Source organism: Taudactylus pleione, unplaced genomic scaffold (genome assembly GCF_031769625.1).
Source record: "Taudactylus pleione unplaced genomic scaffold, aTauple2 ptg000053l, whole genome shotgun sequence".
NCBI classification, from domain to species: domain Eukaryota; kingdom Metazoa; phylum Chordata; class Amphibia; order Anura; family Myobatrachidae; genus Taudactylus; species Taudactylus pleione.
Window position 1 is genome coordinate 38,734,804 of NW_028284455.1, and position 72,089 is coordinate 38,806,892.

Consider the following 72,089-nt stretch of genomic DNA (forward strand, 5'->3'; position numbering starts at 1 on the left):
CAAGATGTCGTCCTCATCTTCCTCATCCACCAATTCCTCACCCTCTTCAGTGTTGTGTACATCCTCATCCTCACAGAGAATTAATTCGTCCCCGCTGAAATACACCACCACAGGTCCCTCTGTACTTTCTGGAGGCTGATCTCCCTGGAAGAATTGATCATTCATTTTGATGAACATCATCTTCTCCACATTTTGTGGAAGCAACCTCCTATGCCTTTCGCTGACAATGTTCCCGGCTGCACTAAACACTTTTTCGGAGTACACACTGGAGGGGGGGCAACTTAGGTAAAATAGAGCCAGTTTGTACAGGGGCCTCCAAATTGCCTCTTTTTCCTGTCAGTACAGGTACAGACTGTCTGACATGCCTACTTGGATGCTGTCACCGATGTAAACCTCCACCATTCTGTCAATGGTGACAGTATCATATGCAGTGACAGTAGACATGTCAGAAATTGTTGCCATTTCCTTCAGTCTGGACCAGATGTCCAAACTTGGTCCCCTCTGCCCTGCATCACAGCCAGCGGGTTGCTTAGGATACCTAAGTTGTTTCCTGGCAGCCCCAGTTGCGGGAGAAAATGAAGAAGGAGCTGTTGACATGTCACATTCCGCTTCAGCTGACAGTGTTTTCACCAGCAGGTCTTTGCTCCTCTGCAGGCTTGTGTAATACACAGCGTAGCCTGCCTTGGAACGAGCTAGCATTTCTGAGCTGCTGCTATTAGTGACGCTGCTGTTGTTGCTTCATAAGGCGATACATCTACCCAGTGGGCTGTCACAGTCATATAGTCCTTAGTCTGCCCTGTTCCATTTGTCCACATGTCCATGGTTAAGTGGACATTGGGTACAACCTCATTTTTTAGGACACTGAGGACATTTTTTCTAACGTCTCTGTACATTCTCGGTATCGCCTGCCTAGTGAAGTGGAATCTAGATGGGATTTGGTACCGGGGACACACTACCTCCATCAATTGTCTAAATCCCACTGCACTAATGGCTGATACCAGACGCATGTCTAACACCAACATAGTTGTCAATGTCTCAGTTATCCGCTTTGCTTCAGGATGACTGCTGTCGTACTTCATCCTCCTCGCTAAGGACTGTTGGAGGGTCAATTGCTTAGTAAAAGAAGTAGTCGTGTTCCTACTTCCTCTCTGGGCTGATGAACGACTCCCAGCAGCAACAGCAGCAGCGGCAGCAGTTGGCGTAGCAATGCAGGATCGTCCCGAGGAATCCCAGATAGGAGAGTCAGTCATGCCAGTGTAATGGCCTGCAGGACTACTTCTGGTCCTGACTGAGGAGGAAATTGATGAAGAGGGAGTTGACGGTGTGGTTTGCAGGCGCTTGGATACAACAGGATAAAGAGATTTAAGTGTCCCTGGACTGCTTACGGTCTTAGCCAAAGTTTCTGAACTTGACAGTAACTTTTTATGAACGCGTTGCAGGTGACATATAAGGGAGGATGTTCCTAGGTGGTTAACGTCCCTACCCCTACTTATTTCACCTTTACATATGGTACATATGGCAAGACAGTTGTTGTCCATATTTGGATAGAAATATTTCCAGACCAAAGAGGTGGAATGTTTGGTCTTCTGCCCAGGCATGACCGTGATGGGCTTTTTCATCCTACGGACAACAACTGTTTCCCCTGGTGCCTGATTTAAACAAACCACCTCACCATCAGAATCCTCCTCGTCAACTTCCTCCTCGATGCTAGTTACACCAATATCCTCATCCTGTTGTACTTCAACAGTGACATCTTCAATTTGAATATCAGCAAGTGGACTGTGCGTGCAAATGGTGGAAAGACCCACCTCTTCCGGTTCCAGTGTTGGGAAGGTCAGGCATCGCAACCGTCGCCACACTTGGACTCTCCTTGGGGATTTGTGATATCTTAGAATTAGAAAGCACAGTTCTTTGCTGTGCTTTTGCCAGCTTAACTCGTTTGATTTTTGAAGTGGGAGGAGGGCTTCCATCGTCATGTGAAGCTGAACCACTAGTCATGAACATAGGGGAGGACCTTAGCCGTTCCTTGCCACTCCGTGTCATAAATGGCATATTGGCAAGTTTACATTTCTCCCCAGACGATTAAAATTTATTTTTAAGGTCATTTTCCTGAACTTTGCCATTTGGGATTTTAAATGCCCAGAACTATGACATTGGGCATCGGCCTTGGCAGACAACGATGATGGCATTTCATCATCTATGTCATGACTAGTGGCAGCAGCTTCAGGACTATTAGGAAGTGGTTCTTGATCTTTCCCTATTTTATTTTTTTATAGGACAAATTTTTTCCTCCATTTATGTGATATTGATGCACGTGCGGCTAAGGCGCACACAAACACAGAAATAGATTTTTTTTTTCAGGCTTTGGGAGTTACACCACCCTTCAACAGATGAGCCAGCTGGCCCTTTACTTATGACACAGGCGCAAGCTTGGCGCTACTTTGTTGATGCACGTGCAGCTACACCGCACACAAGTCACAAACACAGGAAAAAAAAAAAAAAATTTTCAGGCGCTTTGGGGGTTACACCACCCTTCAACAGACGAGCCAACCGGCCCTTTACTTATGACACAAATGCTCGCTTGGAGCTACTTTGTTGATGCATGTGCAGCTACAGTGCAAACAAGTCACAAACACAGAAAAATATTTTTTTATTTTTTTTCAGGCACTTTGGGGTTACATCACCCTTCAACAGACAAGCCAGCCGGCCCTTTATTTATGACACAGGCACACGCTTGGTGCTACGTTGTTGATGCACGTGCGGCTACAGCGCACACAAGTCACAACCACAGATTAAAGATTTTTTTTTTTTTTTTGGAGGGCGCTTTGGGGGTTACACCATCCTTCAACAGATGAGCCAGCTGGCCCTTCACTTATGACAAAGGCGCACGCTTGGCACTGCTACTTTGTTGATGCACGTGCGGCTACAGCGCACACAAGTCACAAACACAGAAAAAGATTTTTTTATTTTTTATGAAGCGCACTTTAGGGGCTACACCACCCTTCAACAGATGAGCCAGCTGGCCCTTTACTTATGACACAGGCGCACGCTTGGTGCTACTTTGTTGATGCACGTGCAGCTAGAGCGCACACAAGTCACAAACACAGAAAAAGATTTTTTTATTTTTTATGAAGTGCACTTAGGGGGTTACACCACCCTTCAACAGATGAGCCAGCTGGCCCTTTACTTATGACACAGGCGCACGCTTGGCGCTACTTTGTTGATGCACGTGCGGCAACAGCGCACACAAGTCACAAACACAGAAAATATATATTTTATTTTTTTTCAGGCACTTTGGGGTTACACCACCCTTCAACAGACGAGCCAGCCGGCCCTTGATTTATGACACAGGCGCATTTGGGATTTTATTAGGGGTGAGCGGGTTCGGAATTCTGAAATCCGAACTTCCCCGAGCCCCCCCGATCCGAGGCCGATCCGAGTCAGGCTCGACTTTTTCCGCCTGACTCGGATCTGAAATCGAGGCAAAATGTCATCATCCCGCCTTCCGGGTCTCGCGGGTTTTTGATCCTATATAAGGTACCCGCGTCGGCGCCATTTTCTCACTCGGCTGTGGACAGTGAAGAGGGAGGGTGGGAGTTAGGGCTGGCTGGGCTGTGTAGTGTAGTGTAGTGTTGTAGTGTAGTGTAGTGTAGAGCAGTGTAGTGTTGTGCTGTGCTGTGCTGTGCTGCTGTTGTCCATAGAGGCTGTGTCCACTACTTCAAAGTCCATAGGGGCTAGCTGGACTGTGTTGTGCAGTCAGTTGTCCATAGGGGCTGTGTCCACTCCAAAGTCCTGTGCAGTGTTCTAGTCCTAAAGGGGTGCTGTAGTGTTGTCCAGGGGGTGCTCTGCCTGTCAGGGGTGCTACCCCCAAGTGCTAAACAAAAAATATTTTTTCTGTGTTTGTGAATTGTGTGCACTGTGGCTGCACGTGCATCAACAAAGGAGCAGCGCCAAGCGTGTGCCTGTGTCCCATAAGTAAAAGGCCCACTGGTTTGTCCATTAAAGGGTGCTGTAACCCCCAAAGGGCACTCCAAACAAAATAAAAAAATATATTTTTCTGTGTTTGTGAATAGTGTGCACTGTGGCTACACGTGCATCAACGAAGGAGCAGCGCCAAGCGTGCGCCTGTGTCCCATAAGTAAAAGGCCGGCTGGCTTGTCCGTTAAAGGGTGCTGTAACCCCCAAAGGGCACTCCAAACAAAATAAAAAAATATATTTTTCTGTGTTTGTGAATTGTGTGCACTGTGGCTGCACGTGCATCAACGAAGGAGCAGCGCCAAGCGTGCGCCTGTGTCCCATAAGTAAAAGGCCGACTGGCTTGTCCTTTAAAGGGTGCTGTAACCTCCAAAGGGCACTCCAAACAAAATAAAAAAATATTTTCTGTGTTTGTGAATTGTGTGGGCTGTAGCTGCACGTGCATCAACAAAGGAGCAGCGCCAAGCATGCGCCTGTGTCCCATAAGTAAAGGGCCGGCTGGCTCATTTCTTAAAGGGTGGTGTAACCCACAAAGTGCACTAGTCTCCAACAAAAATAAAAAATTATTTTCTGTGTTTGTATGCGCCTTAGCCGCACGCATATATCAATATAACATAAATGGAGGACCAAACTTTCTCTGATAAAAATAAAATAGGGAAAGATCAAGAACCACTTCCTCCTAGTGCTGAAGCTGCTGCCACTAGTCATGACATAGACGATAACATGCCATCAACGTCGTCTGCCAAGGCCGATGCCCAATGTCATAGTAGAGGGCACATACAATCCCAAATGACAAAGTTCAGGAAAATGACCTTGAAAAACACATTTAAATCATCTGAAGAGAAACGTAAACTTGCCAATATGCCATTTACGACACGGAGTCGCAAGGAACGGCCAAGGTCTTTCCCTATGTTCATGACTAGTGGTTCAGCTTCACATGACGATGGAAGCCCTCCATCAAACGAGTTAAGCTGGCAAAAGCACAGCGAAGAACTGTGCGTTCTAAGAAGATATCACAAATCCCCAAGGAGAGTCCAAGTGTGGTGGCGGTTGCGATACCTGACCTTCCCAGCACTGGACGGGAAGAGGTGGCTCTTTCCACCATTTGCATGCCCCCTGCAAGTGCTGAAAGGAGCACCCACAGTCCACTTGCTGATATGCAAATTGAAGATGTCACTGTTGAAGTACAACAGGATGAGGATACTGGTGTAGCTGGCACTGATGAGGAAGTTGGCGAGGAGGATTCTGATGGTGATGTGGTTTGTTTAAATCAGGCTCCGGGGGAGACAGTTGTTGTCTGTGGGATGAAAAAGCCCATCACGGTCATGCCTCGGCAGAAGACCAAACATTCCACCTCTTTGGCCTGGCAATATTTCTATTCAAATCCGAACAACAACTGTCTTGCCATATGTACCATATGTAAAGGTGAAATAAGTAGGGGTAGGGACGTTAACCACCTAGGAACATCCTCCCTTATATGTCACCTGCAGCGCGTTCATAAAAAGTTACTGTCAAGTTCAGAAACTTTGGCTAGGACCGTAAGCAATCCAGGGACACCTAAATCCCTTTTTCCTGTTTTATCCAAGGAATCGGTGGATGAGGAGGATGAGGACGACATCTTGCCTCCGTAGAGCCAGTTTGTGCAGGGACACATTAATTGCCAGCTTGTTTTGTGGGGGCCCAAACGAACCAATCATTTCAGCCACAGTAATGTGGCAGACCCTGGTGCTGAAATGATTGGTTTGTTAAAGTGTGCATGTCCTATTTATACAACATAAGGGTGGGTGGGAGGGCCCAAGGACAATTCCATCTTGCACCTCTTTTTTTTCTTTGCAGTATGTACTGTTTGGGGCCTAGTTTTTCAAACTGCCATCCTGTCTGCCACTGCAGTGTCACTCCTAGATGGGCCGCGTGTTTGTGCCGCCCACTCATGTCGCTTAGCATAGTCATCCAGCTACCTCGGTGCAATCTTTTGGCCATAAAAACAATATTGTGAGGTGTGAGGTGTTCAGAATAGACTGGAAATGAGTGGAAATGAAGGTTATTGAGGTTAATAATTGCATAGGAGCAGAAAAACCCACATTGATGGCATTTCATTGTCTATGTCATGACTAGTGGCAGCAGCTTCAGCCCTATTAGGAAGTGGTTCTTGATCTTTCCCTATTTTATTTATATCGGACAAATTTTTGTCCTCCATTTATGTGATATTGATGCACGTGCGGCAAGGGGGCACACAAACACAGAAATAGATTTTTTTTCAGGCACTTTGGGGGTTACACCACCCTTCTACAGATGAGCCAGCCGGCCCTTTACTTATGACACAGGCGCGCGCTTGGTGCTACTTTGTTGATGCATGTGCGGCTACAGCGCACACAAGTCACAAACACAGAAAAAGATTTTTTAAGTTTTTTTGGAGCGCACTTTGGGGGTTACACCACCCTTCAACAGACAAGCCAGACGGCCCTTTATTTATGACACAGGTGCATGCTTGGTGCTACTTTGTTGATGCTTGTGCGGCTAATGCGCACACAAGTCACAAACACAGAAAATAATTTTTTTTTTTCAGGCACTTTGGGGGCTACACCACCCTTCAACAGATGAGCCAGCCGGCCCATGACTTATGACACAGGAGCACGCTTGGCGCTACTTTGTTGATGCTCGTGCGGCTACAGCGCACACAAGTCACAAAAAGAAAAAAAAATATTTTTGGGGGGAGCGCGCTTTGGGGGTTACACCACCTTCAACAGATGAGCCAGCCGGCCCTTTACTTATGACACAGGTGCACGCTTGGCGCAACTTTGTTGATGCACGTGCGGCTACAGCGTATGCAAACAGAAAAATATTCTTTTTTGCACTTGGGAGGAGCACCCCTGATGGACAGAGCACCCCCTGGATAACACTACAGCACCCCTTTTGGACTACAGCCTTTATGGGACACTGCACAAAACAGCCCAGCCAGCCCCTATGGACTTTGGAGTGGACACAGCCCCTATGGACAACAGACTGCACTACACAGCCCAGCCAGCCCCTATGGACTTTGGAGTGGACACAGCCCTATGGACGACAACAGCAGCACAACTCCCACCCTCCTGTTCCACTGTCCACAGCCGGAGTGAAAAATGGCGCTAACACGGGGACTTTTTCTTGAATCCAAAACCCGCGAGAATCCGACAGCGGGATGAGGAAGTTTTTCTTCGATTTCAGATACAAATCAGGGGGGAAAACTTGAACCTGGCTCAGATCCGGCTCGGATCAGGGGGCTCAGGGGGGGGTTCGGATTTCAGAAATCCGAACCCACTCATCCCTAGATTAAACTGTATATATATCCAACGTGGATGAGGCTGCTGCTGCCTGCCCTCCCCGGCCTGTGCAGCTATCAATGTGTGCGCATGCCAGCTCCGTGCAATAAAGTGTTTTTTTTAAAAACAAGGTACATGTGATATCACGCCGTGCTGTGCAAGAGAGGACAGAGGAGCCGCTAGAGCACTCCAGTAACAAGGTAAGATAGGGGAGGGGGGCACAGAAGGGGGTCTGCTGGGGATGATGACATGAAAGGCTGGGGAGTGGGGACATGAAAGGCTGGGGCTGGCTGGGGAGTGGTGACATTAAAGGCCTGGGCTGGCTGGGGATGGGGGACTTCAAAGACTGGGGTTGGCTGGGGAGTGGGGACATGAAAGGCTGAGGCTGGCAGGGGAGTGGATGCATAGAAGCGGGTCTGCTGGGGCTGGCTGGGGAGTGGTGACATGAAAGGCCTGGGCTTGCTGGGGATGGGGGACTTCTAAGACTGGGGTTGGCTGGGGAGTGGGGACATGAAAGGCTGAGGCTGGCAGGGGAGTGGGTGCATAGAAGCGGGTCTGCTGGGGCTGGCTGGGGAGTGGAGACATATAAGGGGGGCTGCTGGGGAGAGGGAACATTAAAGGCTGGGGCTGGTTGGGGATTGGGGGCACAAAAGGGAGCCGGCTGGGGTACAGTTTCACTGAAATATGGTGTGCTTAACCTGTGGGGCAATCAGCAACCTCTCCAAACGCAATCACTCCCCACTCTGCCCCTTTTTTAGTGTATTGGCACTGGGGCACATTCTTCAGCTAATGTACACAAGCACTACATACAATAAATTTCTGTGTCTATGTACATTATAAATTTCATTAAATATTCACATAAATATATTGTAATGCATTATAATGCACATTTTTTCAGAAATATCCATACATGAACTACTACACATATATTTTACATATTAGTTGCTAATTTTAATAATTCCCTCCGTGTGTAAATAGATAAATTAACACATAAATTATAGTTTTATTTATATAATTTATTTATCTAACCCCTAAACAGGGTTACAAAGAGAACTAAGAAACACACCACATAGATTGCAGGGGATATAGTCATAAAGTTAACATTTACAATGTCGTTATTCATAATGTTGATGCCACAAAGGTTGACAGTAATAGGGGGGAATTCAATTAAGGGCAAATCCATTCGTTCGGCCAGATCTGTGCGTCAGCTGCTGCACTTTATGGCAGAGGAATCTCGCACAACTTACAAGCTCTGTTGTGTGAATTGGGCATTTGGCCAGCTGGGCAAAATGTGCTAGATGGGCTGCCGTTGCTAGCGTTTGAATGCCGTGACAATAGTAATTTGCATCCTTTGCCAACATATGAATTCATTTGAATTCCCCCCATAATGTCTACATTGTTGATATGGCAACATTGAACATGTTGGCATATGCATGATGTCGACATGTTTACAATCTTGATATATTAATTGTCAACATGTGAATTATGTGTTGCCAGTGGAAAGTTAAGGTTAGGCTGCTGGAGCGAGGGTCAGGGCTTGGCATTAGGTTGAGTGTTACAGTTAGGATGCGGAAGCGGAGGATAGGGTTAAGTACTAGTAGGAGGGTTAGGGTCATGACTGACAGCTGACATACTTACAGCTGAAAGTGATGCAGAATCTGACGGAAGTCATCCTGGCATCACCGTCTGACCCGGAAGACACCATTGTAGCCACCAATCACACCGGTTTTGGTTTGGTTTTGGATTCTTTAAAAATCGATAAAAGCAGCAAAAGTCATATAATTTTGACCTTTTTACATGTAATCCAAAACCCAAGTTCAGTTTTTAAATCCGAGTTCCGAATAGACAGCAGATCACAGCCAGGACTCAGTTCCACTCGGAACTCCAAAGTGATTGTGAACTGGGACTCAATTCATCTCGGATCCCCTAAATTCGGGTGTGTTGGTATCTCAAAAAACCCAAACTGCAAATCTCTGATATCAAAATAAGTAAATCTCTGAATCAGGCCCACAGTTCCCATCCTGTGTCTCCAGGCTGAAAAACCTGCATCAATATCAGGTCAATTTTAACACTTTCGAAAAAAAAAGTGAGATATGGAAATTGGGAGACAATTTGTTCATATCCATTTGCTCTTAATTATTAAATTGTTTCTTTTTAGAGGAATAATATGTTCCTCCCTTACGCCCTCTTTTCCTAGCTGGTATGCAGGACAAGTAAGAGAAGAACCAAGAGTCAAATTCACTCCATTAAAACTAGAAATGTGCAGGTCAGGTTTTATTCAGTTCTTATCGCCAAATTAGCACAAGTTTGGATTAGTTCGGATTTATCTTATTGGCTATCCAAAACATGTGAGAACCGGGTAGCCAAAATGATGCCGTTTCTGAGAACCGAACATATCCGAGTAAATCCGAGTAAAACCAAACCGCACATCTCTAATTAAAACCAGTTGAATTTACGCCTTGGACATTACTTTTAAACCCTTTTTTGTTTTGCTGTTCACTTTTTTTCTCATTTCTATAATTATTGCCATTGTGCTGTTGTGCGTCAGGGTTATTCTTTTTGTCATATTGAAAGAAAGACGTCAGTTTGTTGACATGAAGCTCCAGAAAGTGATAAAGTGGAGGGTGATAAACTACCTAACTGTCATGTTACAGGCTGTGTTTGAAAAATGACAGTTGGCAACTGATTGGCTGGTCGTTTATCACTCTCCACTTTATCACTTTCCAGAGTTTCATACATCTGTCCCATATGTATACAGAAGAATGCCAACAGCATCCTGCCAACATGGTTCTAATGTTAGTTACAGCATTTTGACCATGTCGCCATTATTACTAGAATCATGACCCTAAAGCATAATGTTTAAAGTTATAATGCCAACACAGTTACAATGCTTTAACTAACCTGACAGCCATGTTGGCATGTTGACATCGGCATTCTCTAATCCACATATAGCTTGTTGACATATAGGGCCTGATTCAGACCCACTCGCGAGCGGCTGTCCGCTCGCAAGTGGGTCGATGTTCTGGACTGAGCATGCGCACGACGGAGGGAGCTCCGTCGTGCGCATGCGCCAGACGCGACGAGCGAAGGAAAGTCCTTCGCTCGTTGTGTCTTATCAAAGGGGGCGTGCTGTCAATGTTGATTGACAGCACGCCCCCTTTGGTAGGCGTGCCGGGGGCGTGCCTCCCTGACGGGGGAGTTCCCACGGGAACGCCTCCCGTCAAAAGCCGGCCCACTGACATCACTAGTGATGTCAGTGGGAGTGATTTTGGCTCTGATAGAGCCAAAATCACTCCGGAGATTGCGGTTGAAAACCTCAACCGCAGGCTCCGGCTCGCAGTTTCGATGGTCGTGATGGTCACGACCATCGCGGCCATCAAAATGCACGCTCGTATAGCCTGTGGGTGGTGACCCACAGCTATACGAGTGTCCAGGAGGACGCTCCATTTTCATGGAGACCGGCCCTCATTCAGAGCGTGCGCTCTGCTCAGAGCGTACGGCTCTGAATGAGGGCCATTGTCTGTTGGCAAAATATATGTATTCCATACGGAACCACCAGAAAATTGAGAAATGAAGGAGTTTCCCAGTTGTAGTGTAAACCATAAATGTCCCAAGCACAAGAGTGTTATTCACTATAAAGTATTTTTTCATCCAAAGAGCTGTATATAAAAGCTATTCTTCTGCTATTGCTCACACTGAAAAGGTTAAGAGACCAAACTCATTACAAAGGTATAAATCTGAGCAGTAACAGTAATTCATTGGAAATCTACTTTCCTGCAGGGAATAGTAATTATGTTAATTTATTTCCCATTGGAGGAATTTAAACAACATCAAAATAGATTGCAACTCAAAGTTTTGCTGTAACATATTTGGAATAGTAAAGGTCATGCAACTGCAGTCATTTAAGGGTGAGCCCCTAGCTTGGCTAGAATCAATCTTAAACTCTCTTGTTATTTTTCCTAGGGTCTGGATCAGTGTAAATATATATGTTTAGACACATGTCTATGCAAGCAATATAACAACTTACATCTATTGCAATATTTTAACAACTGCTATGAAGACAAGTTGTGCTTGGCATCCGAAAGTATTACTCCTGCTGTTATCAATTATACAATCTGAGATGGCGATAACTATAAAATGGGTGCAGTATCTATTCACCGATGGGGGTAGCCCTTGAAGGAAAGAGAGAAACCATATTTCTTTAGGCAGGGCCAACGAGAGCCACACTGGGCCCAGGTGACAGAGGGCGTGGCCTAATTGCAGGAGGCGTGACCACGCCCCTGCACGCCAGGGAGGGGGGCGCTGTGTGCCCCTCAGCCCGGCGCACAGCCAATGGGGGGTGCGATCAGCGTGATCGCTCCCCCCATAGGCATAGGAGACTGCTCCGGCTGCTGCTTTAGCAGCCACTAGCAGTCTCCCAGTGCAGCCCAGCACACAGCAGCGTAAGCTGGGCTGCTGTGATGTAATAGGGAAGGGGATCGGTGCCGGACCCGGCCCCCGCCAGGCCCCTGCAGCAAGCCCGGGCCCCGTAATTTGTACCCACTTCCCCCCCTCTCAACGCCCCTGTCTTTAGGATACCTGTTATTGACTGAGATTTGGGGGCATATTTACTAAAAGTCGATTTTGATTTACAGGTGATTATCAGTCTATGTTCTGTCCATTTTGATAATAAAGTATGTAGCAGGCAAAATAGACTGAAAATCGACTCAAGTTCAACAGAAAATAGATTTTAAACTGAGTTAGAACATCGACACACCTGAAACAGATGATGCCTATTACAGGGGAGACAAGCATGTGGGGCATCCTGGGTGTCCAAATTATGGCACGTAAATGCACAGCAATGCTTTAACATTTTTGGGAATATACAAATTATCACTTGAATGAAAGTGTTTGTGGGTAATACGCACTGTGATCTGTTTGGGCCTATAGGGATGCATGTGTATAATGAAGCCAATTTTGAGTCCATTATGAGTTAATTTTTGTTTTTATTTGAGTGTGATTGGAACAGGTTTAGAACTTCAAATAGAAATCAATGCGCCATCGAAATCAGAATGGAACCAAAAATCAACTGTTAGTAAATTATCTATTTTGATTAGAAACAATGGAGTCGATTTTGGTTGATTTTAAACTACACCCAAAATCGACTATTAGTAAATTTGCCCTTTGGAGCACATAATAAATAAACCCAATTGTGACTTCATGTTAAATCTTTTTCACATTGCAGTAGTTGTCAAAGCCATGTTTTGTTGCAATGCCATGTGTAATGTTGCTACAGTATATTAGTGTAAATCTATAATTTTTCCTTTTTTTGTATTGGCTAGTGAATATTTGACCTCACTTCTCTGACTGGCAGTAAACACTAATCAATATGTGAGATTACAGAAGGAACGAATTGTAAATACTGTCATTTTTTTTTTATTGGATTCACCTTCTAACCTTTTGGTCACAATATTCCCCTAGCTCATGGGAGAACAGTCATTCTTTGCAGATAATGAAAAAATTTATTTGACAAAGCCGTATCAAAACATAATGTATCAGAAATGTCTATACATTCAAATCACTGGTGACCTCAAATTCCTTTCTGGCAGAAGCTATTCTGAATAATTTCATACATTACTAATTGAAACTAAGCAGTGATAACATCACAAACTGTGATTTCAGTCATAAAGGCCTCACAAATAGGGTTTTTACTTTTAGTAGCATAATCAGTCTCTTGCAGACATTTTCATTGCTGAATCATCTGCAAAATGTTTTTGTTTAAAATATACTATTACATATAGATTCTAACCAATGATTAATATTTTAAATGTATATGGTAGAGATGAGCAGATCCGCTTTTCCGAAGAACCGAACCCACCCGAACATAGGGGATCCGAGTAGGATCCGAGTCCAGCTCAGGGATTCCCACTTGGTTCGGAATCCAAAACGAGGCAAAATGTCATCATCCCGCTGTCTGATTCTTCCGGGTTTTGGATTGTATAAAGGTCCCGGTGATCTGCGTCATTTTTATTCCGGCTGTGGATAGTGTATAGATCAGACGTGCTCTGTTCTTCTAGGGTGCAGTCAGTATTGTGTGTTGTTGTCAGTAACTTGTCACTATTTGTTCCAGGGTGCAGTGTTGTCAGGCTGGGGCTGCAGTACATAAAGTGGGGGGTGCACTGCTGTGTCACTCACTGTTGTCCTGTCAATCAAGGGGCAGCGGCTGCAGTACATAAAGGGCTGCTGCTGTGTTGTCCATAAAGGGGCTAGAGCTGCAGTTTATAAAGAGGTGCTGTGTCATCCTGGGGTGCTCTGTCAACCCAGGGGTGCTCTTCCCAAGTGTATAAAAAATAAAAGTTAAAATTAAAATCTTATTTTTTTGTCTATTTTTTTTGTGTGTGCTAGCCAGGTAACTACTAGTTAGTAACTAGATACGCTATTATTGTTTGGTGACACTGCTGGCAAGAACGCAGTTTATCATCCCCGTATTTGTGACTCTGCAGGTGGTCTGTCTGCACTCCACTGCTCTGCAGGGGTGCTTTGTTGTCCATAAAGCGGTGCTGTGTTGATCATCAAGGGGCTGCTGCCACGTCCAGGGGTGCTATTCCCAAGTGTAAAAAAACTAAAAGTGAAATATAAAATTTGCATTCCTCAAAAAATATATATTTTTCTTTTTATGTGTGGGTGTGTGAGTTAGCAACTTAGCTGTGCTGCTATTGTTTGGTGACACTGCCAGCCAGATCACAGTTTATCATGTACGTATTGTGACACTGTAAGTGGTAGCGCAGTGTGTTATTTTCTTATTCATAAAAAAATATTATGACGCTTTAAGTAGTAGCGCAGTGTTTTACTCTTAAAAAATCTTGTGACACTAAGTGGTAGCGCAGTGTGTTATTCTTTTCTTATTCATAAAAAAATATTGTGACACTGTAAGTGGTAGTGCAGTGTTTTACAGCACTCAAAAAATCCTGTGAAACTGTAAGTGGTAGCGCAGTATTTTAATCTTTTCTTATTCATAAAAAATATTGTGACACAAAGTGGTAGCGCAGTGTGTTATTCTTTTCTTGTTCATAAAAAATCTTGTGACACTGTAATTAGTAGCGCAGTGTTTTACTCATAAAAAATCTTGTGACACTAAGTGGTAGCACAGTGAGTTCTTCTTTTCTTATTCATAAAAAATCTTGTGACACTGTAAGTGGTCGCACAGTGTTTTACTCATAAAAAATCTTGTGACACTGTAAGTGGTAGCGCAGTGTGTTATTCTTTTCTTATTCATAAAAAATATTTGACACTGTAAGTAGTAGTGCAGTGTTTTACAGTACTCTTAAAAAAAATTTGTGACACTGTAAGTGGTAGCACAGTGTTTTACTCATAAAACATTTTGTGACACTGTAAGTGGTAGCAGTGTTAATCTTTTCTTACTCATAAAACATCTTGTGACACTGTAAGTGGTAGCGCAGTGTTATTATTTTCTTCATAAAAAATCTTGTGACACTGTGAATGGTAGCACAGTGTTTTACTCATAAAAAATCTTGTGACACTGTAAGTGGCAGCACAGTGTGTTATTCTTTTCTTATTCATAAACATATTGTGACACTGTAAGTGGTAGCGCAGTGTTTTACAGTACTATTAAAAATGTCTTGTGACACTGTAAGTGGTAGTGCAGTGTTTTACTCTTAAAACATCTTGTGACACTGTAAGTGGTACCGCGGTGTTATTCTTTTCATATTCATAAAAAATATTGTGACACTGCAAGTGGTAGTGCAATGTTTTACTCATGAAACATCTTGTGACACTGTAAGTGGTAGCACAGTATTATTCTTTTCTTAATCATAAAAAAATCTTGTGACACTGTAAATGGTAGCGCAGTGTTTTACTCTTAAAAAATCTTGTGACACTGTAAGTGACAGCACAGTGTGTTATTCTTTTATTCATAAAAAATATTGTGACACTGTAAGTGGTAGCGCAGTGTTTTACAGTACTCTTAAAAAAATCTTGTGACACTGTAAGTGGTAGCGCAGTGTTTTGCTCATAAAACATCTTGTGATACTGTAAGTGGTAGCGCCGTGTTATGCTTTTCTTATTTATAAAAAATATTGTGACACTGTAAGTTGTAGCGCAGTGTTTTACACATAAAAAATCTTGTGACACTGTAAGTGGTAGTGCAGTGTGTTATTCTTTTCTTATTCATAAAAAATATTGTGACACTAAGTAGTAGCACAGTGTTTTACAATACTCTTAAAAATATCTTGTAACACTGTAAGTGGTAGTGTAGTGTTATTATTTTCTTATTCATAAAAACTCTTGTGACACTGTAAGTTGCAGCACAGTGTTTTACTCATAAAACATCTTGTGACACTGTAAGTGGTAGTGCAGTGTTATTCTTTACTTATTCATAAAAAATATTGTGACACTGTAAGTGGTAGCGCAGTATTTTGCTCATAAAAAATATTGTGACACTGTAAGTGGTAGCACAGTGTGTTATTCTTTTCTTATTCATAAAAAATCTTGTGACGCTGTAAGTTGTAGCGCAGTGTTTTACTCATAAAACATCTTGCGACACTGTAAGTGGTAGTGCAGTGTTATTCTTTACTTATTCATAAAAAATATTGTGACACTGTAAGTGGTAGCGCAGTATTTTGCTCATAAAAAATATTGTGACACTGTAAGTGGTAGCACAGTGTGTTATTCTTTTCTTATTCATAAAAAATCTTGTGACGCTGTACGTTGTAGCGCAGTGTTTTACTCATAAAACATCTTGCGACACTGTAAGTGGCAGTGCAGTGTTATTCTTTACTTATTCATAAAAAATCTTGTGACACTGTAAGTGGTAGCGCAGTATTTTACTCATAAAAATCTTGTGACACTGTAAGTGGTAGCACAGTGTGTTATTCTTTTCTTATTCATAAAAAATCTTGTGACACTAAGTTGTAGCGCAGTGTTATTCTTTTCTTATTTATAAAAAATATTGTGAACTATAAATGGTTGTGCATTGTTTTACATATAAAAAAATCTTGTGACACTGTAAGTGGTAGCACAGTGTGTTATTCTTTCTTATTCATAAAAAATATTGTGACACTGTAAATGGTAGCACAGTGTGTTATTCTTTTCTTATTCATAAAAATATTGTGACACTATAAGTGGTAGCACAGTGTGTTATTCTTTTCTTATTCATAAAAAATCTTGTGACTGTAAGTGGTAGCGCAGTGTTTTACTCTTAAAAAATCTTGTGACACTGTAAGTGGTAGTGCAGTGTGTTATTCTTTTCTTATTCATAAAAAATCTTGTGACACTGTAAGTGGTAGCGCTTTTCTTATTCATAAAATATATTGTGACACTATAGGTAATTGATACTGCAGTGTATGAAATTAAAATTGGTACAAATTGACGTGTGTGTAACCCAATTCATTTGTGTTTGTTGATATGGAGAACGATCAGTTGAGAGAAGAGCTGAAACCACATACTAAGGCTGGAGCTGCTGCCAGAGTCACCAGTCATGACGATACTAATCCCTATATGTCATCTACTAAAGCCGATGCTAAAGGGCATAAGTCAGGGCATCTCTAATCAAAGAACCAATCATTTACATTGGTAAAGAAAAAAATATCAAAGGGAAAATTAGCTGCAGAAAGACATAAAATTGGAAATATGCCGTTCACCACACAAAGTGACAAGGAAAGGCTAAGGTTTTGGCCTTTATTTATGCCTCTTATGATGATGTAAGCCCTTCTCCCTGTAGACATTTCAAAAAAAATAAAATTGTTAAGGCACAGGAACCAACTGTGCACTTAGAAATGTCACAAATCCCTGAAGAGAATCTAAATGTGTCAGCGGGTGCCATGTGTGAGCCTGACCTTTCCAAAACTGTACTCGAAGAGGAGTCTCTTTCCACAACTTGTGCATCCTCTGCAAATGTGGGTATGAGCAGCACAAGTCAACATGCCGACATTGAGGATGCTTCTGTGGAAGAGCACCAGGATGAGGAGGATATTTGTGTAGCTTACACTAATAAGGATGTTGATGATGAGGATGCTAATGATGAGGATGTTGTTGATGAGAATGTTGTTTGTGTATATCAGGCCCCAGTGGAAACAGTTGTTGCCCATGATAAGGAAAAGCCCATTGTCAAGCCTGGGCATAAAACAAAAAAATCCACTTCTTATGTGTGGAATCATTTCTACCCAAATCCAGACAACAATTTTCAAGCCATCTGTACCAATTGTCATGCCAGAGTAAGTAGAGGTAGGGATCCTAACCATCTAGGAAACTCCTCCCTGTTATGTCATCTACAGTGCATCCATCAAAAGTGTTTGCAAAATTCAGAAAAAAAAGTAACAACAAACAGTCCAGCATCAGCTAGCTCCCTTCTCTCTGCTAGGTCCAAGCACCTGGCATCTTCACAACCAACACTTTCATCAACAATATCATCAATCATGATTGGAAGTAGTCATGCATCCAATTTAATAAGCCTAACTCAGTCCTCCCCTATCCTGCATTCCTCAGAAGAATCCTTGAGCACTATGCCTGCTGCTGCTGGGAGTGGATCTTCATCCCAGAAGGGGACCAGGAAGACTACTAGTAGTAGATCTAAAAGACAATTGACTGTTAAACAATCCTTTGCAAGGGGGAGCAAGTATAACAGCAGTCACCCAGTTGCACAGCGGAACACTTATTCCATAACATTTATGCTGGTATTAGATGTGTGCCTGATAGCTGCCATTAGTGGAGTGGGTTTTAGACAGTTAATTGAGGTCCTGTGTCCCCGCTACCAAATCCCATCTAGATTTCACTTCACTAGAAAATCAATTCCCAGCTTGTATAGGGATGTTAAAAATAACTTAGTGTCATCCAAAATGCTGTTGTACCCACTGTCCACTTAACCACAGATATGTGGACAAGTGGAACAGTACAAACACAAGATTACATGACTGTAACAGCCCAATGGGTGGGTGTATTGCCTTCTGCGCCACCAACAGCAGCAACAGCATCTAAAAAACAGCAGCTCTGTATATCACTGGTTTCACTAAGAGGCATACCACTGACAACCTCTTGGAAAAACTCAGGGAAGTCATTGCAAAGTGCCTTACCATGCTAGGACTCTCTTAAGGATTTGTGATTTCTGACAATGCCACCAATATTGTGAGAGAATTACAGCAAGGTGAATTTCAACACATCCCATGTTTTGCTCACACAATCAACTTGGTGGTACAAATTCTTTAAAAAACTGACAGGGCCATGCAGGAGATGCTCTCTGTGGCCCACAAGATTTCTGGACATTTTCTCCATTCAGCAGGTGCATGTAGAAGATTGCAGCAAGAAATGTTTAATTTGCCCTGTCACCAGCTGAAGCAAGAGTGTAACTCCACCCTTTACATGCTTCAGCAGATGGAGCAACAGCAAAAATCCATCCAAAGCTACAAAACGAACTATGAGCAGGGGGATATACCTTACTCATGCTTAGTGTATAATACTTTCTGTGTTGTGCAAAGTGCTGAAACCCTTCAAAGTAGTTACTTGTGAAGTGAGTTCGGACACTGCCAGCTTAAGTCAGGTAATTCCCCTAATTAGACTGTTGGAAAAGCAGCTTGATAAACTGAAGGAGGAGCTTAAACAAAGTGAGTCCGCTAAGCATGTTGGACTTGTAGCTCAAGTCCTTTATTCACGTCACCAGGATTAATACATTTTGGCGAATGTGCTGGATCCTAGGTTTAAGTCATACGTAGTGTCTTTCTTCCCAGCAGACTCAGATCTAAAGAGATGCAAAGAGCTGTTGGTAAGGAAATTGTCAGCTCAAGCGGCACATGATGCAGCAATGGCTCTTCCTTCAGTATCTCCAGCAATTGTAGCTGCCAGGAAAAAACTAAACTTTACCAAAAAAAAGACCCACTGGTGAGGCAGATGAGTCAACACAACCAAGTTTTGACATCTGGGTCCGTAGTCAATTAGCGGCGAAAACAGACTTTTTTTCGCCATTGACAAAACGGCCATTTTCTACCAAAAAATTGTGATATTTTCATCAAAAACACAGGCGAAAACGCAATTGGCGAAAAAAAACTGGAGATACGTTTTCTCCATCCCAGACCATGTAAAAGAAAATGCTAAATCCTATTTTTGGCTAAAAATGTGAGGATTTCTTTCAGAACCCTTTGGATTGATTAATGAAGACATAGGTTTCCTTATGTGCCATGTTAGGGGTGAACTGTCATGTGTTTGTGCTTATCTTAGTCAGCCAGCTAGCTTGGTGCAACTTTGGGCCTAAACTGGATGAAAACAATATTGTGAGCTATGAGGTGGTAAAAATTGACTGGAAATTAGTAGAAATTAAAGTTATTGAGGTTAATAATACTGTAGGAACAAAAAAAGCCCAAATTATGTGATTTTAGCCGTTTTTATCAATATTTGAAAGAAAATACAGATCCAAAACTAAAACCAAAACATGCAAGGGCAGTTTTGCAAAACCAAATCTAGATCCAAAACATCGAAGGAGATACAGATCCAAATCCAAAATCAAAACCACAACACAGGGTCAGTGCACATCCATAGTATATAGTTATTATTTGAAATTTATATAAAATTACATATATAGGAAATGAATAGTGTTTTAAAGATTACATCAATAAAACACTGACAGACTGCACCTGTATTGAAGTTCAACTTTCACTGAGATGTCACTCACAACCGACAAAGGAGGAAGATAGGTGGTGGCAGGGGTGGATTGGGATGGAGAACCAGCCAGGGAAATTCCTGAAGCAGCCCTTAAGGACTTAGGGCCTGATTCAGAGCCGGTCGCTATTTGCGGTCGTTCGTTCAAAAAAAAGGGGTGGCTATTCAAATGAACCGTTCACTCTTTGCGGTCTGTTCACGCCTCTAGGTCTGAACGAGCGAACAAAACTTGCGTTCATTTTTTGGGAAACTACGCCCCCTGGCCACTCGCATCCTACGTCATGTCCGCTATTTATTAGATTAATCGAGTACATCGACCAGGGTATGAGCTGCTCGCTATTCTTGTGGTTGGTTTTTGCTACCACAATTTTGCAAGCAGTTCTGGCTATAAAATAACCCAGTGACGTGGTCAATGACGCTGCTGTTTTAATTATGCACACCCATAAAACGCCCGTTTTGACCTTTAAGCACGCCTGCGATCAGATCTCCACTCCCCGTTTTCAAGCACCTTCCCCTGTTACCACCCACATACGCCTCTTTCTGTCACTCAAATTATCAGGCGTTCGCTATTTTGCGAGCACATGAATTTCGACCGCACTGACTGGTTCGCGCATGCGTATAACGATCCGTACGCATGCGCAGTTGGGCAAACATCCCTCAGAGCGAACGAGAGGCCGCTTACGAGCGGCTCTGAATCAGGCCCTTAATTTTTAATTTATCCTACTAATTTTTAATTTGCAGCTCAGCTCACACTGCATGGAAACACAGCGCTTTTATATGTGCATGAACAAACGCACTGGAGGACAGTGCACAGATGTAGTACAAACAGAAAACAAAAAATTCTACTTTTTTTAATTTGCAGATCAGCTCACACCACGTGCAATCACAGCACTTATATGTATGTGAAAAAATGCACTGGGGGAGAGCGCACACAGGTTGTAAAGATTAAAAAAAAATGTTTCGCTTTTTATAATTTTTTTTTACTTTTTCCGCAAAAATGACCACTGCAGAGTCACATGGCTTATATAGCAGTGAGGTATGGCCTGTGGATTCACAGTGCAGCACCACTGTGTGTGACAGTTAGACTAGTAAGGGAGTGGATGGACACAGGAGCATTCACTGGACACAGGTAGTGGATGGACACAGCAGCCACTGGACACAGGGACAGGAGTGAACACAGCACAGCAGCCACTGGACACGTTAGCACAGCACAGCCTCGAGTCAGTGTGAAAAGGCGCCCGAATCATTGCGTAAGGGACTTATATGGAGTCCAAAACCCACCAGAATATGACACTGGGATGATGATGATGTTTTGCCTCAATTTGGAATCCGAGCAAGGGGATAAAACCCGAGCCGCCGCTTTGATTCACTTGGATCCATAAGGTTTGGGTGGAATAGTTTATCAGAAAACCAAGCCTGCACATACTGTAGTTTGATGGCATATAAAGGCATGTAGAAGAATTTGATGGCATACAAGGGCATATGAAGTAGTCTGATGGCACATAAGGGGCATCTGGATGGTCTGGTGACATCTAAGAAAGTATTAAAAAGAAGGGATGAGACTTTGCCCAAGATAACAGAAGTATAGCTTCACCCCTGGGTTTAAAGCCAGTGATTGCAGAATAATACTAAGGAGAAGATTATGGTGCAGGTAAGCAAAGGAAGGAGTACATGAGGGAAGAGGACCTGGCTCGTGAGAGTTTACAATCTATAGGGGAGGGGTTGTCAAACAGAGGTGACACATAATGGTGAGTCAATTTGCTGGAGCAGAAATGGTGTGTTAGGAGTAGAGATGAGCGGTGGTAAGTGAAGAGGAAGCAGGGGCTGTGCTGTGCTGTTGTTATCCACAGCGGCTGTGCTGTTATTGTCCATAAGGGCTGGCTGCTGTTGTCCATAGGGGCTGGCTGTGCTATGCTGTTGTCCATAAGGGCTGTGTTGTCTATAGGAACTGTGCTGCAGGCAGAAGAGGGGGGCTTCTGTGTCACTGCAGTCCAACAAGGGGTGCTGCCGTGTTGTCCAGGGGGAGCTCTGTCCATCAGGGGTGCTCTTCACTCCCAGTGTGAAAAAAAATAAAAAAAGTGTTTTTTTCTGTGTGTGTGTGTGTGTGTGTGTGCACATTAGCCACACTTATCAGAACCATAGCTGTGCAGGGGTGCTGCCTGTGTCATTTATCAAGGGGCTACTGCCTTGTTCAGGGGTGCTCTCCCCCCAAGTGCAAAAAAAATATATAGAAAGTGTTTTTTTCTGCGTATGTGTGTGCACACTAGCCACACTTATCAGCAATGCAGCTGTGCAGGGGTGCTGTCTGTTTCATTTATCAAAGGGATGCTGCCTCGTTTAGGGGTGCTCTCCCCCCAAGTGCAAAAAAATATATAGAAAGTGGTTTTTTTCTGTGTATGTGTGTGTGCACTAGCCACACTTATCAGCAATGTAGCTGTGCAGGGGTGCTGCCTGTGTCATTTATCAAAGGGCCGCTGCTTCATTCAGGGGTGCTCTTCCCCAGTTTTGAAAATTTTTTTTTTTTGGGGTGGTTGTGTGCGTTAGCTGCAAGTTAGCTGCGCTATAATTGCTTGGTGACACTGCTGCAAGATGGCAATGAGTATGGAGGACAGTCACATGACAGGAGAGCATGAACCACATACCAGTCTTGTAGCTGCCGGCAGCAATCATGAGTCCAGATGGCAGCAAAATTCCGCACCGTGTCCTCCACGGCCGGAACATCGAAAACAGGCAGGCTTCGGAATTCGGGAACACGAGGATGAAGGCCATATACAACCTGAAATGGCGTTTGGTTAGTTGACGAGTGGTAGGAAGCATTATGTGCAAACTCAGCCCATGGCAGCAAGGCAGCCCAATTGTCCTGGGAAGATGACATAAAAATTCTTAAGAAAGTCTCTAGATCTTGATTAACTCTCTCGGTGGAGCCGTTGCTTTGTGGATGGTAGGCCGTGGAAAAGTTTAACTTCACTTGAAGAACAGAACACAAAGCCCTCCAGAATTTTGCAGTAAACTGCACACCACGGTCAGAGACAATTTCAGCAGGAAGGCCATGTAGACGAAATATGTGTTGGACAAACAACTGTGCCAGGTCAGGGGCAGAAGGTAACTTCTTCAACGGTACATAGTGGACCATCTTAGAAAATCGGTCTATTACAACCCAGATAGTGTTGAAACCTTGAGAGACTGGCAGGTCTGTGACGAAATCCATGGAGAGATGCGTCCATGGACGTGATGGAGTAGGTAATGGAAGCAATTCCCCATGCCAGAAGGCCGAGGTGAGGGCTTCCTCATTCCATTTGAGCTCTGATGCTAAAATTTGAAATTGCACGGCATATTGACTGACAGGACGGACCCCTTGCCTCAGTGTCATGATGTTTGATGATGCTGATACAGTACGCCCAGGTTCATCGAAAATCCTCCTGAAGGATGACACAAAGCCTGCGTAATTATCCAGCAGTGGATCTGAGCGCTCCCAGAGTGGGGAAGCCCATTCCAAGACCTGGCCGGATAACAGAGAGACTATATAAGCCACTTTAGTTCTTGCAGTTGGAAAGTTGTCAGGCTGCAGGGTAAAATGTATGTCACACTGATTTAGGAATCCTCGGCAGAGTTTAGGATTGCCGTCAAATTTATTTGGTAAAGGAAGACGTAAGCGGGGAGATGATCTGCCTCCTGTATTCCCAGACGCTGATGCGGATGTAGTTGCTGGTATTTCAGGGGTAGAAAAGGAAGTTTGCAAACTATCCTGTCGCTTGGACATCTCTTGCAGAAATTTAGCCATCTGATGCTGCATGTTTTCCAGATTTTCTAATCGACCAGAAATGCACCTGAACAAATCCACTCCTGACTCCTGATCCGTGGCCGGCTCCATGGGGCCAGTGCAAACTGTTACGTTCTGGGTTATTTGTGGACCCGGGGTGGTAGCAGGAGCGATCACAGAAGCAGATTTGTAAATAAAACTAGGATTTTTAATAAGTGCTCGAGTGGACATATAATGTGGCAGTAAATAAAAGTCCAGGAAAATATAAATGTGCACAAGAGTTCTGTGGTGGGAGCAAAAGGGTTAATGTCCAGGTAGAAACAATTAGAGCAGTCCAGGTGTGCAGGTAGTGAAACTGAAAATAAACAAGCCAGGTTTGCAGATAGTGAAACTGAAAATAAACAAGCCAGGTTTGCAGATAGTGAACTGAAGTGCAGGATGTCAGCAGGCTAAGGCACTCAGGTATGGGCAAGGGTGATGGAGGTAGCGGGGTAGTCCAGTGGGAACTTGGAGCTGACAGGCAGACTAGCAGACAGCGGATTCACAGGAACAGGAAAGCACAGAGAACTCCCTCTCAGCTAGGCTGAGATACACGTTGCACTGGCAAAGAAGGAAGGCACTGACCCTTCCTAAATACCCCATGCCGTGCGGTTCCTGGCCGGAGGGAACATGTGACTCACCAGGATTGGCCAGCCGCATCACATGGCCAGAAGGCAAGATGGCAGCGCCCATGCCAAACGGAATGGAGACGCCACCAGGCCTTACCAGCGCAGAGTGACAACAGGCCCGCACAACAACGCGTGCAGCCAAAGCCCCCCGCCAGACACCAGCTCCGCCACCAGACAGCCCGCGCCACAATGACCTCACAGGTAACACTCGCCTAGCGCCATGCTGAAATACCCTGGCCGTGACAGTTGGTGATAACAAGGAAGATAAGTATGTTGATGATGATGAGGATGTTGATGCCGAGGATGTTTGTGTAAAAACTATAAATCAGGCAACAGTTGTTGCCCATGGTGGGAAAAATCCCATTGTTGTCATGCCTGGGCAAAGGACCAAAAAATCCACTTCTCATGTGTGGAATTATTTCCACCCAAATCCGGACAACCTTTGCCAAGCCATTTGTAACTGTTGCTAAGTAACAGTGAGTAGAGATAAGGCCCTTAAACATCTAGGAACCTCCTCCCTGTTACCTCACTTGCAGCGCATTCATCAAATTGAAAAGGGTTTTTCAAATTCAGAAACTTTGGAAAACATAACAGCAATCAGCCCAGTTTCACCTAGCTGCTCCCTTCTATCTGGATCAAAGTGCCTTCAATCTCCACCACCAACACCTGCATCATCATCAACATCCTCAATCGTGATCAGAAGTAGAGTCCTGCATTCAATTTCATAAGAATGACTGACTCCTCTCCTATTCCTCAGAAGGATCCTTGAGTGCTACACCTGTTTCTGCTGCTGTGAGTGGGTCTTCATCCCAGAAGGGGAACATGAAGAAGACTACTTTTAGTTTAACCAAACAATTGACTATCAAACAATCCTTTGCAATGGGGAACAAGTATGAAAGCAGACACCCAGTTGCACAGCGTATTACTGATGCCATAGCAGCTATGCTGGTATTAGATGTACATCCAGTAACCGCCATTAATGCAGTGGGTTTTACACAGTTAATGGAGGTCCTGTGTCCCTGCTGCCATGTTCCTTCTAGATTCCACTTCTCTAGAGTAGCAATTCCCAATCTGTACAAGGACATTAAAAAACACCTTATTAATGTCCTACAAAATGCCGTTGTGTCCACTGTCCACTTAACCACAGATATGTGGACAAGTGGGACAGGGCAAACTAAAGATTACATGACTGTGATAGCCCACTAGGTAAGTGTATTGCCTCCAACAGTGCAAACAGCAGCAGCATCTAACAAATGCCAGCTCTTTCATAGGCAGGCTACTCTGTGTATCACCAGTTTCACTAAGAGGCATACCGCTGAGAAAAACTCAGGAAAATTATTGCAAAATGGCTTACCCCACTAAGACACCTTAGGATTTGTGATTCCTGACAATGCCAGCAATATTGTGCGAGCATTACATGTGGATGAATTTGAACACATCCCATGTTTTTCTCACACAATTAATTTGGTGGTGCAACATTTTTTTAAAAATGACAGGAGCATGCAGGAGATGCTCTTGGTGGCCCAAAAGATTTCTGGACATTTACAACATTCAGCAGCTGCATGTCAAAGATAGCAAAACCAGCAAGAAGTGTTGAATTTGCACTGCCATTAGCTGAAGCAAGAGGTAGTAACTAGGTGGAATTCTACCCTCTATATGCTTCAGCGGATGGAGGAGCAGCAAAAGGCCATCCAAGGATACACTATGGCCTATGACATAAGGAGAGGAGCAGGAAATCTACTTAGGCAAGCACAGTGGAGAATAATTTCTGTGTTGTGCAAGGTTCTCAAACCCTTTGAACTTGCCACATGTGAAGTTAGTTCAGACTGCCAGCTTGAGTCAGGTCATTCCCCTAATCAGACTTTTGCAAAAGCAGCAGGAGAAACTGAAGGAGGAGCTGAATGGAGTGATTCAGCTAAGTATGTGGGACTTGTAGATCAAGCCTTTAATTCCCTTCGCCAGGATCCAAGGGTCATTAATCTCTTGAAATCAGATCACTATATTTTGCCGACCATACTTGATCCTAGGTTTAAGTCATACCTTGTGTCTTTCTTTCTGATGGACATCAATCTTAAAAGATGCAAAGATCTGTTGGAGAAAAAAATGTCAGCTCAAGTGGCACGTGACACGGAAGCATCTCCTCCTTCAGTTTCTGCAGCTGCCAGGAAAAAACTAAATTTTTCTATGAGGCCCATACTGGTGGTGATGCAGGTCAGTCAGCAAAACCTAATGACATCTGGTTCGGTATGAAAGGACTGCCTACAATGAGTGACATGTCTACCGTGACTTTGTCTGATATGGTTACCATTCAGAGAATGATGGATGATTAGTTTAGGGATAGCATCTAAATAGGCATGTCAGACAGTCTGTTTCACTACTGGCAGGAGAAAGAGGCAATTTGGAGTCCCTTACACAAACTTGCCCACCCTCCAGTGTGTACTTTGAAAGCGTTTTCAGCGCAGCTGGGAACCTTGTCAGTGATCAGCATAGGAGATTACTTCCCCAAAATATGGAAAAGATGATGTTCATCAAAATGAATTACAAATTCCACGAGGAAGACCTTTACCAGCACTTAAGTAAAATAAATACAGAAGCGTCTGTAATGACGAATTCCAGCGGGGACGAATTAATATGATGGGAATGACGATGATGAAATCTGATCTTACCTATGTTGTAAAGCCAGTTTGTGTATGAGATCATTGCCACCAATGTCCACTGCGCATTGGCAGCTTCTTTGGTCAGGGGTCCAAACAAACCAATAATTTCATCCACAGTCCCTGTCGCTGAAGTGATTGGTTTGTTAAACTGTGAATGTCCTGTTTCATATATACAACATAAGGGTGGGTGGGAGGGCGCAAGGACAATTCCATCTTGCACCTCTTTGCTTTGCATTGTGCTGTTTGGGACATTGCTGTCTGACATTTTTAATGTTATGGTTTATGAATGTCCAGAAATTGTAATGGTCACAGACAGCATCTTCTGCATGCCCCTTAAATTTTTTTAAAGAAAATTCTGAACCACCAAATTGATGTGGTGGGCGGAGAACTACAGGCTGCTTGCCTCTGATGTAAACAGCAAGTCTTGGCCCCATTATCCCTAACAACCTCCCTGAGTACAAACTAGTAAACGTTTGTTTACAGCATGTTCTAGCAGCACCTCCACAAGCAAGGCCACCTCATTTGTTTTATTAGAGCATGATGTATAAAAAATTAAAAAACCTCTTCCAGATCAAAGATGTATTTTAGGAACTGAAGTACTTGATCCTAGATTGATCTTCCCTCATACATTTTTGTAAGAATAAAAATATTAAATTAAATAAATAATAAAATAATCAATGCTTCAGTTCTTTCCCTGTCTTCAGGCCATAAACATTCCAACTCTGTTGGCCTCTGACCTAGTTAAGGAAAACATTCTTGGTTTTTAAAATTCCTAGTGGTTGTATAGTTTATTAACCTGCCATCCTGTCTACCACTGCAATGCCACTCTGCGCCATGTTCGAAGCTGAACTGCCACATGTTCGTGCTGCCCACTGCTGTCGCTTAGCTTAGTTAGCCAGCTAGCTGGATGCAACCTTTTGGCCCTAAACTAGATGAAAAAAATCAATGTAGTGAGGTGTGAGGTGGTTAAAATTGACTGTAAACGAGTGGAAATAAATGTTATTGAGGTTAATAATACTGTAGAAACAAAAACAAGCCAATTTTATGTGATTTTAGCTGTTTTTATGATTTTTTTTTTAGAAAAAATACAGATCCAAAACCAAACCCCCCCAAAAAAACCACGGAAGGGCGGTTTTGGCAAAACCAATCAAGATCCAAAACCAGAGGAGATACACATCCAAAACCAAAACACAGGTGTCGGCGCACATCTCTAATTAGGAGGGTACTAAATTACCATTCATCACTACTGTAATAAAGCAAAGCGTAAGATAGCTATGTGGCCAACATTGTAATTAGCCATCTCTCTATTTTAATTATTCACAATGAAACTGTTACTCAATGTTACTCTTGCCCCCCTCGTCCTCCATATAATATTAATTGTTAATAAAGATAAGTTCACTTCACTGTGATATTTCCTCCTGCTATAATTAGCCAGCATATTGCTGGTGAGAGGCTAAAGCTGGGTACACACTTGTTCAATCCTTGGGAGATCCAACTCCAGATCAGACTGTTTATAAAATCCTACTGCAAACCTGGTCGCAAATTCTACATCCAATTTTAAGCATATACACTTGTCCAATTTTGTCCAATTCTGCTGAATTATTCTGCTCAAAGGATTGTATTACTGTACACACCCTAGCAACATCTACCCCATACACCCATTCATAATGCTTAAATATTATTTAGGTTTTTGACATTTATTTTATTGATTTTGCACCGTCATATCCTGTAGTTGGGGTTTTCCTCTTCTGGTACCTAATTGCCTTTAGGGTTTGATCCATCTTATTATCCTTTAAGGTAGGTACACACCAGAGCCGTAACTAGACTTTTTGGTGCCCTGTGCCAGAAAGAGCATTGGCGCCCCCCTCATTTTTCAAAGGGACATAATGCACCCAAAAAAGGGGAATGGCTTCATGGGGAAGGGCCAGGGAAGAGATAGGGGAGGCCAAGAGATGCTGGGGATGAAATAAGAGGAAGCTGCAAGTGAGAATGATAATAAATAGACATTTGACAGGCCCAAACAGCGCCCCCTGACCTGTGGTGCCCTGTGCGATGGCACCAGCCGCACTACCCTAGCTACGGTCCTGGTACACACGGTACAATATAGGCAATGACCCAATCTTGTTAACGATTTTCCTTGAACTCCTGAACACTCCCAGACCAACAATATTGTGCATACACATGGAACGATTGTACAAACGATCAAGCGATATAGATGGGTAGGTAAGAACTGCAAATTGTTAACAATATATAATTTGGCAGCAAACAACCTCATGATACATCTTCTGGAATTTAAATAATGGGCGGCCTTAACTAAGGGGTATATAAAGCAGACACAATTTTAGGTCTGTGCACCTCTGCTTGGTGTATAGCTGCTGAATGCTGTACATTGCTATTATGCTCTGCTTTGTTTTTGGCTTGCCTTAACAAAGTGTGTTTATTCTGCATTCTATGCTGTATTCTATCCTACATTCTGTGGTGATGGATTCCTATCACTTTTCACTTCGGATAGCCTATGGCTATATGAAGCTGAGAGCTGAGAGGGATCTGGAAATAAGGAGGGTGAGGTCTTAGTTGATGAAGGAGTGGCTAATGAAGAGGGACACTCACTCCCAAATGCCGCTGCTGATGGAGATTAGGGAGAACAATCTGGATGACTACCGCAACTACTTGCGCATGGATGACGCCACCTTCTAGGAGTTGCTGCGTCTAGTGACCCCCTATATCCGGAGGCAAAATACTAATATGCGGAGGGCCATTCTTGCTAAGGAGAGGCTGGTGGCTACCCTGAAGTTCTTGGCTACAGGAATGTCACTGGAAGACCTGAAGTTTGGGACCCTCATCTCCCCCAGGCTTTGGGGTACATCATTCTGGAGACTTGCAAAGCCATTGTGAATGTGCTGAAGTACCAGTATTGCAAGGTAAGTAAAAACGCTCCACGATTTTCTTGTGCTAGAAATTTGTAACCAACATGGCTGCTTTTTAAAAATGATGCAACCAACATGGCTGCATTTTTTAAATGTGGCAACCAACATGGCTGCTTACTGTATAAATGTGCTACAGAAAAATAGCATAATGTACTAAGAATACAAAAACTGCATTTTCAACAAGTTTTATCTGTTCGAATAGCTCTATGTTATATGGTGGGTCAGATGCCGAATGTGTTTAGTGACCATGTCGTATCAGCGTCATTACCACCATATACCATAGAGCAGCTATTGGGAAAGATTAAACTTGTTGATACTTCAGGCAACAATATCAATAAAACATTTTTTTTAATAAATAATCCATTTGTGGATTAATACATGGTAACATAAATATAAAAGGCAATTATCAACAAGTTTTATTGTCCCAATAGCTAGACTGCTCAATGATATATGGTGGGTCAGATGCCAAATTGAATAGGCCAAGAAATACATTGCACAAGTAGTTTGTGGTCCCGGCTTCCAACAATCTGCCCTTATGTCATGTGTTTAGTGACCATGTCCAATCAGTGTCATTACCACCATATACCATAGAGTAGCTATTGGGAGAGATAAAACTTTTTGATATTTGAGGGAAAAAAATCAAAATTTTGTGTAGCTTTTCAAAACTTAAAAATTGAGGTGGCTCCTCGTCTGCCTCCAGCGTGGCTCTGTATAAGGCCTCTGAGGATGTGGGCGGGAATGTGGGTTGTGGAGTCGGATAAGTTGGTTGGGGAGTAGGGTAAGTGGGTTGGGGAGTAGGGTGGAATGGGGTTTGACCCATTACTGTAGTGTACTTGGAATGCCGGCTGTCGGAATGCCTAATGTCAGAATACCGACAGCGGCAACCCGATGGTTGGTATCCTGACAGGGGTCAGGTAAGTATACTTACTTTTCCCCCTTCACCCTAACCCTCCCTTCTTGTAGCCTAACCCTAACCCTCCCCACCCCACACCCTAACTCTCCCCATTAGTGCCTAAACCTAACCCTTCCCCCTTCATGCCTAAACTTATTCCTCCACCTTAGTTCCTAACCCTAACCCCCCAAGGGTGCCTAACCCTAACCCTCCCCCCTAGGGGTGCCTAACCCTAACCTCCCCAAAAAAACCTAACCCTAACCCCACTATGCTCCCTAAACCTAACCCTTAACCTAGTTCTGGCTTGCATCCTTCAGTGTTCCGGCGTCGGGATTAAGATAGGCATCGGTACTGCGACGCCTATCTTAAGTCCCTTGTCGGGATTCAGCTGTCGGTATTGAGACTGGCGGCATCACGGGCGCTGGTCTCATAACTACATTCTGTGTAATTATGTTCACTATTGAGGCTTACTTTGGCAATATGACTATTTTGAGTACAGTAGCTTATGCAAATATTTAGCAGGTGCTATATGTGTAGCATATGAAATGAGAACGTTTCTCATCTTCCATAGGGCTCTAAAATCATATAATACCCCAAATACATATATGGAATTAGTGTACTGTATATGTTTTCTGTTTTTCCTTCTGCTAACATCTGGTAGGTTTGTGCACATTGTATTTTCAGGAGATTACAAATTTCATATGTATTGCATACATATAGTGTAATAAATGCTAGATAAATTACATTTGTAATCTTCTGGCTCCACAGTTTTTTTTGCATATTTTTGCATCTGGTCCCACCACTTGCTAGTTCCGCCACTGCATCTACCATACCAAATTGTTGAGCATTGCTACAGTGTGCTCTTGTTAGTAAATATTAACATTTCCAGTATTCATATTTTGCTTGATTCTTAGACCTAGTAGTTAATATCCTTGCCGAAGATCTTTTAGTTTGAACTTGTTACTTAGCAGCCATATGACTTCGGCAATCTGTCTTTCTTGGCCAGCAAGCAACAAATCATTTACATACACAACTATTATAATTAACTTTTCTACTTCCACTTGCGGTATAAGCAGTGATCAGTTTTAGAATGTGCCTGGTCAGTTTCTGACAATACACTGTCAAGTTTGTTGAACCAGCAGTGGTAAATTTCCATACAATGTTTTCTTTAGTAAGCATACTTTTCCCTATGTAAATGCATTTACATTGTACTGTTGCAGTGGCTCCATGTAAATCACAGCTAGCTCACCGCTGAATCAAAGTTCAATTAGTACAACAGTAAATCATACATATCAGATAATGACCATACATAATATATTGTATCTTGCAACAGGTGAAAAGATCTTCCCATAGTCAATGCCTGATTTCTTGGTGTATATCTTGGCAACAAGTTGGGCATTGGAGTGAGTATTACTTCCATCCGTGTTTAGCTTCTTGTAGAAGACCCACTTTATTATTTACTGTTTTACATTTGTTTAGCCGGTCTACAATTGTCCACATGTCATTGTTGTTTGAGGTTTTAAGCTCTTTTTCTATGGCTGATTTCCACTCTTGCCAGTCACTGCTTGCTTCTTCTTGTATAGTTTGAGGTTCACAGCAGACAAATTTAGCACATTGCTCTTTGTATGTTTTAGGTGGTCTACCTTTGTTGCTCCTCATAGAGCTCCTGCTTGTTTGCTCACTTGCATATGTAGTCTCAATTTCTGACACGCTTCAAGCTGTTGGCATGTCAGGCATCACAAGTCCCTGTGGTGTTACAGCATTCATCTTACTTTTGGTTGAAGCTGTCTCCAGAGAGATGTCTTTTGACTTTGTGAGCTTTTGATTGACAATTTCCCACAATCTGTATCCTTAGCATTGTTGACAATATCCAAGCATAGTCCACATAATACAGAGATCAGCGATATACCAGAACACTCTAAACCCCCCTCTCTCCCTGTACATTTTCCAGTTTGTTGCCATAGCAATTTGCTAATCTCAAAGTGCAAGGAGAGCATTGCCAGGATGTGAATATACTTGTGGCTATTGCTGGTGCCTCAAGAAAGATGTTCCAGGTGCAAAACACGCACAAAAGTCCTTGAAAAGGTTATTTTTTCCAGAATAATTGTATTAATGTACCATTTCATATATATACTGTACATTTCATGCATATGTAAGTCTGCTTTAAAACAATAAAACACTATAAATTCAAAACTATTATATAATTTGTTTACAAAATATTAACTTTTTAAACTTGAGAGATCAAAAAAAACCTGACCTGATTGAGCTAAATGAGTTATATTTTTGAATTCACCATGCACTAAATATAAAAGATCACCTACAAATACCTTGCCCTCGGGAAAACGCAGACCAGTGTTATAATTTTAATAAGCAGAGACAAGTTTTAGTCAGTCAAAACACTGGTATTATCCCTTCTATTGTGTGTTCATATGGGCCCTACTAGTGTATAAGTATTTCATCATTTTATCTATATATAAAAAATCAAATATCCTGACTGACTCAACGAAGCCCAGCCCAAACCCCTGGACCTAGAAACATGAAAATCTGGGAGTTTATTCTTCCCATGACATAGGTACCCATAAAGTAGAGATTTTTCAAAATTTTACTCCTAAGGGATGAGAAAAGGGCTAAAATGTTTCCTTCCCCAGGGCAATGCCCTGGCTGACTGACTCATCATGACTGCAGCACAGTTCGGTATTCAAACACCAACTGTCACCCCAAGCGCTGCCAAACATCACAGTCAGGTTGTGTGGCTCCCATATTTGAACAGTGAGGGAAGGGAATGTGTTACTACATATGTGTGGAAGAGGAATGTGTTACTACACATGTGTGGGAGGGGAATGTCAAATGTGTTACTATGGGGTAAAGGAAGGGAATGTGTTACAACATGGACAAGTGAGGGGAAAGTGTTACAGGGGTGAGCAGGGGTAATGTGTTACTACAGAGGTGAGGGAGGGGAATGTGTTACCCCAGAGGTGACAGAGGGGAATAAGTAACTACAGGTTTGAGTGAGGGTAATGTGTTACTATAGGTGTGAGGGAGGGATTGTATTTTTACACAGGTGAGGGAGGGAAATGTCAAATGTGTTACAACATGGATGAGGGAGAGAAATGTGTTACTACAGAGATGAGCAAGGACAATGTGTTTCTACAGAGGTAAGGGAGTGGAATGTCTTAGTCTAGAGGTAAAGGAGAGGAATTAGTCACTAGAGGTGTGAGTGGGAGTAATGTGTTACTAGAGGTGTAAGGGAGGGATGTTTTTCTACACAGGTGAGGGAAGGGAATGTTGAATATGTTAAAACACGGGTGAGGGAGGGAAATGTGTTACTATAGAGGTGAGCGAGGATAATGTGTTACTACAGAGGTGAGGGAGTGGAATGTGTTAGTACACAGGTGAGGGGGGGTAATAGCATTATAGCAATATATTATATTATAGCAGTATGCATTACTATAGAGATGAAGAATTAATGTGTTACGGAAGTGGTGAGATGGAAATGGAAACATTAAATATCAAAGGGCCACCCAGGTGAAACCTGTTACATCAGCTAGTATAGTCACATGTTTCATAAACAAGGAAATTACATAACAAGGTTACCTTATATGATCAAAGTATTTATATAAACATCGTCCATGTAAATGCAAGAGGTCACTGTAATTAAAATGATATATTAACAGGATATCAAATAGGAGAAATGAAAACAATATGGGAAAATGAAAGTATCAGTTATATAAAATTACCAGTATTCTCATGGTTTACATTAAGATAATTTGTTTCATTATATTCGCATTATGAATTACATATTACCAGGGATATGCTCCTAATAAGGTATTAATAATACAGAACCTTAGGTTGTTAGTATCAATATATTTTTTAATTGATATTGTTCACTTCATAGTCAGCATCTATTTGCTTTTGTGCCATCAGGTAAGTGTATTATCATTTCAGGCAGGCATGCGGCCCAAATAAAGACTTTATGCGGCCCCACTATGTGTGCCCAACTCTGTATATTATGCGGCCCAGGCCGCCCTTCATTCTCCTCCCTGCTGCGAACGGAGCTCAGCTCTTTCACACCCTGCGCAGACGTGATGTGGAGAGGAAGACGCCGTCACCACTGTCTGTTCCGCGCCCCTGCTTCTCCGTGCATATGACGTGAGGAGAGGAGGACGCTGTGTGAGGAGAGGAGGCCGCTGCATCCTGGCCGCCCATGCTGTGCTTCCTGTGAAGACGCTGCATACTGGTCAGTGTACTATTGCGGATCCAGGGACTGACTCACTCACTCTCACACTCTCTCTCTATCATTTTTTGTGTGCAAACAGCTTACTGGGGAAATAACAGGGGGCATTACTACTGGGGACATTACTCGAGGGGGGGCATTACTACTGGGGGCATTACTCAGGAGGGGGCATTACTATTGGGGGCACTACTTCTGGGGACATTACTATTGGGGGCTCTACTACTTGAAGGCAGGGCACTACCACAGAGGGAGCATTACTATTGGGGGCACTAATACAGAAGCATTACTACTGGGGGCATTTATACTGAGGGTAATACTACAGGGGGTATTACTACTGGGGTCACTATCACAGGGGGCATGACTACTGGGGACATTACTACTGGGGGGCATTACTATTGGGAGCACAACTACAGGGGTATTACTACTGGTGGCTTTTATACAGGGGGCATTACTACTAGGGCATTACTATTGGGTACACTTCCACAGGGGGCATGACTACTGGGGGGCATGACTACCGGGGGCATTACTACTGGGGGCATTACTACTGGGGGCATAACTACAGGGGGCACTACTTATGGGAGTATTGCATAGGGGGTACTGCATAAGGGGCACCACTCCTGGGGGCACTACTATTGGGTGCACTGCATAAAGGGCACCACTACTGTGGGCACTGCATATGGGGCACTGACACTACTGGGGGCTCTGCATAAAGTACCCATTGCACATACCCCCAGTTCGTCACATTTAATAGGGGCCCCCACATGTTTGTTGCCCAGGGGCCCCCACAGACCTTAATCCAGCCCTGTCAGGAGTTATTAGGAAGACGCTGAGAGCAAATTCCCTCAAAATATGATCAATAATGCCACACCTGTTCCATAGCACCAAACATAGGACAGAGCCACATACAAGACTAAATAGGTACAATGTCACTATATTAGTTACATTGACGTGCACAATTGAACATCAATAAATAATAGGTTGGAGAAGGGGATTGATGGGGAATGGAACAGTCAGATAAAGGGGATTGAGTGCCCAAGCCTCTATAGGGCCATGGAAGTGCAGGGGTGGTGTAACTATGATGCTGCAACCACACACACACCTCTGCTTCACGAGTTGTTGTTGTTATGCTGGTGATAGCTTGAGAAAGGGGTTGCACCCCGAAACGTTGCTTGAATACACCCAGTTGTTATTATGCATTGAATGTCTGTGAGTGCCTTTTCCTGTTTGGAGTGATGTCATTATTGGATTGAAGGGAGCCCCAGGGCATTTTGGGAGCACGGCATAAGGTGCACTTCTAGGGCCATTACTGCGGCACTGCATAAGGGGCACTACTAGGGACATTACTGGGGGCTCTGCATAATGGGCATTACTGGGGGCTCTGCATAAGGGGCATTACTAGGGACATTACTGGGGGCTCTGCATAACGGGCATTACTGGGTGCTCTGCATAAGGGGCACTACTACTAGGGGCATTACTGGGGACACTGTATAAGGGGCACTACTAGGGACATTACTGGGGGCACAACATAAAGGGCATTACTAAGGCACTGCATAATGGGCACTACTAGGGCACTGCATAAGGGGCATTGCATAATGGGCACAAATTCATTGGGCATTGCATAAGGGGCTCTAATACAGGGGGAATTGCATAAGGGGCACTACTACAGGGGGCACTGCATTGGTTTTTATTAATAATAAACCTTTAAAAATTGCATATATGACTTTTTTTTATTGCGGCGCACACACTCTTGGACCTTGAATTTTCGGACCGGTTGGTATTTTGAGTTTGAGATGCCTGATTTAAGGTTAGTAATGAATGACCAGACTGATTAGAATAGACATAGATCATTGGTATCACAATGTAATGCTGATTCTATTGCGAATTCACATCACAATCTCCACAGTTACCGGCATTTAATGTTCACAAAAATAAGTGTGAGCTAACTGATGTAGCAGGCACATCCTGAAGATGACCACAAATTATCAGGTTGTCAATAGTGTTTGGTTACAAACCATAGGAGAAACCTCCATTGTTGTAGTAACTGGCGTTAGTATTCATACAATGAAGTGACCATGAGCTGACTATTCCTAGCATGAGCAGTCCGCAGGTACATACTGTTCCATAATGTTACACAAACACTGGTATTGAAGAAGACTTAAACACTGATGTGGGTTTCACTATGTAGGCCACTGCTTTTTCTCTTTTTTTTATTAGTCTTTATTTGGTCTGTGGTAGCTCGTCCTGTTCCTTAATAAAAAATATGACTATTGAAATGTGTGATATTGTATTATTATATTATTAGTATTATCCTTATAAGTATTCCGCAGCACCTTACAAAGTACAAAAATAAGTGAACGAGAAATCAGTGACTTACAGTACAATATACAATATACAGTACAATATAATGCAGGACAAGGTTTATGTACATTGCTGCATTAGTGATCATAACACTCAAATAAGCAACAGGGCATAAGCAACTAAGTGGGGAGTAAGGAGTAGATGAGAGTATACGTAAGGAGAAGCACAAGAGGGTAGAGGGCCCTGCTTGTGACAGCATACTGTACATTATAATAATATATTTAGGGGTTATTGTGAATCTATTATTAATAGTAATGTAAACATTTCCAGTGCATTAGATTTTCTCTCTCTCAACAGGTATGTGCAAATTATGTATGTGAAGCAGGTATGTATGTGAAACTGCAGTAGCTTGGCCCATACAATCTCCATTGATAGTTTGGCAGCACATGACTTAAGGTTTTGCAGGATAGCCATTGCAACCTCTACTTGGAAGCCTATTGAAGTTAATTGCTGAGCTATAAATAGCTTTCTATTTAAATATTGATTCATATTTTGCATGCAGTTAATTTAGTGTCGTGCACAGTGTGCCTCAGATTGATTCATCTAATTAAGCCTTTGTCTTCATAAGACATCTGCAATGCTGTCCACATTTTGTGTGCTATCACCTTTCCATGAATAATGGAATACCTGTGCTGTACAGTAGCTAGGCCTATGGATCCCATGGCTCGATCCACATTGTTTGGATTGGGATTATCACCAGGATCACTAGTGACTTTCAAACATTTTTCATGGTTTAACTGCATCTGCAAAGTGAACTTCCATTTAGCATAATACTTTGAACCCACTTATGTTCGTGCTTGCTCCTGCACTGTACATTTTCACTCTTACTTGTGAATAAAGGACTTTTTTGTACTCACTCAGATCATTTTATTCTGTGTTACTGTAGCTGAGAGTTCTTGGTATTGTTAATCTGTACAGGCTGGTGACCTGGGCTCATAACTTATTGGCAGACCCTATAGATGGTATAGGTGGCAGCGGTGTGTGATGGAGGTCAGTCCACATGATAGATAAATTAAACAGGTCTTTGGTTTATAAATAAGGAGGATACAGGATGACACGGGGTTAACGTAGCAAATATATTCAACAGGTACACAATGCACATATAAAATGGATGTACCAGATACAGCCAGGAATGTTTGAGACAGCATAGGTGATGTACAGGCAAACAACAGCACACAACTGCATGTACAGAATACTTGTATGTTTACATGGAGTGGTGGCAATGGAGTATGCAAACACATATATATATATATATATATATATATATATATACACACACAGCAGTCCCTGGCCTCTGTAAGGCCAACTTGCTCCATTACAGAGACTCTCAGGGGCACATCCTCTCACATCCTCTCTCTAAAGTCTCTTGCACCTCCAGCAGTCCGGGGTCCTAGTGCATCAGAGACAACACAGGGTGCTCTCTCTGAATTGGTCCCACCCTTCTCCCCTGCTGATGGGAGTGAAGTAGCTCACTACCTGTTCCCCAAATCTAAGATGTCTCCCAAAGGTGGGGAACACCTTTCCCCTTTATAGGCTAAGGTTCCACTCCCCCTTTCTCAATGTTTCCCACTTAGCCAAGCACTTTTTCCAGATCTCTCAAATTAACCATGCTCCTTTTCTCTGCAAACCCCTACCTGGGTCTCAGGAATGCAGTATTTAGATTAGGCAGCAATATTTAACACTGAAAAGGGCATAGGTGTATTTACAAGGGGTGCAGGGTGTGCAGCAGGAATGGGGTGGAACTGAGTTCTGTAACCTCTAATGTTAGGTGGAACTCTATCCCCCTCCACCATGTCCCTGCATAAAAATCCTACAGACAGAGAGACACTCTGTCTGGTGGTGGTCTCCTCCCCATCTTCGGTCTCAATTTCCTCCTCTTCCTCCGCCTGCGGCCTGCCCATCCTGTCAGTCACTTTGTAGCCCTTTGGGTCCTTTTGCAGCACAGTGTATGTGACGTCATGCCATCACCATGGCTACATAATGCACTGGCTCCCATGAAGAGGAGCAAGGACCAGGGCAGCCACGAAGGTGAGCTGCTGCTAGAGGGACATGGGGGGATAAGCTACTGGTGGGAGAGGAGACACAGTGGCAGGGAGCTGCTGCTAAAGGGATATGTTGGGTAAGTTGCTGGTGGGGGAGGAGACAGGGGCAGAAAGCTGCTGCTAGAGGGATATGGGGGGTGAGCTCCTGGTGGGAGAGGAGAAATGGGCAGAGAGCTACTGGTGGGGGACACAGGATCAGGGAGCTGATGGTGAGTTACACAGGGGCAGGGAGCTGATGGTGTGGAACACAGAGGCAGGGAGCTGCTGGAAGGACACAAGGGGGTAAGCTGGAGACACACAGATGGTGTTGGAGTGAAGACATGGGAATGGTGCTGGTGAGTTACAGGGGGGGCTGATGCTTGTGAAACACAGGAAAATGGTGCTGAAGAGACAGAGATATAGAATTTTTTTTTCTTTTTAAGTGACCTAATATTGTAGACTCAGCTGATGGCAGGAGTGCTAAAAAAGCATCTAAAATGTATTTCACACTGTCATAGCCCCCAAAACTTCAGGGGGACTAGGCAACCCCCAGTCATTCAATTTAAAATTTCTATTCACAACAGTATGTGTGTGTGCATGTGTGTGTAAAGAACAGGACTTCTTCACATTGTTCTGGCCTCTCAGAGTAGCTGCACATAGCATTGGGCAGAGAGTAGGCGGCGGGGAAAATCAGTTCCACCACCTCTCTAGGACCACTTTAAGCCCTGCTTACCTTGCTCCAGCAAGCTGGTCCCTCCTCCTTCGCAATGTCATCTTCCCAGTGACATCTTTGGGAAGATAGTGCTACGCAGTGAAAGCAAAGACTCTTGCACTGTGCTAGATCCTTAGCTCTCCTGTGCACATGCGCTATCTTTCCAAATGTCACTATAAAGATGGCTCTTCAGAGGAGGGACCAGCTTGCCAGAACATGGTAAAATGCAGGGCTGGGCACTGCTCAGAGGAGGGGGCCCACTGCACATGGGGCCCCTCGGGTGTTAATATGCACCTGGAAATGGGTATTATTGCCAATAACATTCCAAAGAGGGTGTTACAATTATAATTACAGTACATTGGTAAATTTTAAGTTCATACTTTCCCTGAAAAACCAATTGTCTTATAGTCAAAATACATGTGAATCTTTATCCAGCTGTATCCAATGATCATTTTTATTGACTTTGGATCTAGTACCAACAGCTCTGAGAACATGATTGTACATTTTAATTAGTTTTGTTTGTGCTTGTTATTATGAATAATTGTCCTCTCAATACTACATTTTACTATATTACAATTACAATACTCTTGCATGTGATAGCTATGGCTCTACTTCCATCTACTGGCCAAAGTCATATTTCTTCATATAGCCTTAGGTGATTTCAGATATTTTATATGGTAACAAAGTTGGAGCTGAAACAATGGTCTATGAAAAGTCTTAAGAACATATAATCACATGTACAGTAGATGTGTGCAATTCTTTGTTCTCAACAATTGGAAAATAGATTTATACAATAGATGAGTGGGTCCGGTTCCCAGATAACCGGACCCACCCGAACTTCCAGTTCCGAAGCGAGAACCGAGTCCGGCTCGGGGTTTCCCGTCTGATTGGGATCTCAAAGCAAGGCAAATGATCGGTGCCATTTGCTTGCTGAGTCTCGGCTATCAGGGCTGTGCTTCATCAAAGAGGTCTGCTATGTCCATCCAGGGATTGTTGTATCCATCTAGGGTAGGCACTGTTGTGTCCATCCAGATGCTGCTGTGTCCATCCAGGGGCAGATGTATCCATCCAGGGTTTGTTGTGTCTATCTAGGGCAGGGGCTGCTGTGTCCATCCAGGGGCTGCTGTGTCTAATCCAGGGGCTGCTGTGTCCGTCAAGAGCAGGGGCTTTTGTGTCCATAAAGGGGTTGCTGTGTCCATCAAGGGCATGAGCTTCTGTGTCCATCCAGGGTCTGCTGTGTCCATCAAGGGATTGCTATGTTCATCCAGGGGCAGTGGCTGCTGTGTCCATCCAGGGGCTCCTGTAGCCATCCAGTGTTTGTTGTGTCCATCTAGGGTAGGGGCAGCTGCATCCATCCAGGGGCTGCTGTGTCCATCCAGGGGTTGATGTGTCCATCTAGGGAAGGGGCTGCTGTGTCCATCCAGGGGCTGCTGTGTCCATCCAGGGGCTGGGGCTGCTGTGTCCATCCAGGGGTTGTTGTGTCCATCAAGGAAGGGGCTGCTGTGTCTATCCAGGGGCTTCTGTCTGATTGGGATCTCAAAGCAAGGCAAATGATCAGTGCCATTTGCTTGCTGAGTCTCGGGCTGTCAGGGCTGTGCTTCATCAAAGAGGGCTGCTATGTCCATCCAGGGATTGTTGTGTCCATCTAGGGTAGGGACTGCTGTGTCCATCCAGATGCTGCTGTGTCCATCCAGGGGCAGATGTATCCATCCAGGGTTTGTTGTGTCTATCTAGGGCAGGGGCTGCTGTGTCTAATCCAGAGGCTGCTGTGTCTAATCCAGGGGCTGCTGTGTCCATCAAGAGCAGGGGCTTTTGTGTCCATAAAGGGGTTGCTGTGTCCATCAGGGGCATGAGCTTCTGTGTCCATCCAGGGTCTGCTGTGTCCATACAGGGATTGCTATGTTCATCCAGGGGCAGTGGCTGCTGTGTCCATCCAGGGGCTCCTGTATCCATCCAGTGATTGTTGTGTCCATCTAGGGTAGGGGCAGCTGCATCCATCCAGGGGCTGCTGTGTCCATCCAGGGGTTTTTGTGTCCATCTAGGGAAGGGGCTGCTGTGTCCATCCAGGGGCTGCTGTGTAATCCAGGGACAGATGTGTCCATGCAGGGCAGGGGCTGCTGTGTCCATCCATGGATTTCTGTGTCCATCCAGGGGCAGTGGCTGCTGTGTCCATCCAGGGGCTCCTGTATCCATCCAGTGTTTGTTGTGTCCATCCAGGGGTTGTTGTGTCCATCTAGGGAAGGGGCTGCTGTGTCCATCCAGGGGCTGCTGTGTAATCCAAGGACAGATGTGTCCATGCAGGGCAGGGGCTGCTGTGTCCATCCATGGATTTCTGTGTCCATACAGGGGCAGTGGCTGCTGTGTCCATCCAGGGACTCCTGTATCCATCCAGTGTTTGTTGTGTCCATCCAGGGGTTGTTGTGTCCATCTAGGGAAGGGGCTGCTGTGTCCATCCAGGGGCTGCTGTGTAATCCAGTGACAGATGTGTCCATGCAGGGCAGGGGCTGCTGTGTCCATCCATGGATTTCTGTGTCCATCCAGGCGCAGTGGCTGCTGTGTCCATCCAGGGGCTCCTGTTTCCATCCAGTGTTTGTTGTGTCCATCCAGGGGTTGTTGTGTCCATCTAGGGAAGGGGCTGCTGTGTCCATCCAGATGCTGCTGTGTCCATCCAGGGGCAGATGTATCCATCCAGGGTTTGTTGTGTCTATCTAGGGCAGGGGCTGCTGTGTCCATCCAGGGGCTGCTGTGTCTAATCCAGGGGCTGCTGTGTCCGTCAAGAGCAGGGGCTTTTGTGTCCATAAAGGGGTTGCTGTGTCCATCAAGGGCATGAGCTTCTGTGTCCATCCAGGGTCTGCTGTGTCCATCAAGGGATTGCTATGTTCATCCAGGGGCAGTGGCTGCTGTGTCCATCCAGGGGCTCCTGTATCCATCCAGTGTTTGTTGTGTCCATCTAGGGTAGGGGCAGCTGCATCCATCCAGGGGCTGCTGTGTCCTTCCAGGGGTTGATGTGTCCATCTAGGGAAGGGGCTGCTGTGTCCATCCAGGGGCTGCTGTGTCCATCCAGGGGCTGGGGCTGCTGTGTCCATCCAGGGGTTGTTGTGTCCATCTACAGAAGGGGCTGCTGTGTCCATCATGGGGCTTCTGTCTGATTGGGATCTCAAAGCAAGGCAAATGATCGGTGCCATTTGCTTGCTGAGTCTCGGGCTGTCAGGGATGTGCTTCATCAAAGAGGGCTGCTATGTCCATCCAGGGATTGTTGTGTCCATCTAGGGTAGGGACTGCTGTGTCCATCCAGATGCTGCTGTGTCCATCCAGGGGCAGATGTATCCATCCAGGGTTTGTTGTGTCTATCTTGGGCAGGGGCTGCTGTGTCCATCCAGGGGCTGCTGTGTTTAATCCAGGGGCTGCTGTGTCTAATCCAGGGGCTGCTGTGTCCGTCAAGAGCAGGGGCTTTTGTGTCCATAAAGGGGTTGCTGTGTCCATCAGGGGCATGAGCTTCTGTGTCCATCCAGGGTCTGCTGTGTCCATCCAGGGATTGCTATGTTCATCCAGGGGCAGTGGCTGCTGTGTCCATCCAGGGGCTCCTGTATCCATCCAGTGTTTGTTGTGTCCATCTAGGGTAGGGGCAGCTGCATCCATTCAGGGGCTGCTGTGTCCATCCAGGGGTTTTTGTGTCCATCTAGGGAAGGGGCTGCTGTGTCCATCCAGGGGCTGCTGTGTAATCCAGGGACAGATGTGTCCATGCAGGGCAGGGGCTGCTGTGTCCATCCATGGATTTCTGTGTCCATCCAGGGGCAGTGGCTGCTGTGTCCATCCAGGGACTCCTGTATCCATCCAGTGTTTGCTGTGTCCATCCAGGGGTTGTTGTGTCCATCTAGGGAAGGGGCTGCTGTGTCCATCCAGGGGCTGCTGTGTAATCCAGTGACAGATGTGTCCATGCAGGGCAGGGGCTGCTGTGTCCATCCATGGATTTCTGTGTCCATCCAGGCGCAGTGGCTGCTGTGTCCATCCAGGGGCTCCTGTTTCCATCCAGTGTTTGTTGTGTCCATCCAGGGGTTGTTGTGTCCATCTAGGGAAGGGGCTGCTGTGTCCATCCAGATGCTGCTGTGTCCATCCAGGGGCAGATGTATCCATCCAGGGTTTGTTGTGTCTATCTAGGGCAGGGGCTGCTGTGTCCATCCAGGGGCTGCTGTGTCTAATCCAGGGGCTGCTGTGTCCGTCAAGAGCAGGGGCTTTTGTGTCCATAAAGGGGTTGCTGTGTCCATCAAGGGCATGAGCTTCTGTGTCCATCCAGGGTCTGCTGTGTCCATCAAGGGATTGCTATGTTCATCCAGGGGCAGTGGCTGCTGTGTCCATCCAGGGGCTCCTGTATCCATCCAGTGTTTGTTGTGTCCATCTAGGGTAGGGGCAGCTGCATCCATCCAGGGGCTGCTGTGTCCTTCCAGGGGTTATGTGTCCATCTAGGGAAGGGGCTGCTGTGTCCATCCAGGGGCTGCTGTGTCCATCCAGGGGCTGGGGCTGCTGTGTCCATCCAGGGGTTGTTGTGTCCATCTACAGAAGGGGCTGCTGTGTCCATCATGGGGCTTCTGTCTGATTGGGATCTCAAAGCAAGGCAAATGATCGGTGCCATTTGCTTGCTGAGTCTCGGGCTGTCAGGGATGTGCTTCATCAAAGAGGGCTGCTATGTCCATCCAGGGATTGTTGTGTCCATCTAGGGTAGGGACTGCTGTGTCCATCCAGATGCTGCTGTGTCCATCCAGGGGCAGATGTATCCATCCAGGGTTTGTTGTGTCTATCTTGGGCAGGGGCTGCTGTGTCCATCCAGGGGCTGCTGTGTTTAATCCAGGGGCTGCTGTGTCTAATCCAGGGGCTGCTGTGTCCGTCATGAGCAGGGGCTTTTGTGTCCATAAAGGGGTTGCTGTGTCCATCAGGGGCATGAGCTTCTGTGTCCATCCAGGGTCTGCTGTGTCCATCCAGGGATTGCTATGTTCATCCAGGGGCAGTGGCTGCTGTGTCCATCCAGGGGCTCCTGTATCCATCCAGTGTTTGTTGTGTCCATCTAGGGTAGGGGCAGCTGCATCCATTCAGGGGCTGCTGTGTCCATCCAGGGGTTTTTGTGTCCATCTAGGGAAGGGGCTGCTGTGTCCATCCAGGGGCTGCTGTGTAATCCAGGGACAGATGTGTCCATGCAGGGCAGGGGCTGCTGTGTCCATCCATGGATTTCTGTGTCCATCCAGGGGCAGTGGCTGCTGTGTCCATCCAGGGGCTCCTGTATCCATCCAGTGTTTGTTGTGTCCATCCAGGGGTTGTTGTGTCCATCTAGGGAAGGGGCTGCTGTGTCCATCCAGGGGCAGATGTGTCCATGCAGGGCAGGGGCTGCTGTGTCCATCCATGGAATTCTGTGTCCATCCAGGGGCAGGGGCTGCTGTGTCCATCCAGGGGTTGTTGTGTCCATCTACGGAAGGGGCTGCTGTGTCCATCCAGGGGCTTCTGTCTCCATCCAGGGGCTGTTGTGTACATCCAGGGGCAGATGTGTCCATCCAGGGCAGGGGCTGTTGTGTTCAACCAGGGATTTCTGTGTCCATCCAGGGCAGGGGCTGTTGTGTCCAACCAGGGGTGCTCTGTCCATCCAAGGGTGCCCAGTGTATAAAAAAAATGAAAGCTAATAATAATATAATAAAAAATTATATATTTTTTTTGTGCTGTACCCCAGTGTACTAAATTTTTTTTTTTTACTGTGACACTGTGTAATATTCATATACTTGTTTGTGACACTGTAAGTGGTATTGCGGTGTATAATAAATATTGTGACACTGTACGTGGAAAATGCAGTGTATTCATCAAAAATATTGTTACACTATAAGTGGAACAGGCAGTGTATTCATAAACAATATTGTCACACTGTAAGTGGAAAACGCAATGTATTCATAAAAAATATTGACACTGTTAGTGGAAAACGCAGTGTATTTGTAAAAAATATTGTGACACTGTAAGTGCAAAACTGAATGTATTCGTAAAACTTTTTCTCACACTGTAAGTGGAAAACGCAGTGTATTCATAAAAAATATTGACACTCTTAGTGGAATCGCAGTGTATTTGTAAAAAATATTGTTAGTGGAAAACGCAGTGTATTCGTAAAAAATATTGTCACACTGTAAGTCAGGGGTGGGGAACCTTTTTTCTGCTGAGGGCCATTTCGATATATATAACATTATTCATGGGCCTTGTGCAGGCCACGCGGGGCCACAATTGCTGGTAATTACAGCTCCTGAGTATGCTCTGGGGAGCTGTAAGGGCAGCGGTGTGACCCTCTGAAGTGTCCTATGAACATTCCAGACAGCGTTACTGCATAGCTTCTGGCTGCATGGCTGCAGGGTGCCCATTCTGGGCACCCTGCTAGCCAGATGAGGCTAGCAGAAAAAAGCTCAGAGGGCCAGACCAAATGATTCCGCGGCTCTCGGGCCTGAGGTTCCCCATCCCTGCTGTAAGTGGAAAACGCAGTATATTCGTAAAAAATATTGATACTCTTAGTGGAATCGCAGTGTATTCGGAAAATTTTTTGTCACACTGTAAGTGGAAAATGCAGTGTATTCGCAAAAAATATTGTCACACTGTACATGGTAGAACAGTGTGTTATTCTTTTCTTTTTCATAAAAAATCTTGTGACACTGTAGGTCATTGATACCACAGTGTAATATTTAAAATTGGTACAAATTGACGTGTGTGCTGTACCTCACTTCATTCGTGTTTGTTAATATGGAGAATGAGCAGTTGAGAGGAGAGCTGGAACCACATACTGTCAGTGTCACCAGTCATTATGTTACTAGTCCATCTACATCATCTACTAAAGCCAATGCCCAAGGGCATACAGGGTTTAAGTCAGGGCATCTAAAAACAAACAAGCGATGTTTTACAGCATTATAGAAAAAATTATAAGCTAAGTTAGCTGCAAAGAAACAAAAAATTGTCAATATGCCATTTACTACACAAAGTGGCAAAAAAAGGATAAAGCCTTGGCCTTTATTTATGACTGGTGGTTCTGCATCTTATGATTATGTAAGCCCTTCTCCCTGTAGAAGTGTAAAAATAATTATAATCGCTAAGGCACATGAACCAACTGTTTGCTCAGAAAAGTCGCAGATCCCAGAGGAGAGTCCAAGTGTGTCCGCGGTTGCCATGTGTGAGCCTGACCTTTCTAATACTGTAATTGAAGAGGATCCTCCTTCCACCATTTGTGTGCCCTCTGCAAATGTGGGGATTAGCAGCACAGTCAACATGCTGACATAAGTATTGAGGATGCTTCTGTGGAATTGCACCAGGAGTATGAGGAGGATATTTCTGTAGTTGTCGCTAACAAGGAAGATGAGGATGTTGATGGTGATGAGGATGTTAATGCCAAGGATGTTGTTCAGGCAACAGTTGTTGCCCATGGTAGAAAAAAGCCAATTGTCATACTGGGGCAAAAGGCAAAAAAATCCACTTCTCATGTGTGGAATCATTTCTACTCAAATCCAGACAACAGTTGTCAAGCCATCTGTAACTTTGCCAAGCAAGAGTGAGTAGAGGTAAGGGCCTTAACCACCTAGTAACCTCCTCCCTGTTACATCACTTGCAGCACATTCATCAAATTGAAAAGTGTTTTTCAAATCCAGAAACTTTGACTAAAAAAAACATAACAATCAGTCCGGTGTCACCTAGCTGATCCCTTCTCTCTGTTAGATCCAAGCACATGCAATCTCCACCACCAACATCTGCATCATCATCAACATCCTCAATCGTGATCAGAAGTAGTCCTGCATCCAATATCTTAAGAATGACTGACTCCTCTCCTATCTTTAATTCCTTAGAAGGATCCTTGAGTGCTATGCCTGTTGCTGATGCTGTTGCTGCTGTGAGTGGATCTTCATCCCAGAAGGAGACAAGGAAGAAGACTACTTTTAGTAGTTTAACTAAACAATTGACTGTCAAGCAATCCTTTGCAATGGGGAACAAGTATGACAGCAGACACCCAGTTGCACAGCGTATTACGGACACCATAACAGCTATGCTGGTATTAGATGTGCATCCAGTATCAGCCATTAATGCAGTGGGTTTTAGACAGATAATTGAGGTCCTGTGTTCCCGCTACCATGTCCCTTCTATATTCCACTTCTCTAGAATAGCAATTCCCAGACTGTACAAGGACATTAAAAATAACCTTATTAATGTCCTCTGAAATGCCATTTTATCCACTGTCCACTTAACCACAGATATGTGGACAAGTGGGACAGGGCAAACTAAAGATTACATGACTGTGACAGGCCTCTGGGTAGGTGTATTGCCTCCAACAGTTCAAACAGCAACAGCAGCAGCATCTCACAAATGCCAGCTCATTTAGAGGCAGGATACTCTGTGTATCACCGGTTTCACTAAGAGGCATACCGCTGTGAACCTCTTAGAAAAGCTCAGGGAAATCATTGAAAAATGGCTTACCCAACTTGGACTATCCTCGGGATTTGTGATTTCTGACAATGCAACCAATACACCAATTACATGTGGGTGAATTTGAACACGTCTCATGTTTTGCTCATACAGTTAATTTGGTGGTGCAACATTTAAAAAAGTATGACAGGGGCATTCAGGAAATTCTCTCGGTGGTCCAAAAGATTTTGGGACATTTTTGACATTCAGCAACTGCGTGCTGAAGATTGCAGCACAAGCAAGTACTGTTGAATTTGTCCTGCCATCAGCTGAAGCAAGACGTAGTAACTAGGTGGAATTCTACCCTCTATATGCTTCAGCGAATGGAGGAGCAACAAAAGGCCATCCAAGGCTACACAATGGCCTATGACATAGGGAAAGGATCGGGAATGCACCTTAGTCAAGAGCCGTGTAGAATAATTTCCGTGTTGTGCAAGGTTCACAAACCATTTGAACTTGCCACACGTGAAGTTAGCTGAGACATTGCCAGCTTGAGTCAGGTCATTCCCCTAATCAGACTTTTGCAAAAGCAGCTGGAGAAACTGGAGGAGGAGCTGAAATGGAGTGATTCTGGTAAGTATGTCAGACTTGTAGATCAAGCCCTTCATTCGCTTCAACAGAATCCAAGGGTCACCAATCTCTTGAAATCAGATCACTGTATTTTGGTGACCATACTTGATCCTAGCTTTAAGTCATACCTTGTGTCTTTCTTTCTGAAGACCATAAATCTGAAAAGATGCAAAGAGCTGTTGGTGAAAAAATTGTCAGCTCAAGCGGCACGTGACATGGCAGCATCTCCTCCTTCAGTTTCTGCAGTTGCCAGGAAAAAAGTAAATATTCCTAAGAGACCCACTACTGGTGGTGATGCAGATAAGTCAGCAAAACCTAATGACATCTGGTTGGGTTTGAAAGATTAGTGACACATATACCGTGACTTTGCCTGATACGGTCACCATTCAGAGAATGGTGGATGATTATTTTAGGGATAGCATCTAAATAGGCATGTCAAACAGTCCGTTTCACTACTGGCAGGAAAAAGAGGCAATTTAGAGTCCCTTACACAAATTGGCTTGTTTTACTTAAGTTGCCCACCCTCCAGTGTGTACTCTGAAAGAGTTTTCAACACAGCCAGGAACCTTGTCAGTGATCGGCGTAGAAGGTTACTTCCCCAAAATGTGCAAAGGATGATTTTCATCAAAATGAATTACAAATTCCTCGAGGAAGACCTTTACCAGCAATTAAGTAACAAAAAATACAGAAGCACCTGTAATGGTGGATTCCAGCGGGGACAAATTAATATTGTGTGAAGAAGAGGATGTACCCACTAATGGGGATGATGATGATGACATCTCATTTTACCTATTTTGTAAAGCCAGTTTGTCTATAGGATCATTGCCACCAATGTCCACTGCGCATTGGCAGCTTGTTTTGTTGGGGGTCCAAACAAACCAATAATTTCAGCCACAAGTAGCAGTCCCTGTCGCTGAAGTGATTGGTTTGTTAAACTGTGAATGTCTTGTTTCATATATACAACATAAGGGTGGGCTGGAGGATCCAAGGACAATTCCATCTTGCACCTCTTCTCTTTGCATTATGTGCTGTTTGGGGCATTGCTGCCTGACATTTTTAATGTTATGGTTTATGATTGTCCCGAAATTGTAATGGCCACAGACAGCATCTCCTACATGCCCCTTTAATTTTTTTAAAGAAAATTATGAACCACCAAATTGATGGGGTGGGCAAATATGAGCAGCAGCAGCACAGAGCATCTTCCTGCCAGGATATGTGCAATAAAGTTCACTGCAAATACTTTAATACAAAAATGAGTTGTGTATGTTGGTCACATACATACATATTTACATGGTATATTCAGTGGGTAAAACAGGCTGAGGTAACCTGAAGCATGCCACCTGTTGTTAACAAATAACTTCCAGTAGGCCCAGCAAACATCACAGATGCTGGGAGTTCTAATTCAGCCAGAGAACTACAGGCTGCTTTCCTCTGATGTAAACAGCAAGGTATCCCTAACAACCTCCCTGAGGACAAACTGGTAAACATCTGTTTACAGTATGTTCTAGCAGCACCTCCACAAGCAAGGCCACCTAATTTTTTTTATTAGATCATGATGTATAAAAAATTAAAAAATCTCCTCCAGATCAAAGATGTCTTTTAGGAACTGAAGAACTTGATCCAAGATTTTTATTCCCTCATAATTATTTTTAAGAATCAAAACATTAAATTAAATAAATTAAAAATGAATCAATCCTTCCGTCCTTTCCCTGTCTTCAGTCCATAAACATATTCCAACTCCATCAGGCCTATGACCTAGTTAAGGAAAACATTCTTGGTTTTAAAATTCCTAGGGATCGTATAGTTTAATAAACTGCCATCCTGTCTACCACTGTAATGCCATTCTGTGCCATGTTTGAAGCTAACTGCCACATGTAAGTGCCGCCCACTGCTGTCGCTTGGCTTAGTCACCCAGCTAGCTGGATGCAACCTTTTGGCCCTAAACTAGATGAAAAAAAATCAATATTGTGAGCTTTGAGGTGGTCAGTACTGACTGGAAATGACTGGAAATAAATGTTATTGAGGTTAATAATACTGTAGGAACAAAAACAGGCCCACATTATGTGATTTTATCTGTTTCTATGATATTTTTAGAAAAAATACAGATCCAAATACACGCATGGGGTGGTTTTGGGAAAACTAAATCCAGATCCAAAACATGAGGAGATACAGATCCAAAACCAAAACCAAAACACGGGGGTTGGCGCACACATCCAGAACTAATGGCTTGTCCAATTCTACTAACTGTGCTCTATAACTTCATTCAGATTAATTCAGTACACTGTGTCCCCCTTCCCCGCTGCCACATACTGTACTGTACTGAGCCATGTGTGATCTCTGCTATGCATAAATCAGAGTGTTTAACTCTCCCAAAGCTTCCTGTCCTTTAATATAGGATCACCTTTTCTTTACATTACAATCAAACACTTCCACCTGACCTAATTTACCCCATGCAAAGTTGTATACTCCTGAATTTTCTCTTGTTTTCCATTAGCAGTGGTTAGGCTGTATACTGTACATATATTGCTGTATAAAGCATGCTTTGTTGTTCAGCAATTTTGTTCAGTTGACTCCAATAGGAATTAAGTTGGAGTAGTACCAAATAGTATGTGTCATATTGGAAGGTTTGCACTGTTTATATTCCATACAGAAACATGACAAACCATATTCTCCTCATCACCATAAAGGGCCGTAGGAAAGGTTGTGCGACCAATGTCACCACTGAGGACAGAATGTAACCACAAAGGACACAAGTCTGAGGGGGCAGCACCATCGCTGAACCAGTGGCACAATTACCTGGAATGGCATCTTTCAGCTTGGAGCGGTACTTGGCGGCATGTTCTCAGGACGCACTCAACGTTCAGTTACTTAGCTTTTCCAGTCGTCATAATGTCACATGTTCTCGGCAGTGTAGGGGGTGGGGGATTGGGTATGGGGCGCCAAAGCAATTACATATACAGGGCTTAACAATGCTAATGATTGCAGAGAATAAAGCTGTAAAATGACAACATCTGTTAAGGATACAAGATTAGTGGGAGTAAGTAATATTAAGCCTAGAACAGTGAGAAAATGCTGACATCAAAATTTTGAGGCATGGGGCTATGCAAAACAGTGGTTGTGGTTTTACAATTCTTGTTTTTATTTAATTTAAAAGTATCCATTTCAAATGATGTATGAATGTACTGTATGGCAGTCAACTTAACAATAATACAAAATAATGGTAATACATATGGTAATTTATTCAGTATATTGTGCATAAGACAGAGCACAGTAATATGAGACATTTTACCCTTATGGTGCTGTACATTGTGTGTAATGTGGTAAGATGGAAAACACTAAGCATCACTTACTGATTATACAATGCTAGTGCTTATCACATGCAGTTTAACGACAGAATAACCACTTCGGCTGGGTACATTTTATAGACAGTTAAAATTCAGACATTCAAAACATAGACACCATAATGTTGACAGGTACAATACGTCAGGGCCTGACTGGGAGTAAAAATAGGCCCTGGCATTTAAAGCACACAGGCCCACCTCGCATCAGCACCTGGGTCCTGACATAAACCCCTCCCCTTACAATTCCTGACCCTTTCCACTTCTTAGTCTATGCTCTTACAAATAATATTAGAACAACATACAATTATACATCATTCTCCGTATTAAAAAACACACAACAGAGGGCCTGATTCAGAGCCGGACGCTCTGACCAGAGCGCTCGCTCTGAATCAGTGCCCTCCTACCTAAAAATGGAGTGGCCTCCTGGCCGCTCGCATAGCTGTGGGTAACCACCCACAGCATATGCAAGCGGCCAAAAAGATGGTCGCAATGGTCAAGACCATCGCGACCATCGGGGTTGCGACGAGACCCTGCGGTAGGGTCTCGGTGACTGCAAGCCCTGGAGTGATTTTGGCTCTATCAGAGCCAAAATCACTCCCACTGACATCACTAGTGATGTCAGTGGGGCCGGACCCAGACGGTAGGTGTTCCCATGGGAACGCCTCCGTCTGGCAGCCACGCCCCCGGCATGCCCACCAAAGGGGGCGTGCTGTCAGTCACCATCGACAGCACGCCCCCTTTGGTGAAAGACCCGGAGCGACAGCTTGGCTGACGCTGTCCGGGTCTCGCGCATGCGCACGACGGAGCTCCCTCTGTCATGCGCATGCACATTGGGGTAACATCGACCCACTTGCGAGCGTCCTGCGCTCGCGAGTGGGTCTGAATGACCCCCAGAGCACATTCTACAGGGGATTCAAAGATGTGTCATAGTCAGACATTTGGTATTTGGTTGGTTCTGTTAGGTAAAGCTGGCACTTCATTTGTGTAGGTTACAAACAAAGAAAGGGAAAGCCATTTTCCCAAATGACCAAACCCTACAAAAATGACAAAAAAAGATCATAGCTTGCAGATGAAGTATAGGGCCTGTTTCAGACCCGTTCGCTATCTGCGTACGCTCGCTAGATGCATATGCAAATTTGTCAAAGTGATGTCACGGGAAGCGATCGCTCACCAAGGCATAAGCACACCCACCATGTCTTAGCCAGCGGCCACTTTGTGTATGCGTATGCCCAATCGAACAGGCAGAGCCACCCGCCAGCACCACGTCATCTCCAGGAAGTGTATTAAAACTTTGGTACATCAAGCACCATCGGATGTGAACGCAGTGCTTGAGGTAGCTTTACCCTACCACAAGCATTGCGAGGAAACCAGTGTAAAAAAAAGGCAAGCGACGTGTACTATGACGCTGCCTGTTAATTATGCATGCCTCTAAAACGGCGTTGAAACACTCTGGCACACCTGTGTTCGCATCTCCAAACCCCCGCTATTAGTCTCCTGCCCCTGTTACCACCCACGAACGGCCTCTCCTGTCACTATGTACACTGGGCTGTCTTTGCAGGGCGAGCAAGCGGTATACCATCGCAGTGAGTAGTTCGCGCACACTCAGAAAGAAGCATGCGCATGCAGAACATCGGCCCGCTTGCGAGCGCACGCATATAGCGAATGGGTCTGAATCAGGCCCACATAGTTTCCTCTAGTTGACCTAAAGATATTGGGGTAAATTTACTAAAGGTCGATTTTGCATTTGGAGTGATTTGAGGTGCGATTTTCATTGGATTTGTATTCAATTTTGCTTTTGGGTATTTACTAAAGGCTAAATCAAATGTAAATTCGAATTTCAAATCGAATTTTAGTCAGATCGGCCTCAAATCGAACATCGGGAAAACACTGGTACTTTTACATAGCCCAACACACATAACCCTTATTTACTATCATTCGATTTGAAATCGACCTCAAAATCGGACTTCAAATCGAACTTCAAATCACCAAATGACTAGACCTGCTTCATGCTTTCGATTTCAACATGAGCAGGTCGGATTGACACAGATACATGCAGACATTAGTGAGATGCCTGCATGTGTCTGACTGTAAAAAGCAAATAAAAAGTTAAATGTAAAAAAAAAATTACGTGAGGACCCCCCCAAAAAACAGAACCAGTCCCGGACTTTGGAAACCCAGGTCTGCTTGACTAAGTACAGGGAAAAAATTGCGTAGGGTCTCCCTCTACTTAGTACAACCAGCAGTGGGCTATGGGAATCAGTGCTGGTTCTTGAATTACAGGGAAAAATTTGCGTAGGGTCTCCCTGTAATTCACAGAACCAGCCCTGGACCCTTTCTAACGGGGGACTGATGCCACAGCCAGGCTAGCCCTATCACAAGAAAAAAACAAATGAACTGAATCAATGAACAGCGCTGGAGTTAAACATAATATAATGTAAAAATGTGTGTTCTAGAAAAATGCCCAAAAGCAATACAATGAATCATATTTAATAATCAAAACAATCAAAACAATGTAAAGACATTAATCAAATTATACCATAAACAACTCTAAAAATAAAAAGCATATAGTGGAGTATTATAAAAACACATATATAAACAACACAATTGCGGTGTCCACTGTGGTTAAATGTGGACAAATAGAGGACTGCAAACTGCAATATTAATGTCTTGATATCCCAATATTGAAATTGAACATAGATGAATAGTCAAAGTGTCGCTGACAGCACAGAAATTATGTGGTTATGAAGATGTAGTCCACTTAAGAGTGGACATAATGATTGATTGTCCCGTATGTGAAAAAATGCAGTCAGCCTGCAAAGATACTTAGTTGTCTGAAAAGGGATACAATATTCATCATATAATTTAATCTCACTCTTGTTGGAGTCAGCTGGAAATAATCCACAGAATGTATCAAGATGGAATCAGCGTGATGCAAATACCTCGATCCCCAGTGGGGAGAACGTGCAGCAGATTAGCACCAGGCACAACTGTGCGGCAACGGCTGTAATTCAGTCTCTGGTTTGCTGAGGGGAGAGAGTACAGAGCAACTCTTGGCAGAGGATCAATTGTAGCGCCGGCAGCTGTGAGGCAATTTTTAGCCACGTCCATCTGTAAGGGGGACACAGTGAATTCAGTGTCCACCCCAAACCACACATAGTGGTTAAGCTCAGTCCGGCTCTTTCTCACTATCAAGCAGAGAGATTGCTAATAGCGACTGGAAATTTGGCAGCTTATAGCATCAGGAAAGGTGCACAAATACGGCTGTGGATATCAATGAATGAATGCAGTTCTCTTGTTCAAAGCCCTATCACAGGGCCCCCCAGCCGCAGCATCATCCATGACCGCTAGTCATCCCAAGCCAGGGATCCCTGGGGAGTTGGAAACCCCTTCCAATAAAGGGGTCTCCCTCTCCATGGCACCCCTAGCCTAGGCTGATAGCCCGGGGCTATCCCCGTCACTCCTGGGCGGAGGGTGGCAACCCGATTGTGTTAGTGCAGTGTAAAAATAGAAGAATAAAAACATCATCTTTACAGTAGAACTGCAGGTCCCACCTCTCAGCCAATGAACGGTTCCCTCCATTGAACTCAATGCTGGGAGCCGCAGGGTAACTAAAGTTTATCCTGTGGTTCCCAGCAATGAGTTCAATGGAGGGAGCCGTTCATTGGCTGAGAGGCCCCTGACCTCTCTCAGCCAATGAACGCTCAGAAACGTAACATCAAAGGAGGAAGCCGCGTCTGAGCGCTTCATTCGGTCAGGTTTTCGTGTTGTTATTTTAAGAAGACCCATGGATGCCTACTGGACAAGGGGACCACTCAAGGTAATATAGGTGAGTATGTGTGAGTATGTGTGAGTGTGCATGTATGTATTAAACTTATACTGTGTAAGGTGTGTGTGTTTCTTTCAACATTTCTTTACAGGTGAACTACAGGTCCCAGTGGGCCCTTAATGCCCTGCATGCTGATACTTGTGGTTCACCAAGTACCAGCATGTGGGGGAGGCTTGCTGGGACCTGCAGTTCTACTGTAAAGACAATGTTTTTATTCTTCTGTTTTTACACTACACTAACACAATCAACCCGCCACCCACCGCCCAGCGGTGGCGGGGATAGCCCCAGGCTATCAGCCAAGGCTAGGGGTGCCCTGGAGAAGGAGACCCCTTTATTGGAGGGGTCTCCAACTCCCCAGGGATCCCTGACCTGGGCTGACTAGCGGTCAGGGCTGATGCTGCGGCTGGGGGGCCCAGTGATAGGGCTCCCCTGGCTGTGGCATCAGTCCCCCGTTAGAAAGGGTCCAGGGCTGATTCTGTGAATTATAGGGAGATCCTACGCAAATTTTTCCCTGTAATTTCATAACCAGCACTGATTCCCATAGCCCAGTGCTGGTTGTACTAAGTAAAGGGAGACCCTACGTAATGTTTTCCCTGTACTTAGTCAACCAGACCTGGGTTTGCAAAGTCCGGGGCTGGTTCTGTTTTGGGGGGGACCTCACGTCATTTTTTTTTTTACTTTTAACTCTTTATTTACTTTTTACAGTCAGATACATGCAAGCATCTCACTGATGTCTGCATGTATCTGTGCAAGAACGAACTGCTTATGCTGAAAGTGAAAGCATGAAGCAGTTCTATGCTGTTGGGGATTTACAGTTCAGTTTGAAGTGTGATTGCAGTTCGATTTGTACATGAACATGTCAAATCGAACTGCAAATCACTGTTCAAAACCGAATCAAATCGAATTTGTTTTGCAAATCGCAAAACAGATCGAACTATAGCAAATCTAGTGAAAAAACGGTTTTCACACAATTCGATTTGAGTCGGTTTGAGAAGAGCTAAATCACTCCTCAAATCGACCATCAAAACGACCCTTGATAAATTTAACCCATTGTCTGTTCCAAATTTACAATACAAACTAATATATGTCTTTATAATACAAACCATGCATATATATTTATATCCTGTTCATACTAAGTGCCTTCTTTTGAAGTGGGTGGGAACATAATAATCTGTAACAACTTCGGTCATTAAAGTGAAATCAGAGTGGGGAAGTAATTGCCTTTCTCGAGACGGGACCCAGCCTTATGTTCGACAGATCATCACTTTAATAGTAAGTTCACATATAAATTACACAGGTTCTGTGGCTGATTAAAACCAAGTGAAATGGAGACTTGAAGTCAGCCAGCCACAAAGACTGTGTTATTCATATGTGTGCCTTATTTAAGGGATGAGGTGGCAACCCTAGGTCTGGGGCCCCTTATGAGCATGTGTAGAGAGGAAGCATTGGGGAAAGAGGCAGGCCTTAGAGGTGGGCTGATCCAGCATTGACTAGCCCCACTCACCTTCAAGACCCATATTGGCCGCCACCTCACCCCCTGTAGTTTCACTTCTTTATTTAAGTGAGCTATGATTATCTGGAATTTCCAGAAATGTGAGCACCTTTTTACAACACTGCTGCCAGGACTAAGGAGTTTATGTATCAAGCAGTGAAAAGCGTGGAGAAGTGGACCAGTGGAGAAGTTGTCCATAGCAACCAATCAGCTTCTACCTATTATTTTATAGACTGTACTTGATAAATGCTACTTCAAAGCTCATTGGTTACTATGGGCAACATTGCCACTAGTCCACTTCTCCATGCTTTTCACTGCATGATACATAAACCCCTTACTGCCTCATCCAGACCTCAGAGAGGGTATGGCAGTAAGATTGGGCTAGAAGTGTTTCACACAAACGGACCTCAATGAATGGAGATGAGGTGAATGGGGTGAGTTTAAATGGACCTAAATATTTTCCTATATCACAGTTGCCAGATAACTTGGTTGACAAAAAAAAAGTAATTTAGGGATGAAGGTCAAGCTGCATATTAAATGAACTTTAGAGAATTATTCCTGTTGTTAATTGCAAAATACTTGAAGTGTGAGGCTGGCTGTGTGTTGTATAATAGTACACTGGAACTATCTTTAACGAACCATGAAAAATTTAGCCGCTTAGTGAAAATGCTGTATGTACCCAATTGAGTTCCCAGTAATGGTTGCACCCAGAATAAACCTCATTTTTACATTGCCTAAGCAGTCCTGGGGACCTTGCATGCAAAATGTAATAGAGTAAGCATGTCAAACAAGCGACCCGAATAAACATTTGCTGCGGCCCCACAGTGTGGGCTCACATATATGTAATATGTGGTCCACACCCCTGCCATGATCGGGGCACAGCTTCGATCGGGCAGTGTTCATTTACCATACTGGCAACAGTGGTCTCTGAAACGATCAGAAGCCTCCCCAGCTATGCATTCCCAGCATTCCCAGTGATGCAGCGCGCGGGTGGCGGGACCAGTAGCATTTCGGATATGTGATTTTTTCTCAGTATTTAGTGTCTTACATGGGTGCATGCGAGTCCGCAGGGGTCTCCGGAACTGTGGAGAAGTATCCGGTGATAGAATGGCTGCAAAGCCAGTCCCATGCCGGCAGTCACTGGATACAGTATATATATATATATATATATATATATATATATCTACAGTCAGGTGCATAAATATTGGGACATTGACAGAATTTTCATATTTTGGCCTCTATTCACCACCACAATGGCTTTGAAATGAAACAAACAAGATGTGATTTAACTGCAGACTTTCAGATTTAATTTGAGGGTAATTACATCCAAATAAGGTGAACGGTGTAGGAATTACCACGGTTTCTATATGTGCCTCCCACTTTTTAAGGGGCCAAAAGTAATGGGACAAACTAAACAATCCTAAATCTAACTTTCACTTTTTAATACTTTGTTGCAAATCCGTTGCAGCCAATTACATCCTGAAGTCTTGAACGCATAGACATCACCAGACGCTGGGTTTCATCCCTAGTGATGCTCTGCCAGGCCTCTACTGCAAATGTCTTCAGTTCCTGCTTGTTCTTGGAGCATTTTCCCTTCAGTTATGTCTTCATCAAGTGAAATGCATGCTCAATCGGATTCAGGTCAGGGGATTGACTTGGCCATTGCATAACATTCCACTTTTTAGCCTTAAAAAACACTTTGGTTGCTTTTGCAGTATGCTTCGGGTCATTGTCCATCTGCACTGTGAAGCGCCGTCCAATGAGTTCTGAAGTATTTGACTGAATATGAGCATATAATTTTGCCCGAAACACTTCAGAATTCATTCTGCTGCTTTTGTCAGCAGTCACATCATCAATAAATACAAGGGAACCAGTTCCATTGGCAGCCATACATGCCCACGCCATGACACTAGCACCACCATGCTTCACTGATAAGGTGGTATGTTTTGGATCATGAGCAGTTCCTTTCCTTCTCCATACTCTACTCTTCTCTTCCCATCACTCTGGTACAAGTTGATCTTTGTCTCATCTGTCCATAGGATGTTGTTCCAGAACTGTAATGGCTTTTTTAGATGTTGTTTGGCAAACTCTAATCTGGTCTTCCTGTTTTTGTGGCTCACCAATGGTTTACATCTTGTGGTGAACCCTCTATTTTCACTCTTGTGAAGTCTTCTCTTGATTGTTGACTTTGACACATATACACCTACCTCCTGGAGAGTGTTCTTGATTTGGCCAACTGTTGTGAAGGGGTTTTTCTTTACCAGGGAAATAATTCTTCTGTCATCCACCACAGTTGTTTCCCGTGGTCTTCCGGGTTTTTTGGTGTTGCTGAGCTCTCCGGTGCGTTCTTTCTTTTTAAGAATGTTCCAAACAGTTGATTTGGCCACACAATGTTTTTGCTATCTCTCTGATGGGTTTGTTTTGATTTTTCAGCCTAATGATGGCTTGCTTCACTGATAGTGACAGCTCTTTGGAGAGTCGACAGCAACTGATTCCAAATGCAAATGTCACACCTAGAATCAACTCCAGACCTTTTACCTGCTTCATTTATAATGAAATAACGAGGGAATAGCCCACACCTGTCCATGAAATAGCTTTGGAGTTGATAGTCCCATTACTTTTGGCCCCTTAAAAAGTGGGAGGCACATATAGAAACCATTGTAATTTCTACACCGTTCACCTGATTTGGATGTAATTACCCTCAAATTAAATCTGAAAGTCTGCAGTTAAAGCACATCTTGCTTGTTTCATTTCAAAGCCATTGCGGTGATGAATAGAGGCCAAAATATGAAAATTCTGTCCATGTCCCAATATGTATGCACCTGACTGTATATAGTATACTATACTATATGCAGTTTACTATGGCTGGCCACCGACCATCGATGGTTTGACCCCAACCAATGTTACGGAAAAATCGGTGGCTGTGGTCTCAAAAAATCCAAGTGGTTAAAAATGTGACAAATTAATTAAATACTGGCCCCTGACACACATGGCTCACCTAATACTCAAATCATGAGCACTGAGCAGTTTTTTTAAGAAAAACAATGTATTGTCATTTTAATGTAAAGAGCTTAGAAAATGGCTTGTCCTTACTTAGCGTTGTGCTAAGAGGCATCAGTGGTGAAACACCAGCACCGATGCTGTTAAGCAAAATGTTCACTTCATTAACAGACCACAAATGTCATCCATTAATAGTTAATGCCTCATCCACTTTTAATATGGCCTGGCATTTTTTTGCTCTCTGTTTTAGACATTGTTTCCTAAATGTTTTCACCAAGACACATGGCACTATTTATAGATCATCTGTATTTTCTTAGATGTTAATCACAACTGGGGATGCATGCCAGGTTTTTGTTTAAGGAGAACTACTTAACAGCTGGTGGTTAAACTGTTCTAAAGACCTTGCATTGGGTAAGACATTGAAAAGAAATAAATGCTAAATTCCTAGTGACTTCGAGCCACATGCCAATTCATTTACTTGGCATCTATTCTCCAAAAAACAAATATTGAATATTATGTTTGATTTTTAATACAAAAAAAACACAATGAGCTTTCTATTAATATTGTTTGACTTTTTGGATAAAAAAAACAAACAAAATACATATTTAATAACATGGCATAAATGAGTTAAATATGCTGTAACGTACATGCTGGCACATGTTGTGCCACTAGTGTCCCTATTCAATACACTGTGCCCACATCATGAATTAATACATTTTGCCCTCATCATCAGTACCTTATTATTATCCTGTCTGCAATCAAATAGCAATTTCACAATAATATACAGTATTTATAAATAATTTTACGCAATTCATGTGTTAAAATATAACTGCCCACTTAATATAATCTAAAATTGTGCCCCCTTATATATTTGCCCTATAAGATACATATTAATAAATGTTGCCCATTAGGCAATAATAATGATTGCCCTCTGAATGAATAAGTGTATTGTGCTTCCTTTTCTGAATGGGCACATATCTGACACCACATACTGTTGGAGCTGTCACTCCACTCTGAAGCGCCTCTTTTATTCTGGCATTTGTTCTGTTGGTTTTGTCAAACTACAAGAAGATACTGTGAGTTTCGTGCTGTGTATTATTACTATGTCATTAAAAATCAGATGAACAAAGTCTAATGTGGAGCTTTGTAAAAGAATGATTTTTTTCCAGTAGTTTTGCTTTTAGTAAATTTGATGGTTTACAATTTGGCAAAACATCACTTAAATTGTTTAACGACTCTGAAGGCCAGTACAGGCTAGACTATGTCTAGTGTGCCCGACCTCGTCAGTGATGGGACTTGGCCGGAGTAGCCAGCATCGGCAAGTGCATACACACTTGCCGATGCCGGCAGTGACGGAGCGATGGCAGGGCCCATGCTGCATTCAGGAGTATGGCCCCCACTAATGATATCGCCCATTGTACCTGCATGCAGGACCGACGGAGGATGTCACTGACGATGTGTGGCAGTGCGCATAGCAGGTACACACTGGGCAATATGCCCGATATATCGCTGGGACACCTGATGCGGGACCTCTGAGAGTAATTATTATAGATAAGTTCCTGACACATACATACACATATATACTAGGGGTGAGCGGGTTCGGATTTCTGAAATCCGAACCCCCCTGAGCCCCCCCGATCCGAGTCAGGCTCGACTTTTCCCGCCTGACTCGGATTCTGAAATCGAGGCAAAACGTCATCATCCCGCCTTCCGAGTCTCGCGGGTTGTGGATCCTATATAAGGTACCGGTGCCATTTTCTCAATCGGCTGTGGACAGTGAAGAGGGAGGGTGGGAGTTAGGGCTGGCTGGGCTGTGTAGTGTAGTGTAGTGCAGAGTAGTGTTGTGCTGCGCTGTGTTGCTGTTGTCCATAGGGGCTGTGTCCACTACTTCAAAGTCCATAGGGGCTGGCTGTGTTGTGCTGTGCTGCTGTTGTTAATAGGGGCTGTGTCCACTACTTCAAAGTCCATAGGGGCTGGCTGGAATGTGTTGTGCAGTCAGTTGTCCATAGGGGCTGTGTCCACTCCAAAGTCCTGTGCAGTGTCCCAGTCCTAAAGGGGTGCTGTAGTGTTGTCCAGGGGGTGCTCTGTTCGTCAGGGGTGCTCCCCCCAAGTGCTAAAAAAAAATATTTTTTCTGTGTTTGTGAATTGTGTGCGCAGTAGCCGCACGTGCATCAACAAAGTAGTGCCAAGCGTGCGCCTGTGTCATAAGTAAAGGGCCGGCTGGCTTGACCGTTAAAGGGTGCTGTAACCCCCAAAGTACACTCCAAACCAAATAAAAAAATTTTTTCTGTGTTTGTGAATTGTGTGCGCAGTAGCCGCACGTGCATCAACAAAGTAGTGCCAAGCGTGCGCCTGTGTCATAAGTAAAGGGCCGGCTGGCTTGACCGTTAAAGGGTGCTGTAGCCCCCAAAGTACACTCCAAACCAAATAAAAAAATGTTTTCTGTGTTTGTGAATTGTGTGCGCAGTAGCCGCACGTGCATCAACAAAGTAGTGCCAAGCGTGCGCCTGTGTCATAAGTAAAGAGCCGTCTGGCTTGACCGTTAAAGGGTGCTGTAACCCCCAAAGTACACTCCAGTCCAAACCAAATAAAAAAATATTTTCTGTGTTTGTGAATTGTGTGCGTAGTAGCCGCACGTGCATCAACAAAGTAGTGCCAAGCGTGCGCCTGTGTCATAAGTAAAGGGCCAGCTGGCTTGACCGTTAAAGGGTGTTGTAACCCCCAAAGTACACTCCAAACCAAATAAAAAAATATTTTCTGTGTTTGTGAACTGTGTGCGCAGTAGCCGCACGTGCATCAACAAAGTAGTGCCAAGCGTGCGCCTGTGTCATAAGTAAAGGGTCGGCTGGCTTGACCGTTAAAGGGTGCTGTAGCCCCCAAAGTACACTCCAAACCAAATAAAAAAATGTTTTCTGTGTTTGTGAATTGTGTGCGCAGTAGCCGCACGTGCATCAACAAAGTAGTGCCAAGCGTGCGCCTGTGTCATAAGTAAAGGGCCGCCTGGCTTGACCGTTAAAGGGTGCTGTAACCACCAAAGTACACTCCAGTCCAAACCAAATAAAAAAATATTTTCTGTGTTTGTGAATTGTGTGCTCAGTAGCCGCACGTGCATCAACAAAGTAGTGCCAAGCGTGCGCCTGTGTCATAAGTAAAGGGCCAGCTGGCTTGACCGTTAAAGGGTGTTGTAACCCCCAAAGTACACTCCAAACCAAATAAAAAAATATTTTCTGTGTTTGTGAATTGTGTGCGCAGTATCCGCACGTGTATCAACAAAGTAGTGCCAAGCGTGAGCCTGTGTCATAAGTAAAGGGCCGGCTGGCTTGACCATTAAAGGGTGCTGTAACCCCCAAAGTACACTCCAAACCAAATAAAAAAAAAATTTCTGTATTTGTGAATTGTGTGCGCAGTAGCCGCACGTGCATCAACAAAGTAGTGCCAAGCATGCGCCTGTGTCATAAGTAAAGGGCCGGCTGGCTTGACCGTTAAAGGGTGCTGTAACCCCCAAAGTACACTCCAAACCAAATAAAAAAAAAAATTCTGTGTTTTTGAATTGTGTGCGCAGTAGCCGCACGTGCATCAACAAAGTAGTTCCAAGCGTGCGCCTGTGTCATAAGTAAAGGGCCGCCTGGCTTGACCGTTAAAGGGTGCTGTAACCCCCAAAGTACACTCCAGTCCAAACCAAATAAAAAAATATTTTCTGTGTTTGTGAATTGTGTGCGCAGTAGCCGCACGTGCATCAGCAAAGTAGTGCCAAGCGTGCGCCTGTGTCCCATAAGTAAAGGGCCGGCTGGCTCATTTCTTAAAGGGTGGTGTAACCCACAAAGTGCATTAGTCTCCAACAAAAATAAAAAATTATTTTCTGTGTTTGTGTGCGCCTTAGCCGCACGTATATATCAATATAACATAAATGGAGGACCAAACTTTCTCCGATAAAAATAAAATAGGGAAAGATCAAGAACCACTTCCTCCTAGTGCTGAAGCTGCTTCCACTAGTCATGACATAGACGATAACATGCCATCAACGTCGTCTGCCAAGGCCGATGCCCAATGTCATAGTAGAGGGCACATACAATCCCAAATGACAAAGTTCAGGAAAATGACCTTGAAAAAAACATTTAAATCATCTGAAGAGAAACGTAAACTTGCCAATAAGCCATTTACGACACGGAGTGGCAAGGAACGGCTAAGGTCTTTCCCTATGTTCATGACTAGTGGTTCAGCTTCACATGACGATGGAAGCCCTCCTCCCGCTAAAAAAATCAAACGAGTTAAGCTGGCAAAAGCACAGCGAAGAACTGTGCATTCTAAGAAGATATCACAAATCCCCAAGGAGAGTCCAAGTGTGGTGGCGGTTGTGATGCCTGACCTTCCTAGCACTGGACGGGAAGAGGTGGCTCTTTCCACCATTTGCACGCCCCCTGCAAGTGCTGAAAGGAGCACCCACAGTCCACTTGCTGATATGCAAATTGAAGATGTCACTGTTGAAGTACAACAGGATGAGGATACTGGTGTAGCTGGCACTGAGGAGGAAGTTGGCGAGGAGGATTCTGATGGTGATGTGGTTTGTTTAAATCAGGCTCCGGGGGAGACAGTTGTTGTCCGTGGGATGAAAAAGCCCATCACGGTCATGCCTGGGCAGAAGACCAAACATTCCACCTCTTTGGTCTGGCAATATTTCTATCCAAATCCGGACAACAACTGTCTTGCCATATGTACCATATGTAAAGGTGAAATAAGTAGGGGTAGGGACGTTAACCACCTAGGAACATCCTCCCTTATACGGCACCTGCAGCGCGTTCATAAAAAGTTACTGTCAAGTTCAGAAACTTTGGCTCAGACCGTAAGCAGTCCAGGGTCACCTAAATCCCTTTTTCCTGTTTTATCCAAGGAATCGGTGGATGAGGAGGATGAGGACGACATCTTGCCTCCGTAGAACCAGTTTGTGCAGGGACACATTAATTGCCAGCTTGTTTTGTGGGGGCCCAAACGAACCAATCATTTCAGCCACAGTCATGTGGCAGACCCTGGCGCTGAAATGATTGGTTTGTTAAGTGTGCATGTCCTATTTATACAACATAAGGGTGGGTGGGAGGGCCCAAGGACAATTCCATCTTGCACCTCTTTTTTTTCTTTGCAGTATGTACTGTTTGGGGCCTAGTTTTTCAAACTGCCATCCTGTCTGCCACTGCAGTGTCACTCCTAGATTGGCATCTTGATGAAGAATAGACCAACAGAATGAGTTCTCACACAAAAATGCCTGTCTGAAGCAAGTCACTTATTTTTGCAGTTTTCCAGGCAGTTTACAAACATACGTTTAGTAAATCCAGGGTATCTATATCAATGTTCAAGCAGAAAATGTATGTATTTATATCCACAATTTTTCTCACAGATTTTGCAATTCAATAACTTTTGATCATGTCTGTGGGTTTTTAAGGTATAAACAAGCTATGTGAGGTGCAAATGCAAAGCTCAAGCCTAACTGAATCCCCCCAAAGGGCAACATTCAATTAGTTTTGCATCGGCGACAAAGTTTACAAAACAGGCAAAAACGGCAAGCTGCGAATGCGGAACAGGTGGAAAGTACTATCCGAATTGGGGAAATCAGTCTGAACCCCCCAAAAAAGATGCACTAACATTGGGGATCAATGTAGTAGTGTTCCAATAGTCCTATTAAAAGTATTTGGGGTACTGAAGTTGTTGAAAACTCTTGTTATTAGCGTCCTTGTAAAAGTAGTGAAGAATGGCATTAAGCAGTATTTTTTGGTGAAAATAAGTAGTCCAGTCAAATTTGGGGCACTAGAAAATGGGTGCTAGCATGTTTTAAAGTTTCTAAAGTGAACTTCTAAAAAAACGTGAAAAACACACCTGTAGCAAGCACCTGCAATCCCAAAAATACCTGACCCATCCTTGCAGACCCCTAAGAAGGCTATTTCGCTAGTTTTTATGCTTGTCCCCCACTTTTGACTTTTTCGTCCCTAAAATTAAAGTACTTTTTTGGGGTGTTCTTATGTTTTTTCCCAGGATTTTTTGATGCAGTTGTCCTTTGGGTGGCTGTCCCAAGGGTTCTGAGTGGCTTCCCCACCTTTGCACCCCAAAATAAAAATTGTGCACTTATTTTCTTCTGCTATTCTTAGGCTAATATTATTACATTGCATTGACTTTCCGTGTACGCGAAACCTGGCTGGAATTGAATTTGGAGATAAGTTCCGACTACGCGAAAAGCCGAGATCGGTGATACTTTTCCACGGATAACGGCTTTTCACGTCTAATTGAATACGGCCCAAAGTCTGTTACATTTCTTGATATTTTTTTGTATTTTTCTTTCCACCCATATTAGATATTTTTGCACTTCTTTTCCTTCCCTCCATCCCTTCTTTTGTAATGTTTGTCTGTATCTCATCCTTTCGTTACGCTGAATAAATCTATATAAAGTCTTAAAAATGTAATTTTATTTTTTCCCAGTATTAAAATTTACATCTGATATAGTAAACTCTGTGGGTGAGAATGCTCACCATGGAATCATCCCACAGTTCTTTCCTCTAACTAGAAAATATTTGACTCCCATTGCTGAGTGCATGAACCTGCCAGGTAAGACATTAAAATAAAATGCTTAATATTTCCAACTAATCATTTGTGTTTTGTTTTCCTTGGTGATTGCTGCTGGCAACTTATCATTAAGGCTTATATTGTATTATGGTGCTTAGAAGAAACAGTTGTAGCAAGGTACGTAATACATTAACATAATTCCTGCTCACCAAGCCACAGAATATTTGCAGTAAACTATCAATAAACACTAATCATTTTTTTATGATTACTGTAGGCAGCAAGAAGAAATAAAAAAAACAACAGTAATGAATAGAAATTGCTGTTGAAGTACTGAAAAATAAACTGACTATATAACACTCTGTGAGCTCTTCAATAATGATGGCCTACAATGTACGTCAGTGAAGGTTTTACACTAATTTCAATCATGCATTAAACAGTTCTTCTGTAGGTCCTAATGACCTTGTGGGTTGGTAACAAAACAAATTAAGTCCATGCGTGGGATGCATTTATTTATTGCTGCATAAAATGCTTCTATTGACATACAAAGGTTGACATACTATAAAGTAGTGTAGAAGATGATTGCCCAAAATATAAAGGCTCTATGTTGCTCCCGGCAGTTGCTAGTCATGTCAACTGTCCTTCTGAGGGTGGCCATCTTTGTAGACAGCATATATTTCTTATAAAGGTCCTATAAAAAAACAATGTAGTATAAAGCAATCTACTGGGGTTCAGAGTAAAGTATGATGGGAAGACATAAAAAGAGGCCTAATTATCAATATGAATGGGTGCATTATACCTGCAGAAAAAGTAGTTTCAGCATGTTTTAAATAAACAGACCCATTCACCATTGCTGCAATGCAAGATATATCACTGATATATATAAGTATATATATATACTGTATATATATATATATATATATATATATATAAACATGATGGACTGGCACTCTGCTGAACAACTGGTGAAGGGCTCCTGTGCCAACAGTCATAGTAAAATAGAACAGTGGATAGTCAGCGGCACTCAAAGACTTTCAAAAAAGTTTTAATGTGGTCCTCAAAATAGCACCAACATTTCGGGGCTCACTCGCCCCTTTGTCAAGGTAGATAGAGTGAAAAGGGAAGAAAAAAGCACTTACCTTAAACCCAAAGAAGCCCGCCAGAGTGTGTGTGACCGGACACTGCACGGGACCCCACGTGATGCAGCCGGACTCCCGCACTGAAGACTTCATCGCACCGTGAGTCACTGGTCACCTAGGTAACCAGGATGCCAGCGCAGTGATGTGGCTTGGTCCTGGTGAAGAAAAAGAACAAAAAAAATTTGTAAAGTGAACACGTGTATACATAGATACATAAATACTGTAAGCCACATAGAATAAAGCACATATAAATACAAAGTAAGTCCGCTCACTGCCTGTATGATGCTGCGTATAAAAATCAAAAATTACACGCATGTGAAGGAGGATGGGGGGAAAAGAATGGGGAGGGGGGAAAGAAAGGAGGAGGAAGAAAAAAGAGAGGAAAAAAGAGGAACCGAGATGGGAAATAAAAACAAAAAGAAAGAGGAAAAGAAAAAGCAAAAAGAGGGAAGAGAGAAAAAGAAGGGGAATGGAGAAAAAGAAGAGCATGGAAAAAAGCAAGAAAAGGCAAAAAAACATGAAAAAAGGAGGAAGGGGATGGAAGGAAAGAGAGAAAGAAGGGCCAGTTGCATTAAAATGCTTGTGTAAAAAAAAAAAAGGTAGATACAAAGGCAGGCATAGTGGCGACGATAAAATATGATGAATGTCCAGCAGAGGTGGTGTGGGCAGACGTTCATAGGGCCAATTTGCATGAACATGGAATGAGAAAAAGGAGGAATGGGGGAACATCAGAGCAAAAATGATCCCGTCCTTGGTGGAATAAATTAACTGCAAATTGAAGCAATGAAGAAATGAAATGTGAACAGAGGTGTGATGTCAATTGAACACACTCCACGAGATCTTCTCATTAAGGCCTGCTGGACTAATGGTGTTTAAATTGAAAATCCATTTGGCTTTGACCTGAAGGAGGCGAGTTGCTCTATCGCCGCCTCTGATTGTCCGGGGTACATGGTCGATAACCATGTGTCTGATGTCGGAGAGAGTGTTTTTCTTCTCGGTGAAGTGCCTGGCAACTGGTTGATCCACAGTTCTGCCAGCAAGGGCTCCTTTGATGGTGGAACGATGTAGGGCCATACGTTCTCTCATCGTCCTGGTTGTTTTCCCTACATAGTGTAGGTTGCAAGGACAGCTGATAAGATAAATGATGAAAGATGATGTACAAGTTAAAATGTTCCTGATGTGAAAAACACGATCTGAGTAAGAATGTGAAAAAGTTTGACCTGTCACCATATGTTGACAGGTGGTACACCTTAGGCACTTGTAACACACTGGTTGCTTAGACTGAAAGGTATTAGTAGTGTTGCTATTGCTCGTATCAAAGTTGGAAATATCAGCATGAACTTCTACATCTTTGATGTTCCTGCTCCTAGTGAAGCAGGCTAAAGGTCTCTTGCCTCTTAAGGAAGGTAGCTCTCTGTCGGTCGCAACTAAAGGCCAAAGAGCTCGCGTGACACGATGGATAAACGCATTGGAAGTACTGTATTGACTTTTCCATGGAATAAACATCTCAGGATTCTTAATCTTGGGTATGAATAATGAGCTTCTCGGAGTGTTCAACACCTCTTGTTTCTGCTTACGTAACAGAGAGGGATTGTAGCCCCTCTGCAAGAATTTGTTAATGATATTATCCAGACTAGCTTCCAATTTGGTGACATTACTGGTAATCCTGGCCACTGTAATCATTTGGGATTTGGGAAGGCCCTTCTTTAAAGCTGGAGGGTGGTGGCTGCTTGTTTGCAACAGGGTATTCTTGTCTGTTGGTTTGGAGTACATCCCCGTTGTGATATGTCCATTCGTGATGGAAACTTGAACATCAAGATAACTTAAGGAAAGGAAGCTATATTGGTAAGTGACTCTGATGGTTGAAGCTCTAGAATTGATATCTGTCATGAGCGTTACAAACTCATCCTCGCCCCCAGACCAGAGCATAAACAAGTCGTCTATGTATCTGGCGAACATGATGATGTTATTTGACACTTTGGTATTGTTGTAAAACATGAGTTTCTCCACCATAAACATGTAAATGTTCGCATACGAGGGGGCTACATTGCTCCCCATCGCGCATCCGGTGTGTTGGAGAAAAAAACGCCCGTCAAAGAGGAAGTAATTTCTCATGAGAGTCATCTTGAGCAGTTGCAGAAAGAGTTCATGATCGATATTAGTGACCTCCTCGATACACAGATATTTCCTCATAGCTTCCAGTCTGTCAATATGGGGGATCGACGTGTACAAGCTGCAAATGTCCATTACACAAATAAGTGTATTGTCAGGCACTAGGCCTACGTCACCAAGAAGGGACAAAAAACTGGAAGTGTCTTTGATGAAGGTGGTCTGCTTCAGTAATAGAGGCTGGATAATGCTGTCTAGAAACTGCAAGATTGGTTGGTATAGTGAATCTCTTGCCGAGATAATCGGGCATCCTGGAGGTTTCACTATGCGTTTGTGAATTTTTGGCACTGTGAATAGAATAGGAATGACAGGTCACAACTGAGGGTTTGTTAGGTGTCCGTCATCGATAGTTGTTGGTAAATTTCCTCTTTGTAATCCACCAAATTCTGAATTACAATGCCGCCCCCCTTATCGGCGGGGCGGATAACTATATCTCGGTATTTGCCAAGATCCCTCAGAGCTTGTTGCTCCATTTTAGAGAGATTGTGATGTTTCTCGGGAGCTGCGGAGGTGTATCATAAGACAGCATCATCTAATAGACGGGTAAATGCTTTGAGAGATGGACTGGACGAGGGTGGGTCGAAGGTAGACCTGGATTTGCTCTTTATAAAATCGGCATCGGTCTCTGGTGGTGTTGATGAAGGAGACCTAGGGCCTGATTCAGAGCTGCTCGTAAGCGGCCGCTCGTTCGCTCCGAGCGATGTTCGCACAACTGCGCATGCATATGGGTTGTAATATGCATGCACGAACCAGTCATTGCGATCGGAAATTGTGTGCTCGCAAAATAGCGAATGCCTGCTAATTTGAGTGACAGAATGAGGCGTTTGTGGGTGGTAACAGGGGAAGGTGCTTGAAAACGGGGAGTGGAGATCCGAACGCAGGCGTGCCAAACGGTCAAAACGGGCATTTTAAGGGTGTGCATAATTAACAAAGCAGCGTCATCGACCACGTCACTTGGTTGTCTTTTAGCCTGAACTGCTCGCATGATTGCGGTAGGAAAATGCAACCACAAGCACTGCGAGCAGTTCAGATGCCTTTCGATGTACTCGATTAATCTAATAAATAGCGGAGATGACGTATGATGTGAGCGGCCAGGGGGCGTTTTTTAAAAAATAGCGAACGCATGTTTCGTTTGCTCGTTCAGACATAGAGGCGTCAACAGACCGCAAAGAGCGAGCGCTCAATTTAAATATCTGGCCCCTTTTTCTGAACGAGCGAGCGCAAATAGCGTCCGGCTCTGAATCAGGCCCTTAGTTCCAAAAAAACTCTTGGAGGTGCAGTTTGCGTGAAAAGCGATGTAATGCTATCTTCCAAGAGAGGTCATCATGATGGTTGGTGGTGACGAACAGACGACAGATTGTATATTACTTCTTCTTTTTGGTTGTTAATCCGGCTAAACCTTTT